We start from the raw sequence: 72,089 nt of genomic DNA, 5'->3' as shown, positions 1-72,089 counted from the left end.
TCTCTCTCTCGGAAAGGCTGTGAGTGTTGTATTTCTGAAACTACAGAGACCTAAATGAATCTACGGTAAAAACCTTAAACTGAAACAAAGACTCTTTTTCCTTTTACTTATGATTTTCACTCCTCTCCTCCCCTCGCTGTTTGTCTGTCTTGTGTATGTGAGTGTAGAGGATAGAGGAAAGTTACATTGGAGAATTAGGAATTCGGTTATAGTTAACCAGTTGAAATTGCTGCATATTTCATTATAGTTCTTGTTATAAAAACAGTAATTGTGTTTACATTTACAAACCTGGTGACTGTAATTATTGGGCCGCCAAGGGTCAAAGACATTGTGTACTTTTCGAAGAATTATTGGTTAATTCACTTGTGTAGTGACTCCAAGTCAATTAGGGATGGAATTTGACTGCGCACTAGCCCAGCGTGTCATAATAGATGAGAAGGCTCATGTTCGACCTTCCTGCCTTTCCACTAGCTGAACCCTTAAGTGAACAATTAATGTCCACTTGAGGGCCTCATTCCGACTACCAGCATGCAACCAGATGGAGTGGTTGCCATGCAGAAACCCCCCAAAATCAGGAGATGGCCCTTGTTCAAAGGGATCTGACATCAGAAGGGGGTAGGGTCTGCTAGGGGGCCATCCCTTTTCCTTGTTGCTGACTTTCTCCCTCTCCTGTGATTCCCATCCCTGGACCCCCCACATCCTGCCGTCACTGAACTGCGGTATAGGACCCTTTTGTATCCTGGGCCTCTCCCTGAGTCGAATGCTGGCAGCCGCCTCCACTCCTGCAGGTGCTGCTGGCAATGATCAGCTGCAGGATTCTGATTGCCTGACAGTTGTCTGGGGGTGGAGGTAGGGTGGGCGGGATTTCCACCCTCAGGGTCCTAGATATTCAGAGAAGGCCCGCTGCTGGCTACTTAATCACCTGTAAGAGACACTTAATAATGGCAGGCCTTCTATGAAGAAGGTAACAGGTTCTCAATGGGTTTTCAGCCAGCGGGCAAGACACATGTATCTGCTATTCATATGAGCACAGCTTGGTACAATGGGGTAGCTGTCTAGCCTATAGAAGCCTCACTCCAGAGACCTGAGTTCAGCACATAAATTGTACTAACACTCCAGTGCGGTACTGAGAGATTGTCAGAAGTGGACGAAACATTAGATTAAAACCTCACCTGCCTCTTCAAGAAATAGTTGAACATCCCATGAAACTAAGCAAGGAAGGCAAGAGACTGCGCTGGTTTTTCGGGCCAATATTATTTCCTCTACCAACACCATCAGAGACAGATTAAGCATTGTCATGTGGAAAATAATAATGGCAACTGTGGCTGCACTTCAACGAAGAGCATTGTACGTGAAGTTACTATGATATTCTGGGATGTAATTTAAATGCAACATGGTTCATGCACAATACTGAATTGGCAAGCGAGAGACCAACCTTACGTTCAGGTCTATTGAACCATTTTTGGATTTCTCATTCAACCTCTCTTACCCTGGAAAATAATTAAATGCTATTACAGTATACTAAAAGATGGCCACTTGGTTAAACTTGAATCTATCAAACTAACGTGGAAGTAGCATTCTGAATGTATGTCAATACCGTACCAGAATTCGTCACACATACTTCTGGGTTTTTTTTATACATCGAGTGCTTTTAGATTGAACATGATGCTGAATGTGACACAATGTAATGACATATTGTTCAGGCACTTTCTTTCAAGTGAATTCTGAGCAGAAAATCAGGGAGTACGAACAATTTTGCGAGCGTAACACGAATAATTCACAGCATCTCTTCGACATTTCTATGGTCAGTGTTCATTCTGGATTAGGAAAGTACCATTCGTCTTTGGACTGATTATTGTAATGGATTGGAAAAGCTTGCTACTTCCCACAGAGGTCACATTCACTGTGAATAAATGTCTGTAAAACACTCCCCCATTGCTGAGCCAAACAGTATTAAAGATTTTTTTTCCCCTACTCATACTTTATTCATGTTGCCTAATCAGATTTTTAATCTCCAATTCATTTTAATGTTCTAACTCACATTCCAGATATCCCATTGCTGTAATACCCGACCCTAACTGCAGATAGAATGACAATACAATTTTCTGATAGTTTTTTCAAGTCTCGTTATTATGCAATAATTGAATACTTTGAACAAGATTAAGTCTCTTTCAGACCATTGTTTTAATTTCATGTCCCTTCTGTGACATAAAGTACAATGATGCATCAAGCACAGACATCGGCAGAATATAACTACAACTCCATTTTTTGTAATTAAAAAATATGATGCATTTATTTGTAATCCCGAATGTAATGTAAGCACAGTCCATGATAACCTTTGCAACACAGTTGGACCCTCACTTAGAACACAGAAACAACTTATTTTAACTATCTCATCTAATTGACTTGAATAATTTAACAATTGTATTCAATCTGTGACCTTCTCTCAAAGGCAACATTGCATCACTTTTCCAATGAAGGTAAAATTAATAAGATATAGTAAGTCACTGTAGTCAAAGAGAACAAGGACTGCTTTCCCCTTTTTTTAAAACAAATTTAGAGCACCCAATTAATTTTTTTTTCCAATTAAGGGCCGTTTAGCGTGGCCAATCCACCTACCCTGCACATCTTTGGATTGTGGGGGCGAACCCAGGGAGAATGTGCAAACTCCACACGGACAGTGACCCAGGGCCGGCATCGAACCTGGGACCTCAGCGCCGTGAGACAGCAGGGCAAACCACTGCGCCACTGTGCTGCCCTGCTTTTCCCTTTGAGGGGGAGAGCTGACTAGTGGTGATTTGACCTGAGGGTCACCACACCTCAGGCAACAAGCAAGGGTGAGAAGGCAAGCAAGGGTGAGGGGCCTTCATGAAAAACCTCAGCGGGTGCAGGAATTGAACCCGCGCTGTTGGCCTTGCTCAGCATCACAAACCAGCTGTCCAGCCAACTGAGCTAAACCAAGCAGTGTCCATATGGATTCAACTGTGCAAGAGGAATATTTTTCATTGCAACCATGACCTGTCTTCAGAATGTTGGTCAATAACTGTAGCAACTTTGCCTAATGGTGACTTTCTCTACTGCTGAAGTTTGCCTTCACTTCCAAGAGTGATGTAGTCTACAGCGTCTTGTTGAGAATGGGGTTAAATTATGGCGTTGGCCAATCTTGTAACCAGTGGATCTTGGACCAGTCATGGCCAAAGGGCATGGTCTTACCAGGCTATGAAGAGGCCCTGAAGAATTGAAAGATTTCAGCCTACCATTGCAGGTAAGGAAGAGAGGGGGTATCTCAGACGTCAGGCGTCCTCTCAGCACTTATTACAAAACTAAAGAAAGAAAATGGCTGCAGCTGCCGACCCACCATTGTGTTGGAAGATCCCCTCCACATGGAGCCTGTAGCCACATTGGTGGCCCGCTCGGCGGGGGGGGCGGGGGGGAGAGAGAGAGAGGAACAGGGGTTACTGGCCTCAAAGTGACTCTGGAGGACTGGCCTTTTGGCTTGCCATTAGGAACTAAGAATCAATGCCCAGGCATCTGCCAGTGTTGTGGAGAGATGAGGGGATGGGGAATGGATCAGCAGACTGGATCCTCGACTTTCTGATCCACAGACCACAATCAGTAAGAAAAAACAACAATACCACCTCCACAATAGTCCTCAATACCGGGGCCCCGCAAGGCTGCGTACTTAGCCACCTACTACTGTCCCTGTACACACACGACTGTGTGGCAAAATGTGGTTCCAACTCCATCTACACGTTTGCTGACGATATGACCATAGTGGGCCGGATCACGAATAACGACGAGCCAGAATACAGGAGGGAGATAGAGAACCTGGTGGAGTGGTGCAGTGCCAACAATCTATCCCTCAATGCCAGCAAAACTAAAGAGCAAGTCATTGACTTCAGGAAGCAAAGTACTGTACACACCCCTGTCATCAATGGGGCCGAGGTGGAGATGGTGAACAGTTTCAAATTCCTAGGGGTACACATCTCCAAAGATCTGGTCCACCAACGTCAACGCTACCATCAAGAAAGCACAACAGCGCCTGTACTTCCTCAGGAAACTAAGGAAATTCGGCATGTCCACATTAACTCTGACCAACTTTTACAGATGCACCACAGAAAGCATCCTATCTGTCTGCATCACAGCCTGGTATGGCAACCGCTCAGCCCAAGACCGCAAGAAACTTCAGAGAGTCATGAACACAGCCCAGTCCATCACACAAACCTGCCTCCCATCCATTGACTCCATCTACACCTGCGGAAAGCGGGCAGCATAATCAAAGACCCCACCCACCAGGCTTACTCACTTTTCCAACTTCTTCCATCAGGCTGGAGCTACAGAAGTCTGAGAACACGCACGAACAGTCTCAAAACCAGTTTCTTCCCCACCGTTACCAGAGTCCTAAACAACCCTATTATGGACTGATCTGATTAACACTACACCCCTGTATGCTTCACCTGATGCCAGTGTTATGTAGCTACATTGTGTACCTTGTGTTGTCCTATTATGTATTTTCTGTTCTTTTCTTTTATTGTATTTAATGATCTGTTGAGCTGCTCGCAGAAAAATACTTTTCATTGTACCTTGGTACACGTGACAATAAACAACATCCAAATCCAGACAGACTGGAAAACTCAGTCAGGTTCTGACCAATGGCCTTAATTAGCTTCTTAACTGAGTTAAAAAAAAAAACTACCTGCCACTTGTGGTTGAGTAGCTAATCCTTTCCCGATCTTGCCTCCAGGAAAATGTCCGCGACTCATGACTGCGGCGGGGAACGGACATGTCAGCCTGTGTCAGGAAGTCCTGCAGAGGCGGGTTTAGCACAGTGGGCCTGTGCCAAACCCTGTCCATGGTTTTGGAATTTGACAGAGGGGAAGCTGGACCAGGGGCTTGCACTATAATGAATGTTATTGCGATATGCCAAAGAAGATAACCTGGAAATTGTAGGCAATGTCAGCAGAACAGTTATTGTGGGTCAAATGCTTCAGAGCATTATCAGAGATGCTGGCAATGATGGCCCGAAGGACCCACAAGCTGCAAGGCATGGTCAGCTCAATTTTAGGAGCAATAGCTCATGAATCATGAATGTAAAGATGTTCTCCGAGCAGGTAGCTAAATTATTGTGTGAACGCTATCCAATTAATATAATTTACATGTGTATTTTTGGAACAAGCCCTGATAAAGTATTACCTACAATGCTTTTAATGAAGATTAAAGCTCAGCAAAGAAATGTAATGAATTAATTAGATGGAATACTGTCCTGACTGGGAAACAGTGATGAGTAATGCTCCCAAGGGATGTGCTTCTCATCTCCTATTATTTACAGTCCTGCTCATGGACGAACATACATGTAGAATATACCTAATAAATTAGCTCATGATACCATAATCATGTTGCCACAAGGTTCATGTAAATGCAGCTGTCAGTATTCCACCTGATCTCATCAAATCAGTTGCATAAGACTAAAGATTGGCAGACAAATTACAACAGGGCTAAATTAAAGGTAAAGTGTATTAATGTAGGAAACACTAAACATCATATACAATCATATACAAGCCCATTATCAAAGCTACAAGATGCTTAGTCAATGTAAAACTGTCTTCATCTAAGGCAATTCAATTCTCAGATGTATATCAAGGGCAGGCTAAACCCGATTTTATTAACTTTGTCGAGTATATTGGTCACATTTAAAGACTTTGTGAAATTTTGATATTGATTCATTGGAGTGAGCTCAGAAGTGAATGATAAGAACTCTGAGACTTGGGTCCCTCAAGCAAACTCTCAAACAAACAGCGACTTGTAGAACTGAGAAGAAAACGAGAGGCTTTCGACAAGTACAAGGGGAGCAAATCAATGGAGGTATTAGTGGAGTACAGGAAGTGCAGGATGGAGCTTAGGACAGCAATTTGGAGAGCAAAGAGGGGATATGAGAAAGCTCTGGCTGGTAAAAGTAAGAGAAATTCCAAGATATTCTATCCGGCATGGTAGCATAGGTGGGCAACATGGTAGCATAGTGGTTAGCAATGTTGCTTCACACTGCCAGGTCCCAGGTTCGATTCCCGGCTTGGGTCACTGTCTGTGTGGAGTCTGCACGTTCTCCCTGTGTCTGCGTGGGTTTTCTCCGCGTGCTCTGGTTTCCTCCCACAAGTCCCAAAAGACGTGCTTGTTAGGTCAATTGGACATTATGAATTTTCCCTCAGTGTACCCGAGCAGGCGCCAGAGTGTGGCGACTAGGGGCTTTTCACAGTAACCTCATTGCAGTGTTAATGTAAGCCTACTTGAGACAATGAAGATTATTATATTGTAAGTATATCCATGGGAAGAGGATAACCAGGGAAAGAGTAGGGCCCATTAGGGACCAACAGGGAAATCTGTGGGTTGAGCCAGAGGACATTGGTAGGGAGTTGATTGAATATTTCACATCTGTTTTCATCCAGAGGATGAGGAGGTCGATATGGAACTCAGGGGGAGAGACTGTGAGGTCCTTAAGCGAATTGTCAGAGGGAGTGACAAGGTATTGGAGGTGTTGGCAAGCTTAAAAGTGGACAAACCTCCAGCTCCAGATGAATTGTGTCCCAGGCCGTTGTGGGGGGAATTTCAGGGGCTCTGACCCAAATTTTTAATTCCTCTCTGGCTACGGGAAACCATGATGTCATCAAGTAGGATAAGCAGCAGTAAAATGCACCCAATTTTACACTTTTAGTTAACATTTATCAGAGAATGCAATAAACGTTTGGCACATACACATAATATTGAGACTCAAATATCATAATCAAAACTTGAAGGAAAGGATTATTTTAAGCACTTGTTCAGCATAGTAGCGAAATTGGGGTCCCACTCTTATAAATTTGGTTTTTCAGGTACAGTGAGGCTTTTCAGCAATAATTATGAACCTCGTATGCTGTTCAAAAATCTTTATACACCTCATTCAACAAGGTGCAACTTCTTCAGGGGTTTTTACAGCAGCACTACTAGTGTAAAAGGACAAGTTTTCAGTGATTTTTAATTGATTGAAGTCTGGGGGAACTTGGACACCCTATGGGGAAGCGTAGAATCAGTGACACTAACTTCTGGATTCCTCTGTTTGACTGTGGGTGTTCTGACACCTGGGCAGAATTTTACAATGACCCAGCAGATGGTTAGAAATAGAAACAGGAACGTTGTCCACTCCTGTCCATTTCCTGCAGAAATGTAATGTGCGACAGGCATTAAATGGTGAGACTTCCTTCCCCATCTGGGAAGCAAGTCCTGCCTCCAAGCGCTCCTGGCCAATCAAATTGCTGGCTGCTCTCTGGTCCCAGCAGCGCTACTGGCAGCAGTGGCCTCCACTGGGACTGCAGCAGTGCCCAACATGGGTCGTCGCTGGATAGCGTGGAAAAGGTAAGTAGGGTTTAACATTGCTGGCACTGGGTTAGTATGTCCTGTTGAGGGGTGAGGAGGAACGGGGTATAAGGGGGATAGATGAATTCCATAAGTGGTCAAAACATAGGCGGGGCCTCTCACAGAAGCAGTGGAGGTGGTAACACCCACCCCGCTCTCCCACCCCGCCTGCTTCCCACCACATGCCCAGGGGTGCTACCTGCCGAGTTTCCAACACGGCACTGACCTCAGCCCACCAACTGTGAAATACTGGGAATAAACTGGATTTCAATTGGCACAAAGGAGCGTGGGCTCCCTGATGCCTCCCCCTCATTCCTAAAATTGCAGCAGGGGCAGCGACGAGCGAGAAAACACCAGGAGAGGCACCTGCGGCATTTCACTTGTCCTCCACGTGCCTATGTAAATGTCTGTGCCTGAAATTTCCATCAACTGAAGGGAATTAATGAGGACGAATGCTGACAGTTTCATTGTCATGACCAATACAAAATGGGAGCCAATTGCGATAATTGATAGCTTAACTTGTCAATTAAATCTTTAAAAAGAACTGGATAAGTACTTGGCTCGGAACGGATGGAAGGTTTATAGAGCTAAGAATACAGAAAGATAATTAGTTATGGGATGTCACACCTGGGGAATGTAACACGGTGTTTTGAAAGATTGGACTGAGGGCCGGAACGAACTTACCTGTAATATGTCACTTCCTTTAAGAAAATTGGATTACGTAGTTACAATAGGGCAAATTGTACATGTTCATTTGAGGGAAAGATTTTCAGGCATTGGACGATCTTCTTCCTGCTCCTATCCTTTTTTCCTTTTAAAGATGCCATTTAATATCGAGCTCTCAATGCAATGATGCTGTTGCACAGTGACAAGTTTGGTGTTCACTGGTTTAACAACTTAGCAATGAGTTAACTGGATGATCCAATAGTTTTTTATTTGTTCATGGGATGCAGGCGTGGCTAGCTGGGCTAGCATTTATTGCCCAATGGGGCATACCAACCCAGTGCCAGCAATGTTAACCCCTACTTACCTTTGCTATGCTATCCAACGATGATCCATGTTGGGCACTGCTGCAGCCCCAGCGGAGGGCTCTGCTGGCAGTAGCCCTGCTGGGACTAGAGAGCCGCCAGTAGTTTGATTGGCCAAGAGCTCTTGGAGTCAGGACTTGCTTCGCAGATGGGGATGGAAGTCTCACCATTTATTGCCCTCCACTGAGGGCATTTTAAGAGTCAACTACATTACTGTGGATCTGGAATTACATGTAGGCCAGACCAGGTAAGGATGGCAGATTTTCTTAACGCATATGGTGAACCAGGTGGGTTTTTACGACAATGGTTTCATGGCCATGATTGGACATTTTAATTCCAGATTTTTATTGAATTCAAATTTCACCATCTGCTATGGTGGGATTTGAACCCAGAGTTCCCGGAGCATTACCCTGCGTTTCTGGATTACTAGTCCAGCGGCAATACCCCATGTCACTGCCTCCTTATGTGCGCCACTGCCTTCCCCTGCAATATTGCCAATGGAACATTAGATAGGAGTAGCATTGTTTAGCCAACATCATTGGAATATTCTCATCACCAGAATTACTTGGAACGCTTGAATCATTGAAATGAGTTGTTAAATTAACCAACAGATTTGGCTACAACCACAAATAGACACGAGAGCTCTTTACGCATATGCTCGGTCGTAAATTATTCAAACCCATACAACAGCAGCAACAGGACCTTAGAGATTGGCAGTCAGGCCTAACAGAATGACCAGATTTAAGGGCCAATCCTTGCAGAATGAGTAATTCCCGTCAAATTTAGTCTTGCACAAATTTTCTTCCGGAAAAAATAATGGCACAACTGGCCTCCCAGCTCAATTACGGCGAAAGGTGTGTAGGGAATTTCATTGAAACTGAAACTCTTTTACCTGTTTTACTGTTGAAGGTCATACATGCCGATGTGCTGACACTTGCCCGAATTTATGACCCGCGGTCACCTTTCTCAATTCAATGTGGCAATTGGAACATTCAACCTCAGGTATTAGGAAATCATGGGGTGAGTCAACATATTCGAAGAATTGCCAAGCAATGTTGGTAATTAAAAATATCCACATATTACAGGAGCCAGGGAAACAACCAGAATGGTAGCCTCAAATTAGTTGCTGGCTTCGGTTACAGGCAGCAGGAAGCAACATTGCTGTTCAATCAATGGTAATTGAGCACACCATCGCAAATGATCACCTGAGACCATAAGAAAGAGTACGGGGCACCACAAAGTATCAGTTGCAGCATTATGTTCATCCAACGACAAGCTTGTTTCATTTCAGATCGGCCAAAGTTTACAATTCAAATAAATCACCCTGAAATTATTAGAATGGTACCAGGGATCGCGGACTTCAATTGAGCCGAAAGATCATAGAAACCGAGGTTGTCCTCCTTTGGGCAGTGAAGGCCAAGGGACTATTTAACAGAGGCATCCAACATAAGGAAAAAAAACTGTCAAGGTGCAGTAACAGAGTTAAGTTAATTGCAAAAGAATCTGGGCAGTTAGGTGGGGAGAATCTTTTGAGTGCAGCGCCCAGTTATGATCAGGAATGTGTTGCCTAGAAGGGTGGCAGACAGATTCAACAGTTACTTATAAAAGGGAACTGGGTAAATATCTGAAGGAGAAAAATCTGCAGGGCTAAGGGGAAATAACAAGGGGGACAGGACGAATCCATGCTTCTGAGATGTGGCATGAGCACAAATGGCCTCCCCCTGTGTTCCATCATTCTATGAAATGTGCAGTGGATGGATCCTAACTGTGTTCTACATAGAACAGTTAATTTCATAATTAATTCTCTGGGAGAAGAGCTAATACCATACAAGTTGCTAACTGGGCCCACAGGATTTCAAACGCACGGCTTTAATGGTTTCACTCTTTCAGCGTCAGCAGGAAACAATGGTTCATTTTTCCCCGAAGAATTTCTTACACATTTTGTGCCAGTGTCCATTGATTTGGTTCATCCAATGTCTTTCCTGTAATCCCTGCAGCGCTTTTGCCCGATGCAAAAAGCTCCCTCCGGGAACAAGGAGCTCACAAAAGCACAAGGGGGTGGGGGTTCCAGTCATTGACAGAGGCAACCCCACTGCACACTGCTAATTGAACCTTTCCTTCGCTGGGAAGACTGACTGAGGAATGTCTCCTTGACATGAGCAGTCATAGAACATAGAAAATACAGCACAGAACAGGCCCTTCGGCCCACGATCTTGTGCCGAACCTTTGTCCTAGATTAATCATAGATTATCATTGAATTTACTATCATGCTGAAGGGTTGCCAAACTGCTCCCCCCCCCACCCCCGACATCGACAAACAGTGTTTGATTACAGTGCAGAACAAGGGGCCAAACAAAGCAAATACATGAGCAAGAGCAGCATAAGGTGTCATGAATAGTGGGCGTCATTCTCCGACCCCCTGCCGGGTCGGAGAATGGCCGTTGGCCGCCATGAATCCCGCCCCCGGCCCCGCCGAAGTCTCCGATACCGGAGATTGAGCGGGGGCGGGAATCGGGCCGCGCCGGTTGGCGGGACCCCCCGCTCAATTCTCCGGCCCGGATGGGCCGAAGTCCCACCGGCGTAAATCAAAGCTGGTATTTACCGGCGGGACCAGGCGGCGTGGGCAGGCTCCGGGGTCCTGGGGGGGGCGCGGGGCGATCTGACCCCGGGGGGTGCCCCCACGGTTGCCTGGCCCGCGATCGGGGCCCACCGATCCGCGGGCGGGCCTGTGCCGTGGGGGCACTCTTTCCCTTCCGCCTCCGCCACGGCCTCCACCATGGCGGAGGCGGAAGAGACTCTCCCCACTGCGCATGCGCGGGAAACTGTCGGCGGCCGCTGGCGGGGCACCAAACGCCATTTCCGCCAGCTGGCGGGGCAACAAACGCCATTTCCGCCAGCTGGCGGGGCGGAAATCCCTCCGCCGCCGGCCTAGCCCCTCAATGTTGGGGCTCAGCCCCCAAAGATGCGGAGCATTCCGCACCTTTGGGCCGGCGCGATGCCCGTCTGATTGGCGTCGTTTTTGGTGCCAGTCGGCGGTCATCGCGCCGTTGGGGGAGAATTTCGCCCAGTGTTCTTACAGGGAACAGATCAGTCCGAAGGGGAGTCGTTGAGGAGTCTTGTAGCTGTGGGGAAGAAGCTGTTTCTATGTCGGGATGTGCGGGTCTTCAGACTTCTGCACCTTCTGCCTGATGGAAGGGTCTGGAAGAAGGCAATGCCTGGGTGGAAGGGGTCTCTGATAATGCTGTCTGCCTTCCTGAGGCAACGGGAGATGTAGACAGAATCAATGTGAGGGTGGCAAGCTTGTGTGATGCGTTGGATCGAGCAGTTGCCATACCAAGCTGTGATGCAGCCGGATAGGATACTCTCTTTGGCACATCTGTAGACGTTTGTGAGAGTCGATGCAGACATGCTGAATTTCTTTAGCTTCCGTGGGAAGTAGAGACGTTGTTGGGCTTTCTTGACTGTTGCATCAACGTGAGTGGACCAGGACAGACTGCTGGTGATGGTAACCCCCAGGAACTTAACGCTATCAACCATCTCCACTTCGGAGTCATTGATGCAGACATAGGAGGGGTGGAGGGGGAATGTCGTGCTACACTTCCTGAAGTCGATGATCAATTCCTTGGTCTTTCCGACATTGAGAGGGGTTATTTTCGGTACACCATGGGCGGGATTCTCCAAGCCTCCATGCCAAGACCGCGCTTGGCGCGGGGTCGGAGAATCGCCGGGGGCTGGCATGAATCCCGCCCCTGCCGGCCGGCGAATTCTCCGGCACCGGATATTCGGCGGGGACGGGAATCGCGCCGTGCTGGGGACCGGAGAATTGCAGGAGCGGCATCGGACCCGATCTCGGGTTTGACTCCTAGCATGGAGAATCACTGGTCATCACGGCGCCAGTCGGGGGCCATTGAAAGAGGCCCCCGCGGCGATTCACAAAGTGCAGCTGGCCGAGTTCCCGACGGCCTGGTTCTCTCATGGTTCCACCCGGCGGGAACTCAGCATGGCAGCTGCAGACTCAGTCCGGGGCCGCCCAGGTGGGGGGGCGTGGGGATCATTGGCCACGGGGGGGGGGGGGCCCTCTGGGATGGCCAGGCTCCCGATAGGGGGCCTCCGATTCGCGAGCGGGCGCGATCTGGGGAGTCCTATGTTTTTGGTGCCGGTCCGCGGTGTGGGTCGGCCATGTCGCGCGGGGCGGTCGCCACAGGACACTGCCGTGCGCGTGCATGGACCCCGACCAGAAGTGCAGGGCCCCCTATCGGTAGTCGGAGCTGCGAGGAGTACTCCGGGGCCCTGCAAGCCCCCTGCAAATCGGAGAATCACCCTGGACTTTCTCCAGGTAAGTCCAGAGTGATTCGCACACATTTTTTCACAGGCGTGGGGACATAGCCCCATTATTGGAGAATCCCGCCCCATGTAACCAAGTGAACAACTGGGGCGAAATTCTCCGTTATCGGCAGAAACTCCGCCGATCGGCGCAAAAAACGGCGCAAATCCCACTTGCGTCACGTCATAAAAATGGGCCGATAGTCTGCGGCCCGAAATGGGCTAGCAGCGACGTAACGGGATCCGCGCTTGCGCAGTGGTTCACGCCGTGCAGCGTCATACGCGCTGCACGGCGTGACGGCTCATAAGGCCGCGCAGCTCCCCCCCACCCGACCGGAACAGCCGACCGCAACACCCGACTTGATGGCTGGCCGTCGCTCAGCCCCGAGGTTCGAGTCACGCGATGTGGAGGCGCTCCTGGATGCGGTGGAGCAGAGGAGGGACGCCCTGTATCCCGGGCACGGCCGCAGAGTTGCCCCACGCCACAGCCGGCGTCTGTGGAGGGAGGTGGCAGAGGCCGTCACCGCTGTGGCCCTAACACCACGGACAGGCACCCAGTGCCACAAGAAGGTGAACGACCTCGTCAGAGCAGGCAGGGTGAGCCTCCCCATATCCCCTCTCCCCCAAATCCCCCCCTCCCCCATATCCCCCCTCCCCCATATCCCCCCTCCCCCATATCCCCCCTCCCCCATATCCCCCATATCCCCCCTCCCCCATATCCCCCCCTCCCCCATATCCTCCATATCCCCCCTCCCCCATATCCCCCATATCCCCCCCATATCCCCCCTCCCCCATATCCCCCCTCCCCCATATTCCCCATATCCCCCCTCCCCCATATCCTCCCTCCCCCATATCCCCCTCCCCATATCCCCCATATTCCCCATATCCCCCCTCCCCCATATCCCCCATATCCCCCTCCCCCATATCCCCCCCCATATCCCCCCTCCCCCATATCCCCCCTCCCCCATATTCCCCAAATACCCCCTCCCCATATCCCCCCTCCCCCATATCCCCCCTCCCCCATATCCCCCCTATCCCCACTCCCCCATATCCCCCCTCCCCCATATCCCCCATATCCCCCCTCCCCATATCCCCCATATTCCCCCCTCCCCCATATCCTCCCTCCCCCATATTCCCCCCTCCCCCATATTCCCCCCTCCCCCATATCCCCCCTCCCCCATATGCCCCATATCCCCCCCATATCCCCCCTCCCCCATATCCCCCCTCCCCATATCCCCCATATTCCTCCCTCCCCCATATCCCCCCTCCCCCATATCCCCCCTCCCCCATATCCCCCCTCCCCCATATCCCCCATATTCCCCCCTCCCCCATATCCCCCATATTCCCCCCTCCCCCATATCCCCCTCCCCATATCCCCCATATTCCCCCCTCCCCCATATCCCCCATATCCCCCCCATATCCCCCCTCCCCCATATCCCCCCTCCCCCATATTCCCCATATCCCCCCTCCCCCATATACCCCTCCCCATATCCCCCCTCCCCCATATCCCCCATATCCCCCCTCCCCCATATCCCCCCTCCCCCATATCCCCCTCCCCATATCCCCCCTCACCCATATCCCCCTCCCCCATATCCCCCCCATATCCCCCCCTCCCCCATATCCCCCCTCCCCCATATCCCCCATATTCCCCCCTCCCCCATATCCCCCATATCCCCCCTCCCCCAAATCCCCCCTCCCCATATCCCCCATATCCCCCCTCCCCCAAATCCCCCCTCCCCCATATCCCCCATATCCCCCCTCCCCCATATCCCCCCTCTCCCATATCCCCCCTCCCCCATATCCCTCCCTCCCCATATCCCCCATATCCCCCCTCCCCCATATCCCCCCTCCCCCATATCCCCCATATCCCCCCTCCCCCATATCCCCCATATTCCCCCTCCCCCATATCCCCCATATTCCCCCCTCCCCCATATCCCCCATATTCCCCCTCCCCCATATCCCCCATATTCCCCCCTCCCCCATATCCCCCATAATCCCCCCTCCCCCATATCCCCCATATCCCCCCTCCCCCATATCCCCATATTCCCCCCTCCCCCATATCCCCCATATCCCCCCCTCCCCCATATCCCCATATTCCCCCCTCCCCCATATCCCCCATATACCCCCTCCCCCATATCCCCCATATCCCCCCTCCCCCATATCCCCCATATCCCCCCTCCCCCATATCCCCCCTCCCCCATATCCCCCCTCCCCCATATCCCCAAGTGAATCCAGTCCTAACCTTAACCTCTGCAATGCACGCGCAACCGATGGCGTGCCTTCATATACCTGCCTAACACTGTTGCTGTTTACCCCTGCCACCACCCCCCCCCCCCACCCCCAGGAGAAGCGCGCACACAACAATAGGGAGCATGTGAGGACTGGAGGAGGGCCCGCTGATGAGAGGCCACTGACCGTACACGAGGAAAGGGCCCTGGAACTGGCTGGCGGACCTGAGGACCGGGAGGTTGCTGATGCAGAGGTCGGGGCCCCACGAGCAAGTGAGCCACCAACAGCCGGTCCCCATATCCCCCCTCCCCTATATCCCCCTCCCCCGTATCACCTGATCACTGCCTGATGTCTAACCATGCATGCTTCATTGTGTATCGCAGGACCAAACGTCCAGGCACCCATCCCCGCAGATGCAGACCGCCCGCAGGATGCCCCTCGGAGACCACAGGAGACGGAGAGACCCGCACCCTCCAGCATGCGACGCCCGCAGGATGCCCCTCCGAGACCACGGGAGACGGAGAGACCTGGAGCAACAGGGAGACGACACCCCCGTCACGTGCGGGAGCGACCACCCAGCGATGAGGGGGGCAGCCACAGGCCCCCGTCACATCCGAGCCAGGACACCACTACCCAGGACACCACTATCCAGGACACCCCTACCCGGGACACCACTACCCAGGACACCCCTACCCGGGACACCACTACCCGGGACAGCACTACCCGGGACAGCACTACCCGGGACAGCACTACCCGGGACAGCACTACCCGGGACAGCACTACCCAGGACACCCCTACCCGGGAAGACGAAATACCGGACAGTGACTCAGAGTGGATGGGTAGAGACGAACCCCCACCCCAAAGTGCCGTGGACTCAGAATGGGACGAAGAGCACGACACAACGCCACTGCTGTCACCAACACCCTCCACCATCGCAGAAACACTCACCACGGTTGGGCACTTTAGTGATGAGGCGTCTGGTACACTCACTGGTGCGCACAACACAGCCGTCCCGGTACAGCAGGTGGAGGTAGGAGCAGCAGAGGGACCGGGCGGTCGGAGGGCAGCCCAGGCCAAGCGAACATCTGCCGCCCAGATGGATCCCGGGTTCCTGCAGTTACCACACCCACACATAGATCCGATGCAACCACTGACACGGAGACGAGCGAATAGGGTGACGGGTGGCTTGCGGCGGCTGCGGTCGCAGGTGGAGGAGTCCACCCGCGTCCAGGAGCTGGGAGTGGTCCCGGTCATGCGTGACACCCAGGCTGACACCGCACGGGTGGCGTCCGCGGTGGAGGCAATGGTTGCGACGGTGTCAGACATGGGGAACGGTTTGCGAGGCCTGGGGCCTTCCGTGCAGGCGGCGTCTGTGGCCCAGGAAATGGCTGCCCTCTCACAGGAGGCCATGAGCCAGTGCCAGCGCCAGATGGCAGAGGCGCTCAACGCCATAGCCCAGTCTCAGCACGCCATAGCCCAGTCTCAGCAGGCCATGGCCCAGTCTCTGCAGGCCATGGCCCAGTCTCAGCAGGCCATCGCTGAGGGCATCGGCGCCAGTGGCCATGTGCGAGCTGGCGTCGCACTGTCGCAGACAGGGTTCGACAACCCCCTGGGCTCCATGGCTGCAAACCTGCAGACCCCTGTCGATACCAGCACGGGCCTCCAGGACTGGCAGCGCCAGATGTCGGGGGCACGTCGGATGGCCAGTCCGTTCGCATCCCCCACCCATGTAGAGGCCTGGGGGCCATCGGGCACCCCGAGGGAGGAGGAGGTGGTGTGGTCCGTCCCGGCTCCCTCTGTAGGGGAGGTCCCGGTACACCGCGACACCTCGGACTCCCCCCCTTCCGTCCCAGGTGCATCGGGTGGGCAACGGGCAGGACAGGCTGGCAGCTCGCCATCCCAGTCGCCCGGGCCGCAGCCTGGCCCATCTAGGCCAGGACGCCCCAGGAAACGGCCGCCAAAGGGATCCAGTGTCAGAGGGCAGGAATCACAGGAGTCCACCTCCAGTTCTGCTGTACCGTCTGGGGAACCACGTAGACGTAGTCAAAGGGCCCGTAAGGCCAAACAATTAGACACTGAGTAAGTTGGCACGGGTGCAGGGCACAGATGAGTTTTCGGCGCTAGGGCACGTGCATGAACTCCTTTGGTTATTAAAGTCAATGTTACACCTACCGAAGCTGCCTTTGTGCTCTGTCCAAAGTGTGCGGGGGTGTCATGTACGTTGAGCGCAAGTGTGTGTGTGAGGGGTGGTCTTACCTCAGCCCCAGGTGAGTCTGCCCCCTTCCCCCTGGGCTGCCATCAACATCCCCCGGGCAGAGGACGGGACCGTGCGCTGCAGTGTCACAGCCGCATGCAGGGATGGTCCGGGTGGATGGTGGTACTGTGGCCATGGGTCAGACATAGTCCAACGATGTAGAGCCAGGAGCTCATCGGAGGCGGGTTGTCATCATTCTCCATGGCCTGCGATAGACACGCGTCCACCCGCAACTGGGTGAGCCCGGCCCGTTGTGCCGCCGGTGGATCGGCAATTGGGGGTGGGGGGGTGGTGTGCATGCGGGTGGGGTGTGTGGGGTTGGGGAGGGGGGTGAGGGTGCTGGGTGGGTGGATGGGTGGGGGGGTGTGGGTGGTCGGCTGTTGTCATGGTGTGCGGTCTGTGGCCATACTACCCGATTCCCACGCCCATCTAGTCAGTGAAGCGGGCGTCTATCAGTCTGTCCCGTGCCCGCTGGGCCAGCCGGTAACGGTGGACAGCCACCCGTCTGTGTCTACCCCGTCTGCCCTGACCATTGCCCCCATCCCCCTCATCTGGGGAGGACTGGGCCTCTTCCTGCTGCTCCTCCACTCCGCCCTCCTCTGCCTGCGGCACATCGCCCCTCTGCTGGGCTATGTTGTGCAGGACGCAGCACACCACAATGATGCGGCCGACCCTATCTGACCGATACTGGAGGGCGCCCCCAGAGAGGTCCAGGCACCTGAAACGCATCTTCAGCACGCCAAAGCACCTCTCGATCACTCCCCTTGTCGCTACATGGGCATCATTGTAGCGGTTCTCCGCCTCATTGCGTGGCCTCCGTATAGGCGTCATCAGCCACGATCGCAATGGGTAGCCCCTGTCGCCCAGCAACCAGCCCCTCAGCCGGGGATGGCGTCCCTCGTACATGCCGGGGATGGATGAACGCGACAACACGAATGAGTCGTGTACACTGCCTGGGTGACGGGCGCGGACGTGCAGGATCATCATGCGGTGGTCGCAGACCACCTGTACGTTCATCGAATAGGTCCCCTTCCTATTAGTGAACATGGCCCTGTTATCTGCAGGTGGCCGCACGGCGACGTGCATCCCATCGATCACGCCCTGGACCATGGGGAACCCGGCAATGGCAGAGAAGCCCACGGCCCGGGCATCTTGGCTGGCCCGGTCCACGGGGAAGCGGATGTAGCGGTGCGCCATGGCATAAAGGGCATCTGTCACTGCCCGGATGCACCGATGCACCGATGTCTGCGATATGCCGGACAGGTCCCCACTCGGTGCCTGGAATGACCCCGTTGCATAAAGGTTCAGGGCCACCGTCACCTTGACGGACACGGGGAGAGGGTGTCCCCCGCCAGTGCCACGCGGTGACAGGTGTGCCAGCAGGTGGCAGATGTGTGCCACAGTTTCCCGGCTCATCCGGAGTCTCCTCCTGCATTCCCGGTCCGTGAGGTCCTGGTATGACTGCCGGGGCCGGTACACACGGGGCGCCCTCGGGTGCCTCCGTTGCCGTGGGGCCGCGACGTCCTCCTCCCCCTCCTCGTCCTGTCGGTCAGGTGTCCCTCCAGCCTGGGCGGCTGCCGCCTGCCCCTCTGCGGCAGCCTGCGCCGCCTCTCTGGCACGCTCCTCCTCCTCCTCCTCCTCCTCCTCCTCATCCAGGGCAACATAGACATGAGCGGCTGCCACCACGGCGGCCAACATCGCTGGATGGTCTGAAAACATGACGGCCTGGTGGGGGGGAGGGGAACGACGACATGTCATCATTGCCCATATCCCCTCCTCCCCCCAGCCAGGTGGCATGGACCGCATGGGTCCAACTGTTGGAGGCTGGCACCTGGCCAGGTGGACCAACTCATTTGCCCTCCCATCACCCACCCCAGCACGGACCCCCCCCCCAACCTCCACCCCGGCACGGACCCCCTCCCCAACCTCCACCCCGGCACGGACCCCCTCCCCAACCTCCACCCCGGCACGGACCCCCTCCCCAACCTCCACCCCAGCACGGACCCCCCCCCAACCCCCAACCTCCACCCCGGCACGGACCCCCTCCCCAACCTCCACCCCGGCACGGACCCCCTCCCCAACACCCAACCTCCACCCCGGCACGGACCCCCCCAACCTCCACCCCGGCACGGACCCCCTCCCCAACCTCCACCCCGGCACGGACCCCCTCCCCAACCCCCAACCTCCACCCCGGCACGGACCCCCCCCCCAACCTCCACCCCGGCACGGACCCCCTCCCCAACCTCCACCCCAGCACGGACCCCCCCCCAAACCCCAACCTCCATCCCGGCACGGACCCCCTCCCCAACCTCCACCCCAGCACGGACCCCCCCCCAACCCCCAACCTCCACCCCGGCACCGACCCCCTCCCCAACCTCCACCCCGGCACGGACCCCCTCCCCAACCCCCAACCTCCACCCCGGCACGGACCCCCCCCCAACCTCCACCCCGGCACGGACACCCCCCCAACCCCCAACCTCCACCCCGGCACGGACCCCCTCCCCAACCTCCACCCCGGCACGGACCCCCTCCCCAACCTCCACCCCGGCACGGACCCCCTCCCCAACCCCCAACCTCCACCCCGGCACGGACCCCCCCCCCCCAACCTCCACCCCGGCACGGACCCCCCCCCCCAACCTCCACCCCGGCACGGACCCCCTCCCCAACCTCCACCCCGGCACGGACCCCCCCCCAACCTCCACCCCGGCACGGACCCCCTCCCCAACCTCCACCCCGGCACGGACCCCCTCCCCAACCTCCACCCCAGCACGGACCCCACCCCAACCCCCAACCTCCACCCCGGCACGGACCCCCTCCCCAACCTCCACCCCGGCACGGACCCCCTCCCCAACCCCCAACCTCCACCCCGGCACGGACCCCCCCCCCCCCAACCTCCACCCCGGCACGGACCCCCTCCCCAACCTCCACCCTGGCACGGACCCCCTCCCCAACCCCCAACCTCCACCCCGGCACGGACCCCCCTCACCCTCCACCCCGGCACGGACCCCCTCCCCAACCTCCACCCCGGCACGGACCCCCTCCCCAACCTCCACCCCAGCACGGACCCCCCCCAACCCCCAACCTCCATCCCGGCACGGACCCCCTCCCCAACCTCCACCCCAGCATGGACCCCCCCCCCAACCCCCAACCTCCACCCCGACACGGACCCCCTCCCCAACCTCCACCCCGGCACGGACCCCCTCCCCAACCCCCAACCTCCACCCCGGCACGGACCCCCCCCCCCCCCAACCTCCACCCCGGCACGGACCCCCTCCCGGCACTCCCCCGGAGCCCAACCTACTCTAACCACCCCCCCCCCCTCCCCCCCCACGGCCGCACACACACACACACAAGCCGAGACACACCTCTCCTCAGGCAATCAGTCTGCGGCCACGCCATTTCCTGCCCAGAGCCAACCCCCCAGGCCGTCACTCACCTCCTCGCTGGTCGGCGTGAGCCTGGAGCACCGGGTCACGCGATGAAAAGGAGGTTTGATTCACGTCGACGTGAACGGTCATCACGTCGACGGGACTTCGGCCCATCCGGAAGGGAGAATATCGGCAGGCCGAAAATCGGCTGCCTTGCGCAGACCCGTGACATTCTCCGCGGCAGCGGCGCCATTAACGCCCCGCCGACTTTTCTCCCTTCGGAGACTTCGGCGGGGGCGGGGGCGGGGGCGGGATTCACGGCGGCCAACGGCCATTCTCCGACCCGGCGGGGGGGTCGGAGAATGACGCCCCTGGTCTCTAGGACACAGCTATGATCAACCTAAGAGAAGAAGCATAGGGATATTAAAGAATTGAGAGTTTAAAAAAAAAAAATCTTTGAAAACTTCAGTTTATTAGTTCTAAAAAATATTGGACGGGGAAAGTAGCTTCTTGACGAATGGCGAAAATCAACCCCAATCATCTACTTACTTTCTGATTGGTGTAAGAAGGTGGGCTTGTCATGACGATGGAAGTTTCAGGTGGCCAGAGGTGGGCCAGTTGGAGGCAGAGGGATAAACAATGGCAACTCCAGCAATATGCACCACCAGTGTTGGACTCATCAGGGGCGTCATTCTCCGCCGGCGGGAGTCTCCGTTTTGCCGGCGCCCGGGGGTTTCCCGACGGCATGGGGCTGCCCCACAATGGGAAACCCCATTGACCGGCCGGTGTAACGGAGCATCCCGCCGGTGGGTCGGGGCAGAAATGTGGCGGGGCGGGATGGAGAATTTCGCTCTGGTTCTGCCCTTTCTCTTTTGCAGGGGTGACAGTCAATTGATGTGTTCACCCCTTCTTTGACATGATCTTCCTAAAAACTTATCTAGCATAAATGAGCTTATTTGAATCTGACAGCAGTTAGTTACTCTGTAAGTAATCATTCTACGGTTTTGATAACAGGAGATGTTCATTCATGGGGTTGCAAGATTGCACACTTACCGCATTCTCTCACTGCATTCTGCCCTCAAACTATGTACAATCACCATTATACCTTTCTTAATTAAAATGAAATCAGTTTATAATGCAATTATATTTGCGATGTCAAAATGTTATACTGAAAGAGGTTCGCTGTATAGGGAGCAACCTGAATTAATTTAACTCCGCTGGAACATTTTAAAGCACTCGTAATAAAGGGAATTTAATTAAAAGAGTCCATTATAACCATGTTTCAACGTGCTTAGATACTTCCATTTAGTTCAGTATGCCAGCTAAATATTACAACCAAGACCTTCATCTGGTTCAAGGTGCTGTGGCGATTGTCCCTTGATGTGGTGAGTGTCTCTTCAAGGGAAACACAGCAGAGTAAGAATGACGGGCCGGCATGGTGGCACAGTGGTTAGCACTGCTGCCTCACAGCTCCAGGGACCCGGGTCCAATTCTGAACTCAGGTGACTGTCTGTGTGGAGTTTGCGCTTTCTCCCCGTGTCTGCGTGGGTTTCCTCCAGGTGCTCCGGTTTCCTCCCACAGTCCTAAAATGTGCAGGTGGATTGGCCATGCTAAATTGCCCTTAGTGTCCAAAAAGGATAGGTGGGGTTACTGGGTTACGGGGATGGCGTGGTGGTGTGGGCTTGAGTGGGGTGCTCTTTCCAAGGGCTGGTGCAGAATGGCCTCCTTCTGCACTGTAAATTCTATGATTCTATGACCTGTGGCCTGTGTTGCTCTTGAAGCGACAATCAACAGAAGGGCTCTCCAACAAAATTAAAGAAAATTACATTGCAAAAATGAATTTTAATTTGCTGGAGACTTTCTCACATGGCGTTGTGTCAATCCCGGGCGCTGTTGAAAACCTCCCAGAGGCCGGTTGAGCTGATAGAGTCTGAAGAGATTGATACGAAATTTCAATGCCTTATTTATTATCTTCACAGGTCCATAATCAAAAGTACCTGTCTAACCAAACGCCAATATAATGAAATCTGCTAAAGCCTGACACCTTGATTGGCTCTCAACTGATATATTCCTATGGATTTGCATTTTAACACTTTGAGCAGGATTGAAGCATCTCGATTTCAAATGATGGATAGAGAGGGATGCGAGTGGAGATCTTTTTTTTTTACTGCTGTTGTAATACAGGGAATCAAGGTTCAAATCCCACCATGACAGATTGAGAAACTGAGTTGAATTTATTTTAAAATCTAGAAATAAAAGGCTGACATGAGGAGAAAAAGTCTTTGAAGCTGTCCAAAATGTAATTAGTGACCATAGGGAAAGGAAACCTGACAGTCCTTATCGAAGAGGATCTGCGCAAGACTTCTGTCCTGCTCTTAGCTGCTCTCTGCAATGACCGCAAAAGGTTGGGAAATAACTGCTGGCATCGCCAATCCCCAGAATTATTTATAAAGAGGCTGTGGGCAGAACTCTCCCATTTTGAGGCTAACCATGGTGGTGGCGAGGGTGTCCCATATACCAGAATGGTGGAATCCTGTGCCAGATCCTGCACTTGGAATCCTCATTAATTATGCTCAGGCGAGCTCCCCTCTGAATGACCTTGTGGATTGTCAGCTATTTCTCCACCCTGCCCCGCCCCCCCGCCGCCCCCCCCCCCCCCCCACCCCCACCGCCCCCCCCCCCCCCCCCCCTCCCCCCACCCCCCAGCGGTTCGAAGGTTCTGGTTCCGGCACCATATTTAAACACCTACACGCTCATACATAGGGGCTGTTTAGCACAGGGCTAAATCGCGGGCTTTGAAAGCAGACCAAGGCAGGCCAGCAGCACGGTTCAATTCCCGTAACAGCCTCCCCGAAGAGGCGCCGGAAATGTGGCGACTAGGGGCTTTTCACAGTAACTTCATTTGAAGCCTACTTGTGACAATAAGCGATTTTCATTTCATTTCATTTCATTTCATCACTCTCTCCAGCCCAGCTGTCTTCACCAGACCGTGCTGGATGTCAGCAACTCAGAGAGAAAAGTCGAGTAGCCTCAAGGGGAAGTCTGTTCCTCGATTCGAACACACTCCCCCCCCCGAGATCATCACCTGTGAGGCGCCCATGCCCCACTTAGACCTCTACCCACTGCACATGGAGTCTTCATGCGGCCCCTTCCGCTAAAGAATCTGGGGCGAGATTCTCCGACCCCCCCGCCGGGTCGGAGAATCGCCGTGGGGTGGCGTGAATCCCGCCCCCGACGGTTGCCGAATTCTCCACCACCGGATATTCGGCGGGGGCGGGAATCGGCCGCGCCAGTTGGCGGCCCCCCCCCGCGATTCTCCGGCCCGGATGGGCCGAAGTCCCGCCGCTAAAATGCCTGTCCCGCCGACATGGATTAAACCACCTACCTTACCGGCGGGACAAGGCGGCGCGGGCGGGGTCCTGGGAGGGGCGGGGGGGCGATCTGGCCCCGGGGGGATGCCCCCACGGTGGCCTGGCCCGCGATCGGGGCCCACCGATCCGCAGGCGGGTCTGTGCCGTGGGGGCACTCTTTCCCTTCCGCCTTCGCCACGGTCTTCACCAGGCCGGAGGCGGAAGAGACTCCCTCCACTGGGCATGCGCGGGAATGCCGTCAGCGGCCGCTGACGCTCCCGCGCATTGCGCGGCCCAGAGATGTCATTTCCGCGCAAGCTGGCAGGGCACCAAAGGCCTTTTCCGCCAGCTGGCGGGCGGAAATCCGTCCGGCGCGGGCCTAGCCACTTAAGGTTGGGGATCGGCCCCCAAAGATGTGGAGCATTCCGCACCTTTGGGGCGGCACGATGTTTGACTCATTTGTGCCATTTTGGGCACCAGTCGGCGGACATTGCGCCGATACCGGAGAATTTTGCCCGTGATATCCCTTTGTACCCTCTTGTTTCTGAGCTTTTGAAGCAGCCTTGCTTCCCTCTCCCGGGTCTTCCCTCTGCCTCTCATTGTGCATCTTCTTCATTCATCTCCTTGCCCTTCTGTCTGCCAATGTGAGCACTCCGCCCATCCCCCTTCCTTGCACAGCCTTTCTTCCACACTGCTCACCTTGGGCGCGATTCTCCACTCCCACATCCGTTGGGAGAATCGCCTGGGCTGCCAAAATTTCCGGGGACGCCGGTCCGACGCCCTCACGCGATTCTCCCAAGCGGCGGGAACGGCCCGGTCGAGTTTCGCGGGCCGCAGGCCGGAGAATCGCCGGAGATACCGAAAATGGTGATTCTCCGGCACCCCCGCTATTCTGAGGCCCGGATGGGCCGAGCGGCCAGGCCAAAACGACGGGTTCCCCCCGGCACCGTCCACACCTGGTCGCTGCAGTCGTGGGCGGTGCATGAACGCTGGGGGGGCGGCCTGTGGGGGGGCGAGGGGGGATCCTGCACCGGGCTTTACCTGGAATGTGGGGTGGCCCGCGATCGGTGCCCACCGATCGTCAGGCCGTCCTCTCTGAAGGAGGACCTCCTTCCTTCTGTGGCCCCTCAAGATCCGTCCCCCATCTTCTTGTGGGGCGGACATAGAGAGGACGGCAACCATGCATGCGCGGATGACGCCCATTATGCGGCGCCGGCCGCGTCATCTATGCGGCGCCGCTTTTACGCGGGCGACAAGGCCTGGCGCGTGTAGATGACGTGGCCCCGATCCTGGCCCATTGTCAGGGCTTGAATCGGTCGGGACCAGGACCGTTCCGCGCCGTCGTGAACCTCGACGGCGTTCACGACGGCGCGGCCACTTCGGCGTGGGAGTGGAGAATCCCGCCCCTTGTCTTAGTCAGGTCATTCCCCCCTCCCTCTTCTCCACTCCCCTCACCTCACCTCACGCTCCACCCCCAGTCGAAGTCTTTGTCACCGCGGCTGCATGCGTCCTGCAGAACAGTGCTGTTCAGATAGACACACATGTGTGACAACAGTGTGCTGTGCTCCCCAATGCCAGGCTCAGTACTGAAGCAAGGCAGTGACACAGGAAGGTCCAAAGATCCAGCAGCATGATGCTGTCCATGAAGACCAGACCAGCACGGAGATCAGAGAATCCCTACAGTCAGAATGAAGCCATTCAGCCTCTGCCCTCCCCCGCCCTACCCCGGTAACCCCACCTAACCTTTGGACACGAAGGGGCAATTTAGCCAATTCACCTAACCTGCACATCTTTGGATTGTGGGAAGAAACCGGAGTACCCGGAGGAAACCCACACAGACAGGATAAGAACACGCAAACTCCGCTCAGTCACTCAAGGTCGGAACGGACACTCTGAGGCAGCAGTGCTAACCACTGTGCTACCAAGCTGCCCATAAATGGTATTCTGAACCAATGGTTTCAAGGTCATCATTCGACTTTTAACTCCAATTTTAATTTAATTTAAATCTGCTGTGGTGGGATTTGAACCCAGCGTCGCAGAGTCTCTGGACTGCTGGCCCAGTGACAATACTACTCTGCCACCACCTGCCTGGAGGGTGGAGTGGTGAACAGCGCATCGGGGCAGTGCTTTGTTGCACTCACCTCAAAGTCTCTATTGGTCCGAGGCCCACCTTGCACACGGCAATCTTTAGCGATCAGGTTTGACGCCGACATGATTTCCCGCTGGTGCGATGCAAGATTGGAAGGACTGACAGGAAACCGGCTGGCGATTGTTTTATTGAGCATTCATGAAAGGCAAATGAATGCAACTGACATTCGCGCCACCTGCCAGCGGCTTGACCAACCCACATTAACCTCCTATTGGGAGACCTGCAACATCATTTTACACTGGGGGGCTTCTGTCTTTTTGGCTTTTGCCTGATTCTCCACACCGCACACAAACAAACCTGCCATGCGCGGGTTGGGAGAATTCGGCCCTGTGTTTCTATTCTCTACTTGCTGATGTTAAGGCAAAAATAAATTGAGCTCATATTGAACCTGAAAAAAAAATGTCAGGGAAAACTGATTATCCAGAGATGTTCAGATCAACCTTTTCATTTGGTAAGAAGTCTTACAACACCAGGTTAAAGTCCAACAGGTTTGTTTCGATGTCACTAGCTTTCGGAGCGCCGCTCCTTCCTCAGGTGAATGAAGAGGTATGTTCCAGAAACATATATATAGACCGATTCAAAGATGCCAGACAATGCTTGGAATGCGAGCATTAGCAGGTGATTAAATCTTTACAGATCCAGAGATGGGGTAACCCCAGGTTAAAGAGGTGTGAATTGTGTCAAGCCAGGACAGTTGGTAGGATTTCGCAGGCCAGATGGTGGGGGATGAATGTAATGCGACATGAATCCCAGGTCCCGGTTGAGGCCACACTCATGTGTGCGGAACTTGGCTATATGCTTCTGCTCGGCGATTCTGCATTGTCGCGCATCCTGAAGGCCGCCTTGGAGACCGCTTACCCGGAGATCAGAGGCTGAATGCCCTTGACTGCTGAAGTGTTCCCCGACTGGAAGGGAACATTCCTGCCTGGTGATTGTCGCGCATGTCCGTTCATTCGTTGTCGCAACGTCTGCATGGTCTCGCCAATGTACCACGCTTCGGGACATCCTTTCCTGCAGCGTATGAGGTAGACAACGTTGGCCGAGTCGCACGAGTATGTACCGCGTACCTGGTGGGTGGTGTTCTCACGTGTAATGGTGGTATCCATGTCGATGATCTGGCACGTCTTGCAGAGATTGCCATGGCAGGGTTGTGTGGTGTCGTGGTCACTGTTCTGAAGGCTGGGTAGTTTGCTGCAAACACCCACCTCTTTAACCTGGGGTTACCCCATCTCTGGATCTGTAAAGATTTAATCACCTGCAAATGCTCGCATTCCAAGCATTGTCTGGCATCTTTGAATCTGTCTATATATATGTTTCTGGAACATACCTCTTCATTCACCTGAGGAAGGAGCAGCGCTCCGAAAGCTAGTGACATCGAAACAAGCCTGTTGGCCTTTAACCTGGTGTTGTAAGACTTCTTACTGTGCTCACCCCAGTCCAACGCCGGTGTCTCCACATCATGGTTTCCATTTGGTGACAATACATGCATATAAAAAGATAACACTTCAGAAGCAGGGGTTTGAAAGCAGTTAGGGTCTGTCACAATTCAAATAATTTTACATAGAATTTGCACAGAATATGTAGAACAGATTCAGGTCATTCGACCCAATTGGCTCCTATGAACTCCCTGTCTTATATACAATTTATGTCCATTAAGAAACCCTTCTTTTTCCTCCAGAAGGAGCAGCTCCAGGAACACGCAAGAAGCTTGTCACCATCTGGGACAAATCAGCGACTTGATTGGCATCCCATCACAAACATTCACTCCCTCCACCACTGATGCACAGTGGCAGCTGTCATGATATTCAGATAAACATCATGGTGCAAACACACATACACACTGATGGACAGATCAACGGACCAATCAACACACATGCAACATCACAGCCAATCACAAGCAAGAGCACACGCACGATAAAAGGGGGAACACCACAGTTCCCGCTCATTCCAGCAGGAGACAGCTCAGGGCACAGAGCTCACAGCAAGCCACTCAGACATTCACCATGTGCTGAGTGCCTCTCTAAGATAGTGTTAGGGCTGGGTCCACAGGTTAACGGGTAAAGAACGAACCCCAGTTATAAGTTTACAGATGTTGTTATTGATAGTAATAAAACAGAGTTGTACCATCTGCAAACGTGTTAGTTCGTCTGTATAGCGGAACACCCAACACGACAGCAGCCATGAGTACCATCCACAAGATGCACTGCCGTATTCACCAAGGCTCCTTAGGCAGCACATTTCAAACCCATGACACCTAGCATCTAGAAGCACCACGACAGAAGATACCTGGGAGCACCACCACTGGAAATGCCCTTCCAAGTCACTCACCATCCTGACTTTATAGAATCCCAACAGTGCAGAAGGAGGCCATTTGGCCAATCGAGTCTGCACCAACCCTTTGAAAGAGCAACCTGTCTAGGACTACGACCATTCCCTATCCCCGTAACCCCATAACCCCAACTAACCTTTTAGACACTAAGGGCAATTTAACATGTCTAATCCACCTAACCTGCACATCTTTGTACTGTGGGCGGAAACCGATGCACCCGGAGGAAACCCACGCACACACGGGGAGAATGTGTAAACTCCACACAGACAGTCACCCGAGGTTGGAATTGAAGCCAGGTCCCTGGCACTGTGAGCAGCAGTGCTAATCAGTTGGAACTATATCGCCGTTACTTCCCTGACACTGGGTCAAAACCCTGGAACTGCCCCCCCCCCCGCCCCCCTCTAACAGCATTGGGTTTACCTATACCACAGAGGTGTACCTATACCACAGAGACTGCAGCGGTTCAAGAAGGCAGCTCACCACCACTCCTCAAGGGCAATTAGGAATGGACAATAAATGCTGGCCTAATCAGAGATGCACACATCTCTTGAATTAATAAATATAATAACTTGTTCATTTAACTTTGCCTTAAAATGTATCTATGCTTTTCCCCTCAACTTGTACTAGCGAGCCCACTCTCACCACTCTCAGTGAAGAGCTTCCTCCTGAACTTCCTGTTGTATTACTTGGTCAGTGTCTTCCGTTTAACACCCACTATGGGTGAATTGGTGATGCTCCACATGCCTCTGCTGTGGCTTGAGTTCCTCTTCTTGTGGACGATTTGTTTTCTCACCTTGTTCATATCCCCAAGCCTCTGAACCCATTAACATCTGCCTTCTGGATCAATTTGCATAGGACTGAATTGATTTTTCTAGCCTCGGAGTCTCCTCACTGCTTCATTTGTCAGTAACGATCTCGTTAGTTGAGCCACGATTTCAAAAGCCTTCAAGGGGAATGTTGAACTTCTACTTTTATATCTTTATGAGTGGGATATTGCAGTCAAACCATGTCTACTGCACTCGAAAGCACTCATCGTAAGACACTGGGCTGGACTTTCCAGCCCTTCATGCTGGCGGATCTTCCAGCCCCATCCAAGTTGACCCCCCACCCGGGTTCCCCGTGAGCCATACAAGAGGGCGGGGCCAGAAGGTCCTATTTGTGGCCAAAGGCTTTGAGGGGGGAGCAGGCCAGAAAGCCCCAGCCGCTGACTGCTGCACAGCAGACATCACTGCACAAATATAAAACAACACCGACAGACTCCTGTCATAATAATCTTGGTTAGGGACTGAATTACATTTAAATAACCATTCGTCTGAATCATTCATCTCAGGGTTTGTCTGTGGAACCTTACCTCCAACCATCTTCCAGTCAAGTAATCGCTTATTCGTGTCCCACTGAGCCACATACGGAATATTTACCCCCCTTTCACCGTCTTTTTGTGACAGGACTTGCTCCAGGGATACAGGTTTACAGAGTGAAGCCTGCTTTGGCGAGTCATCCACTGACACTCTAACGCCTGCTATCTACCTTCTCAGCAGCTCCCCAACACTTGAGATGTTGCAAGGTAATTGCTTTCAGCCAACCATTTGACTCAAGGGCTTGAGCTCCTGCTTCCGAAGCCACATCCATTAATATCCTGGAATTTCTTCCAGAAAGAACTTTCTGAACCATAATAGATGTTTTTCTTTCTAGGAATGCTATCTTTTTATGCGCTAAGTATGAAGTCAATAGAGCACTCATTTCTAGCACAATGCTCTGGAGCGAAGTGGAATATCCCACACAGGACCTACGGGGGGTGGGTGTGGGTGTGTATGTGTGTGTGGTGGTGGTGGGGGGGGGGGGGGGGGGGGGGAATGATTATCCTAGAATCCTTACAGTGCATGAAGAGGCCATTCGGCCCATTGAGTCTGCATCAACGCTCTGAAAGAGCACCTTACCTAGGCCCACTCCCCCGCTCTAACCCCACCTAACCGGCACATCCCTGGACACTGAGGGGCAATTTTATCATGGCCAATTCACCGAAGCTGCACATCTTTAGACTGTGGGAAGAAACTGGAGCCCCCGGAGGAAACCCACACAGATGAGGGGAGAACGTGCAAATTCCACACAGGCAACCAAGGCTGGAACTGCGCCCGGGTCTCTGGCGCTGTGAGGCAGCGGTGCTAACCACCGTGTCCCATTATCTGCCCCGTGGTTCTCGCGGAGTACGAGCTCCCCTGCTGAGGGGCGGGGGGGACTCCATTCAACTATGTACAAAAGGCCGGCCAGTAAGACACCAACTAAAGAGAGACCCGGTAGTGATCTACCGGGAATTGTATATGACGTAACTTTAAATCAAGTTTGTTATTCTTACTCAATGTGGACTGCCCGTGCCATTATTAAACTAAGGTCTTGAGCTTTTTGTAACTTTACCACCTTTTATGACCTTAGGACTTATCTCTTTTTTAAAAAAATGTTTTATTTAAAACAGATTTGTAACATTTACAGAGAAAAAAGGCCATATACAAAAGCCTTAACATATTGAAAACGAACAGTGGGAAAGAATAAACATATTAATAAAACACTTCCCCAATCAGCTCTATTTGCTCATGCCCCACGTGTTCAACTAAACTAATGTGGCTCTAACCCACCCCCCCCTCCCCGGGTGCTGCTGCTGTCGGTTTCCTATGCTGTTCCCTGCAAGCGACTATCTCCCCCGGGGATCCCTGATCACCCCCCCCCCCCCCCCCCCCATACCCTCTTAGGTCTTCTCTGCTCTCCTTCCTGGCTGCCCCCCCCCCCCCCACCCCACGAGGCCTGACCTGCCAGGTCCGCCCCGTGCTTGGCCCTAGCCCGCCCCTTCTCCTACTCTCCCTGGTGCCCGCTGACCTACGCTAGCTACGCTGACCCCTGCCCTTGGTGCCTGACTGTCTCCCGCCCAAATGCTCGGGCCCTCCCCCCGCACACCAAGGACCCATTAACCTGATTGTATCTCCCCGTACCCTTTCAAGTCCCTTAACCAGCCCCTAGTCCATCCCCCTATCAGAGGCCCCGATCTCCCGCCAAAAGGTACCAAGCACGGGACCCCCTTTGCAGGGCCCCTCCCCCCTCGTTGCAAGCTCCCAAAATCACCCTAAGCAGTGCGCCCTCCAGCCCCATTCTCTGTCCAGGCTGAAAACAATCTTAGATAAAGCATTACAGTACAGGATAATTTAACAGACCACCGCCACACAACAGCTCTGCGAGCCCAGAGTCCTTTAGTTCAAGTCCAGCTTCTTCTTTTAATAAAAGTTCATTCCGAGTCAAAACAAGTTAGGTTAACGGACCGCCGCCACTGTAGAGCACTGAAGAAAAAAAAAAAAAAATGCCCGTTAGTTCAAGTCCAGCTTCCTCTCTTTAATAAAGGCCCAAACCTGTTCTGGTGTCTCGAAGTAGTGTTGAAGTTCCTCAAACGTGACCCAAAGCTTCGCAGGATACAGCATTCCAAACCTCACCTCCTTTTTGTAGAGGGCTGCCTTTACCTTGATGAATCCTGCACGCCTCTTGGCCAGCTCCGTTCCCAAATCCTGGTAGATACGCACCTCGCAGTTCTCCCATCTGCTGCTCCTCTCCGCCTTGGCCCATCGCAGCACACGATCCCTGTCAGCAAGCCGGTGAAAGCGGACCACCAAGGGCCTTGGTCGGTCACCCGTCCTGGGCTTCCTTGCGGGGGCTCTATGCGCCCCATCCAACTCCAGGGATCGAGGGAAGGCCTCCGGTCCCATCAGCGCCTCGAGCATACCCATCACGTATGTGCCCGCATCCAATCCCTCACAGCCCTCGGGGAGGCCCACGATCCTCAGGTTCTGCCTCCTGGCTCTGTTCCCCAGCTCTTCAAGCTGCTCCTGCATCCTCCTCTGGCGGGAGTTCAGCTCCTCTACCTCGTGCTCCAGCTCCGTTACCGTGCCCGCCTGGGTGGAGAGCTTCACCTCGACCTCCCTGAGCGCCTTCTCTTGGACTGCCTGCGCCTCAACCATTCGATCCATCACTGCCCTCATCGGGTCCAACGTGGCCCTCTTCAATTCGGCGAGGCAGCTCCGGAAAAACTCCATCTGCTGCTCTCTTGGCCAGTGAGCCTCCGCTCCCTGGTCCCTGCCGTCCACCATGTTTCGCCGCCCGGTCAGAGGTCCTCGCTGCTCCTGCTTCGAACTTCGCCGCTCCACTCGACCACTTCTGGTCCAACTGTCCATACCCCGGGGGGTAAAACCACTTCTTTTCATCTCCTCCACCGGTTCAGGTCGCCAGGTCCCGAAACAATCCTGCAAAACAGGTCCGTTTGCCCATCGCGGGCGGGAGCGATCCGACCTGCGACCTGCTTCCTCGAGGGCGCCACCGGAAGCCTCCTTAGGACTTATCTCAAAGTTCTCTACAGAAAATGAACATTTTTAGAAGTGGAATTCATCAAGTCTCCTTTGACAGCACCTCCCAAACCCTTGACCACTATCACCTAGAAGGACAAGGGCAGCAAGTACCTGGGAACACCATTTCTGCAAGTTCCCCCCCATCCTGTGGTATAGGTACACCATCCTGACTTGGGAATATGTGACCATGCCTTCACTGTCGGTGAAGGTTCTGGAACTCCCTTCCTAACTGCACTGTGGATGTACCTACGCTACTTGGACTGCAGCAGTTCAAGAAACCACCTTCACAAAGGCAATTAGAAATGGGTAATAAATGTTGGCCTCGGCCAGCGACGTCCGAGAACTGGAAAACCTAAACTACTCCGACATCAGTCCTTCAGCTTTAGTCTGTAGTTTTGTGGCATGTGTTCACTTAGAAACACTCAGAAGGGGTAATAATCTTTATTAGTGTTACATGTAGGCTTACGTTATCTCTGCAATAAAGTTACTGCCAAAATCCCCGAGTCTCCTGTTTGAGCAACTGAGGGAGAATTCAGAATGCCTAATTCATCTCACAAGCATGGGCGAAATTCTCCCGAAACGGCGCGATGTCCGCCGACTGGCGCCCAAAACGGCGCCAATCAGACGGGCATCGCGCCGCCCCAAAGGTGCGGAATGCTCTGCATCTTTGGGGGCCGAGCCCCAACATTGAGGGGCTAGGCCGACGCCGGAGGAATTTCCGCCCCGCCAGCTGGCGGAAACAACCTTTGTTGTCCCGCCAGCTGGCGCGGAAATGACATGTCGGGGCAGCGTATGCGCGGGAGCGTCAGCGGCCGCTGACAGCATTCCCGCGCATGCGCAGTGGAGGGAGTCTCTTCCGCCTCCACCATGGTGGAGACCGTGGCGGAGGCGGAAGGGAAAGAGTGCCCCCACGGCACAGGCCCGCCCGCAGATCGGTGGGCCCCGATCGTGGGCCAGGCCACCATAGGGGCACACCCCGGGGCCAGATCGCCCCCCGCCCTCCCCAGGACCCCGGAGCCCGCCCACGCCGCCTTGTTCCGCCGGTAAGGTAGGTGCTTTAATTTACGCCGGCGGGACAGGCAATTTATCTGCGGGACTTCGGCCCATCCAGGCCGGAGAATCGAGCGGGGGGGCCCGCCAACCGGCGCGGCGCGATTCCCGCCCCCGCCGAATCTCCGGTGCCGGAGACTTCGGCAACCGGCGGGGGCGGGATTCACGGCAGCCCTTGGCGATTCTCCGACCCGGCGGGGGGTCGGAGAATGACGCCCCATGTCTTTCGGGTCTTGTGGAAGGAATCCGGAGCGCCCGGAGGAAACCCACGCCGACAGGGGGAGAACACGCAGACTCCACACAGACAGTGACCCAAGCTGGGAATCGAACCTGGGTCCCTGTTGCTGTGAAGCAAGAGTGCTAACCACTGTGCACCCGTGAGGAGGAGCGGTATGGAGAGGGGAATTTCAGAGCTTGGAACTTAATGTGGAGGCTAAGGTGTGAGAAACTATCCAGGAGAAGAGGTAATTTGTCCCTCGTTAGAATTCTCTTTCTGATTTGATATTGAAATCACCCACTAACACTTCTCAGTCCTCATGCTGTTAATTTCATAGCATTTTAATAAGACTGGTTAAGGGTATGCACAATAGGGGCAGCACGGTAGCATTGTGGATAGCACAATTGCTTCACAGCTCCAGGGTCCCAGGTTCGATTCCGGCTTGGGTCACTGTCTGTGCGGAGTCTGCACATCCTCCTCGTGTGTGCGTGGGTTTCCTCCGGGTGCTCCGGTTTCCTCCCACAGTCCAAAGATGTGCAGGTTAGGTGGATTGGCCATGATAAATTGCCCTTAGTGTCCAAAATTGTCCTTAGTGTTGGGTGGGGTTACTGGGTTATGGGGATAGGGTGGAGGTGTTGACCTTGGGTAGGGTGCTCCTTCCAAGAGCCGGTGCAGACTCGATGGGCCGAATGGCCTCCTTCTGCACTGTAAATTCCAGGAAATCTATGAAATTGCCTAGCCTGCCTCCATTACCCAATGCTTTCATCTCACATTTCAACAGTTTGTCATAACAAACTTCTAAAAATCTAAACATGCATAAGCAGATCCAACTAATAGAAGTTGAGGTTAGATTCACTCATAGAGCACATAATGAGCACATGATGTGGCAGGGGAGACAATGGTAATGTCACAGGACTACTGATCCAGCAATCCACCTGGGGATATATCTGCTCTGGAAGCACCGGTTCCACATGGCGGAATTTAAATTCAGTTAATAAACCTGGAATCTAAAGCTAATCTCATTAACTCTCACCCAAATATCATGAAAGACTAAAAAGGAAAAAAAAAAATGTTTCATGTGTCTTGATTAACTAGGGTGTGGAGATGTCGGCGTTGGACTGGGGTGAGCACAGTAAGAAGTCTTACATCGCCAGGTGAAAGACCAACAGGTTTGTTTCCAATCATTAGCTTTTGGAGCACTGCTCCTTCCTCAGGTCAAGCACTGCTCCTGAGGGAGGAGCTGTGCTCCGAAAGCTTGTGATTTAAAACAAACCAGTTGGACTTTAACCTGGTGTTGTAAGACTTCTTACCTTGATTAACTAGCACACCACAATTTGGATTGTCCACTTTGTAGAATGGTGTGGATTTCTCCGTTTGGTAGACATTAAATCATAGAATTCCTACAGTGCAGAAGGAGGCCATTCGGCCCATTGAATCTGCACCAACCCTCTGAAAGAGCACCCTAACCAGGCGCCCACCCTATCCCTGCAACCCAGTAACCCCACTTAACCCACACATCTCGGGACACCAAGGGGCAATGTAGCACAGTCAATCCACCTAACCTACATATTTTTGGCCTGTGGAGGGAACTGGAGCTCCCGGAGGAAACCCATGCAGACAGGGGGAGAAAGTGCAAACTCCACGCAGACAGTCACCCAAGGCCCGAATTGAACCTGGGTCCCCGGTGCTGTGAGGCAGCAGTGCTAACCATTGTGCCGGCATGCCACCCTAGGCAGCAATGAGTTAAATAACCAAACAATCTGTTCCCGTGGGATTGGCTGGGGCATACATGTTAACTAGCTTAACCCAATCCTAATGTGACTGAAAATGGACCATAATGATGGCCGCTCTGAGTGACTATGGTCTGATGGTCCAGAGTAGACTTTTTGCATCTCTAGACTGGAAGTAAAGGTTAGTAATATTGACCTTCTGATATAGAAACATGGCTGCAGCCTTCATAAAAATGCTATTTGTTAGAATTAGACCTTCGGATAATTACTGGCACCTTCCAATGGATTGGTTTGCCAAACATAAAGCAAAAGACAGTTAATGTTCCAAAGAATAAGAGGAACCTGACTGACACACGAGCCTAAAACAGCAACAAACCCTGTAATTCCTCAGTCCGAGAACAATGCTGTCTCACGCTGGAAACATTTCAATTGCAAAGATCCTGGAGGTAATTTCATGCACAGATAACAGCGAATACCTGCCATTCAGAACATACGCAGGTCTCCGATTCTACACCCAGAGAGGTGCACTCTGACGTGTAGATTTGTTAGCTGTACCACTTCAGCTGAGAATTTTATTCCATGTAGAAACATTCTTATTTCAGTTGCTTAAATGAAAAGAAAGGATTTGGATTTATATTGCATCAATATCGGCCTTAGGACCTCCCTAAGTTCTTTACAACCAATTAAATACTTTAGGGCTTCTTCACTGAAGGATTAACACAAATGAATTGAATGGTAATAAATGGTTGACTACCAGGAAAGATATGATTAAAGTATATACATTTCCCATGCCCCATAATATTATCGATTGGTAACTTCCATTGGGACTCTATTAACAAAATCACAGAATTGCTAGCGTGTGTAAGGAGGCCATTCAATCCATTGTGTCTGCTATCCAAATGAGCAATTCAGTGCCATCCCCCTGCCTTCTCTCCGTAACCCGGCACATTCTTGCTTTCCAGGTAGTAATCCTCTTGAAAGCCTTGATTGAACCTGCCTCCATCACAGTCCCAGGCAGCGCGTTCCAGATCCTAAACGCTCACCACGTGAAAATGTTTCTCCTCAAGTCACCATTGCTTCTCCTGCCAAATCTGTGCTCTCTGATTGTCAATCTTCCACCAATGGTCCTGACCCCTCATGAATTTGAATACCTCTGTTAAATCTCCTCTCAACCTTCTCCTGTCCAAAGAAAATAGTCCCAATGTCTATAATCCATTTACGTAACTGATGACCAAACACTGATCAGAGGTGTAGCCACCTGGGATGGCCATATCCCGATTACAAAATGGACACATTGCAAAGAATGCAGGGAAAATTGGACAATACTGAAAAGCAAGCAAGTGCAAGGTCTGTCTGTTGATTAGAGCAGCGGCTCTCAGACAGGACCGGTACTGCTAAGCCATCTACATACTAATGAACCATCTCCGGGGACAAAAGGGAAACATTTAATTAAACAATGTTAAGGCAGACACCCCGCGCCAGAGGAGACTAAAACAAAGCAGACCAACGGTCACCTAGGACACGCCCAGCAATTAGGGAACCCACTGTCATGATATCCACATTAGCATATCATGGTGCAATCACACACACACTGATGGACAGGTAGTTGGACCAACCAACACACACACAACATCGCAGCCAATCACAAGTGAGAGCACTCGCACTATAAAACAGGGAACACCACAGTTCCCGCTCATTCTACCAGGAGATAGCTCACAACACAGAGCTCACAGCGTGCCACTCAGACATACACCATGTGCTGAGTGCCTCACCAAGATAGTGAAAGGGCTGGGTCCACAGATTAGCTGGTGAAGCACGAACCTTCGTTATTATTGTTTAAGACAATAAAACAGAGTTGCACCATCTACAACCATGTTGGATCATTTGTGTATCGGAATACCCAACACGACATGGTACCAGTAGTGGAAGCTAGCCAGCGACTGTGAGACCTACCTGCACCCTTTCAGACATCCGCCAACATCAGCCCGCCGCAGCCGCTCCGAATTGCTGGAAATCTTGGCGTCAACTGGAAGCTGTTTAAAGAGCGCTTCCAGCTCTTCCTAGAAGCCACAGACAGGGAGAATGCATCGGACACCAGGAAGATCGCCCTCCTCCTCTCCACGGCGGGGCAACACGCCATCCACATCTACAACTCCCTGGCATTCGCGGAAGGCGAGGACAAGACAAAATACAAGACGGTGCTTCGAAAGTTCGAGGAACACTTCAGCGTGGAAGTTAATGAGAGCTTCGAGAGGTACCTCTTCCAGCAGCGCCTGCAGGGTTAGGATGAGCCTTTTCAATCTTTATTTGACACATCTCCGTATCCTCGCGCAGTCCTGCGGCTATGAGGCCACCTCCGACTCCATGATTCGGGATCAGATAGTTTTTGGGGTCACCTCGGACACCCTACGCCAGCAGCTCCTCAAAATAAAGCGCCTCACTCTAGCGACTGCCATCGAGACCTGCATCCGCCACGAGAACGCGACCAGCCGGTACTCCCAAATCCAGGCGGCCGAATCGGCACGGCAGGGGTCCTACGAGGCGGAGCGGGTCCAGTCGATCGAGTTCCTCCCGGCCCGCGGCCCGGACGAGGGCGGCCATTTTGCGCGCTTTCCGAGGCGCCAAAAGAGGGGACGTCGATGCAGAGGGACGGGATGCACAGGCGCGCTCTACGCAGGACCGTACGGCGCATGCGCGGTGGCGCAACAAAGGCCATGACGTCACGACGTGCGGCAACTGTGGCTCCGCACACTTAAAGCGGTAATGTCCGGCCAAAGCGCGACAATGCCTCAGCTGTGGCAGGATGGGCCACTACGCTGCCTGCTGCCGAGCAGCTCAACCTGCCAACTTTCAACAATTCCGCCAGCCCTGCAGGGCCGTGCGGGCCATTCAGCCCCCATACACTGAGTCATAGCCTGACAACATGCAGACCAGTGATACCGAAGACAGGGAGCCCTTCCGCGTTGCGGTAATAAACAAGAATCGGATGTCCCCAAGTTGGAACCACCAGCCGCTGCCAGTGCACAGCATTGATCCGGGCGATGAGTGTTGTGCCACCCTAATGGTCAATCGATCACCGATCACATTTCGCTTGGACACTGGTGCCTCCGCCAATCTCCTTGCATGGTCAGACTTCCTGACCTTGAAGGTTAAACCACCGATTCTGCCATCCCACTGTCAGCTGGTTGACTACAACGGAAACGTCATCCCGGTCACGGGGTCCTGCCAGTTCGATGTTACACACAACTCACATAAAGCCACATTGTCTTTTGAAATAGTTGGATCCTCGAAGGACTCTCTGCTAGGCGCACAGACGTGCAAGATCCTCCACCTCGTTCAGCGGGTAGACTCTCTGTCTCCAGAAGGCACGTTCGATTTCCCAGATGCAGACTTTGGGGCGCAGCTCCACTCGCTCCTCGCCCACAACCAGGAGGTTTTCGAGGGCATGGGCACACTTCCCTACACTTACAGAATACGGCTCAAACCGGACACCACCCCGGTCATTCACGCACCTCGTAGAGTCCCAGCACCACTCAAGGACCACCTCAAGCAGCAGCTGAGGACCTGCAGAACCAAGGAGAGCTTTCCCGAGTCACGGAGCCAACGCCATGGGTCAGCTCCATGATGTGCGTCAAGAAGCCTCCGGCAAGCTCCGGATCTGCATTGACCCAAAAGATCTGAACAACAACATTATGAGGGAACACTACCCCATACCCGAACGAGAAGAAATCACGAACGAAATGGCTCGGGCAAAAATATTCACCAAGCTTGATGCCTCAAAGGGCTTTTGGCAGATTCAACTGGATGAGTCCAGCAGAAAGCTGTGCACTTTCAACACTCCATTTGGCAGATGCTGCTACAATATGATGCCGTTTGGCATCATCTCGGCCTCCGAGGTGTTCCATCGCATCATGGAACAGGTGATGGAGGGCATCGAAGGGGTACGCGTCTATGTAGATGACATTATCATCTGGTCCACTACACCACAGGAGCACATCCGCCGTCTCCAGCGTGTCTTTGCACGGATACGAGATCAGGGCCTGCGCCTCAACCGAGCCAGGTGCTCTTTTGGCCAGACTGAGCTAAGGTTTTTGGGGGACCACATCTCCCGGTCAGGGGTGCGGCCGGATGCTGACAAAGTGGCAGCCATCGCAGCCATGCAGCAGCCGGCAGACAAGAAGGCAGTGCTGCGCTTTCTCGGGATGGTCAACTTCCTGGAGAAGTTTATTCCTAACCTTGCCTCCCACACAACGGCTCTTCGCCACCTGGTGAAGAAGACAACGGAATTCCAGTGGCTGTCGCACACCAGAGTGAATGGGAGGAGCTCAAGGTCAAGCTCACTACCGCCCTGGTACTGGCGTTTTTCGATACCACTCGGGATACAAAGATCTCAACTGACGCCAGCCAGTCTGGCATTGGGGCGGTACACCTGCAACGGGACGACACCACATCATGGGCCCCGGTCGCCTATGCCTCGCGGGCCATGACCCCCACAGAACAGCGCTATGCGCAGACTGAAAAGGAGTGCCTAGGTTTGTTGTTGACCGGCATCGACAAATTCCACGATTATGTGTATGGTCTTCCGCAGTTCACTGTGGAGACCGACCATCGCCCCCTGGTCGGCATCATTCCGAAGGACCTCAACGGTATGACCCCTCGTCTCCAGCGCATTCTGATCAAGCTCCGGAGGTACGACTTCCAACTTGTCTACACCCCCCCCCGAGGACCTCATTATAGCAGATGCTCTGTCCAGGGTGGTTAACACACTGCCTGAATCGGAGGGGTTCGTTTGTCAGGTCGCGCACAAGTAGCCTTCACATCGGCCAATCTGCCGGTCACTGACACACGTCTGGCCCACATTCGCCGCGAGACTGCGGCTGACCCCGTTCTACAGCGTGTGATGCGCCACATGACGGAAGGGTGGCTCAAGGGGCAGTGCCCGCAATTCTACAATGTCGGGGACGACTTGGCCGTCATTGATGGTGTCCTCTTGAAGTTGGACCGGATTGTGATCCCACACAGCATGCACTGGCTTGTCCTCAAACAACTGCACGAAGGCCATCTTGGAGTTGAAAAGTGCAGGCGGAGGGCCCGAGAAGCGGTGTACTGGCCGGGCATCAGTGACAACATTGCCAACGTGGTGCTCAACTGCCCCACTTGCCAAAGGTTTCAGCAGGCGCAACCCCCTGAGACACTTCAGCCCCATGAGTTGGTAACGTCCCCCTGGGCGAAGGTGGGCGTTGACCTTTTTCATGCGCTCGGCAGGGACTACATCATTCTGATTGACTATTTTTCAAATTATCCGGAGGTCATACGCCTGCACGACATGACATCATCAGCTGTCATCCGGGCGTGAAAAGAAACCTTCGCTCGCCATTGAATTCCGCTCACCGTCATTTCTGACAACGGGCCTTGCTTTGCGAGCCAAGAATGGTCTTCCTTTGCCACTTCATACAACTTCACGCACGTGACGTCCAGTCCCTTGCATCCCTAGTCGAATGGCAAGGCAGAAAAGGGCGTCCACATTGTGAAGCGGCTCCTCTGCAAGGCTGCTGATGCCGGATCTGACTTCTGTTTAGCCCTGCTGGCCTATCGCTCGGCCCCACTGTCCACAGGCCTATCACCAGCCCAGCTGTTGATGGGTTGCACCCTCAGGACCACTGTGCCGTCCATTCATGTTCCTGACGTCGACCATGCTCCAGTACTGCGAAGGATGCAACAACAGCGTGCTCAGCAGAAGGTGGCACATGATGCTCAGGCAACTGATCTTCCTGCCCTGGCGCCTGGTGACAACGTACGCATTCACCTACCGGAACGTGGCTGGTCGGCAACCGCCGAGGTTCTCCGCTGCGTGGCTCCCCACTCGTTCCTGGTTCGCATGCCTGATGGCTCCATTTGCCGACGTAATCGGCGGGCCCTTCGTCTGGTTCCGCGCTCGCTACGAGATCATGCGTTGGTGCCACGCCCTCCTGTTGTCCCTGATGTCGACTTCATTGAGCTTCCTGCCACTCTGTCTATTCCTCGCTCGCCCGTGGCCAGGCCCATTTCTCAGCCGGTGGATCCTGACCCACCCTTGAGGCGGTCAACCTGAATTCGTCGCCCACCTGAGAGACTTGACTTATGAGCCTGTTAGCACATTGGACTCACTGAATTGTTTTACAGTACTGTTAACGCGTTTCTTTCTTGTCGTTCCAGAAGTTTTCTCTCGTTGTTTGCTGATTGCATTTGTTTTGTTATTGGTACAACCTCGTTGCTCTGTTGCACCTGACACCTTCCTCTGTATATAGTTTAGCTTTATGTACATGTTGTAAATATTGCACACACATACTCAGATGCACTCAGTACACACTAATATTTATTAGCATGTAGGCACATATCCTTGTGAAAAGGGGGGATGTCATGATATCCACATTAACATATCATGGTGCAATCACACACACACTGATGGACAGGTAGTTGGACCAACCAACACACACACAACATCGCAGCCAATCACAAGTGAGAGCACACGCACTATAAAACAGGGAACACCACAGTTCCCGCTCATTCTACCAGGAGATAGCTCAGAGCACAGAGCTCACAGCGTGCCACTCAGACATACACCATGTGCTGAGTGCCTCACCAAGATAGTGAAAGGGCTGGGTCCACAGGTTAGCTGGTGAAGCACGAACCTCAGCCAGCAGTTATTAGTTGTTATTGTTTAAGACAATACAACCGTGTTGGATCATTTGTGTATCGGAATACCCAACACGACACCCACCCCTCTATTGGAGGAAGATCGATAAGAATGATTGGGAAAGGCCCAATTAATTGAAGCCAAGTTCAAGGCCCGTCCAAAAGTGCACGAAGCCCTTTTGGGTATAAAAAGTATTCCCCAAGAGAGAATCTTTCTTCTTTGGCCTTGGCTCTCAGCGAAGAGAGACCAGCCGAGCAGCTACGCCAGACCAAGTAAGTTCCAAGTCAACGCACACTACGGGATAGACGCTCTTAGTTACTATCCTGTAAACAGCTCAACCCAGCAGCCTCAAAACCGAGCAACGGCCATTGTTCCTCTGACTTAGTGGGCATCCGAAGCTAAGTATAGACTTTTAGTAATAGTGATAATTTAGGTTGTAGTGTTTTATGCATGAGTAGATTTGACTGTGTGTAAATAAAAGAGCATTGCTTTTGAACTTACTAACTGGTGTATCGAGTCTTTGATCAGTATTCGGTTCTGAACCTTGTGGCGGTGTCGAAAGATACTTGGCGACTCTTGAGCAAATGTAATTAAACAGAGCCAAATTAAGAGAGAAGCACAATTAGCTACAGAGGCAATTAGCTACAAACTAATGACATGACCATTCAATACATTGAAAGAAATTTGTCAACCCATATTTTAGTTCCCCAAATTCACTTTCATTAATCCTTCACTCTGCATATTTTATCCTGATTGATCCAACTATATTCCCTCCCCACTCGTAACATTCAGGGGCTGATTTAGCATAATGGGCTAAATAGCTGGCTTGTAATGCAGAACAAGCAGCAGCGCGGGGTCAATTCCCATGAAATGAAATGAAATGAAAATTGCTTATTGTCACAAGTAGGCTTCAAATGAAGTTACTGTGAAAAGCCCCTAGTCACCACATTCCAGCGCCTGTTCGGGGAGGCTGGTACGGGAATTGAACCGTGCTGCTGGCCTGCCTTGGTCTGCTTTAAAAGCCAGCTATTTAGCCCAACCGGCCTCCCCGAACAGGTGCTGGAATGTGGCGACTAGGGGCTTTTCACAGTAACTTCATTGCAGCCTACTGACAATAAACAATTATTATTATCATTAGCTATAGTTTTCTGTCTCTCCTCGGGAAAGATGCACTGAATGCCACACCTCTACCGCCATACACCTCCTCCTGCTGAGGTCCAGCCATAATGTCCCAGAGCTGATCCAAGTCCTTCTGCAACATATTGCACCCTGCCCCTCCTCTCCCCACCCATTGATAGCGACACACCCAGGGTTTCCCGGCTCAGATCTGCACTCTCATACTTGCACACCTTGCAATCATTTTAGGAGGTGCTTTGATCCGCACAGCTGAGAGAACTCACTCGTGTGGGTTGAAAGTCTCACTCAACTTTAGGCTCAACATCTTAGCTAAAATAACAAATCATGAGAGAAGCTACCTGGCAGGTCAACATTGACTGACCCCAAGATTTGGTAGCGAAGTGGTTAGCACTGTTGCTTCACAGCACTAGGGTCCCAGGTTTGATTCCCGGTTGGGTCACTTGATCGAGGCATCAGGAAGGACAAGGGGAGCAAGGGCTCTGAGAGCCACCACCTGCCCTTGCTCCCTGCCCCTCTCCCCCTTCCTTCATGATCCCCACCCCATAACCGCTTTTCCAGCATCACTCTGGGATCCAGCAACGATCATGGGCCTTGGGTGGGTTTTGTACTGGCAGTAGCCACCGCCTACCCTGTAGCTCTGCCATCTATCCCTGGGGTCCTTGATCCCAGGAAGGTTCTTGATCCTGGGAAAAGTCCTTGATCCCGAGGAAGGCCCTTGATCCCGGGGAAGGTCCGTTGTTGTCAGTTTAAGTGTCCGAGTGGCTCTTAATTGGGTGCTCCAGGTTCGATTTCCCCCTTGGGTCACTGTCTGTGCGGAGTCTGCACGTTCTCCCCGTGAATGCGTGGGTTTCCTCCGGGTGCTCCAGTTTCCTCCCACGAAGTCCCGAAAGACATGCTTGTTTGGTGGATTAGCCATGCTAAATTGCCCTTAGTATCCAAAAAGTTTGGGTGGGGTTACGGGGAGAGGATGGGGGTGTGGGCTTGGGTCGGGTGCGCTTTCCAAGGGCTGGTGCAGATTGATGGGCCGAGTGGCTTCTTCTGCATTGTAAATTCTGTGATGATTCTGTGATGATCCTATGACCTTTGCCAAAGGGGGTGATGTGGGGATCCTGAAAGCTCTCCAATCAGCAGGTGACGCCCCCATTGCCCAAACTTTAGCAATGCCAACAATTCAAAATTGTTCCTCCTGTTCTTTCCAATCTGGGCCCTTTGGTCTAATTCCCTCCTGACCTACTCCAACCTTGGGCTTTGAACCTCACTATGCTCCTCTAAACAAGCTTTTTTCCCTATCCCAGATGTAATCAGAGGCGCAATTCAGTCACACACTCGCCTCTGACTCAAAGGGTCATAGATTTGAACCCCACTTCAGAGAAAAGCACAGTGCAGTCCACACACCCCAGTGCAGTGCTGAGGAACATAGAACATACAGTGCAGAAGGAGGCCATTTGGCCCATCAAGTCTGCACCGACCCACTCTATCCCCATAACCCAATAACCCCTCCTAACCTTTTTGGACACTAAGGGCAATTTAGCTTGGCCAATCCACCTAACCTGCACGTCTTTGGACTGTGGGAGGAAACCGGAGCTCCCGGAGGAAACCCACGCAGACACGGGGAGAACATGCACACTCCGCACAGACAGTGGCCCAAGCCGGGAATCGAACCTGGGACCCTGGCGCTGTGAAGCCACAGTGCTAGCCACTTGTGCTGCCGTGCTGCCCATAGGAGGTGCTGCACAGTTGGAGGTGCAGCCTTTCAGAGTAGATGTTAAACCAAAGCCTTGTCTGAAAACACGCCTGTGAAGAAGTATCTTGGGATGTTTTGCTATGTTTCAAGCACCGAATAAACACAGATTGTTGTCATTATGATCTGGAATACGCTGACTGAAAGGATGGCCAAATTCAACTGGAAACTTTCAGAATTAGGTACATACTTAAAAAGAAATTAATTACAGCATTATAAAAAATAGGCAGGAGAGTGATCCAATTAGCATGCTCTGGCACACCAATATAGACACAGTGGCCTGTTTTTGTGTTACACCGGAGATTCTGGTGCTACTCACTCATTGAGCCTGCAGATCTTGATGGCTGAGATGCTTGTCCCGCCCATGAAAATTACACTAAGGCAGCATAAGTATGGATTCTCCGATCCTGAGGCTAAGTGCCGACGGCAATGGAGGATGCGTGGTGTTTCACGGCAGAAAAATCGGTGCGAACCCTTCACCGATTCCACGACTGATGAGGGGCTAGCACCGGCGCCGCGTGAAACACCCGCAGAATGTGTGGAAAATGGTTGGAGAATCGCCGTGTCCATGCTGCACATGTGTATGGCTGACAAGCTGCAGCCACGCGTATGCCTACACCCCCCACACACGCACCGAACACACTGGAAAAGATGCCGCCGGCTGTGCTGCCCGCTTACCCGCCCACCCCGACTCCATAGCCTACTTCCTGGCCACTCCCCCCAGCCCTGGCAGAAGCCCCCCCCCCGGCCAGGGGCACAGATCTCAGCCACGTGTGGCGGTGCTGGTCACTGTCCCCACGCCGTCTCTCTCTCCCTCCGCCGGTGCCACACCAGGCTCACGATCGCTGAGACCACACGTGGCCTGCGCCGCTGGAAACTTAGCCCATTGGAGACGGGGTTGCGACTGTGAAGGGCGAGCCTCTCGATGACGCCGATTTGGAGGGTGCGGAGCATTGCGACCCGGCATCGAACCGGCGGCTGACACAATTTCGCCGTCAGGAGCCCTTCTCAGCCCGATCGCCATTCTCAATTTCAGCGTCAGGCTACGGAGAATCCCGTCGATCCTTTCTCACATCAAACAATTGATTTCAATCTGGTGATATACTAACAAAGTACTCACTTGTCATAAGGGCATACTCAAAGGTTGAAATCCTGAATGAATCAACTTCAAATCTGCTTTTGCACCTGGAGGCTCATGGTAGCAGATGTGGACAGCTGCAGAAGCCAAGATGGGAAAGACAAAATCAAAAGACAAAATCAATTGAGCTTTATTTTCCCTTTTCTCGTCTGGCTTTATGCTGCTGTGTGTGTGGCACCTAGGCCGTGAAGCCTTTTTGACAACAGCTCCCCTTGGCCTGAGATGTTAACAATAGCTTAATGGTGTCGTTTGTCAGGCATGTGGAGCAGTCAGCTTACTTTCCTGGCTGGATGTGTGTTAACAGAGGGAATCTCTCCCTACAAATTACATTGATGTAAAAAAAAAGCTGTTCTGCAAAGGAGACTGGATTCATCGGCGTGGCTGCTTGAAGGACAGTCAACATGCTCACTCCTCTCTCCATTAAAATAAGTCCTTCGATATTTAATTAGGTTAACATCTCTGTTAAAATCACCGGCTAAGGAATACCATATGCCGGTGTTTAATGCTTGTTGACTAATAACACCAACTGTAACCAACTGTGTTGCATGTAAAATTGATTGCTCCTGTTACGCCATCCAGGGCAAGTGGTCAGTCAATTACTGCCCCCACGTGCCACAGAGTCAGAACACAAGTGAATTAACCAATGATTCTTATAGAAATTCCCAAAGTCTGTGGCCCTTGGCTGCCCAACAATTACAGTCACCAGGTTTGTAAGTTGAAACACAATCACTGTTTATTTATGACAGGAACTATCATGAAAAATGCAGTAAATAAAATTGGATAATGAAGCTAATACTTACTACCACCTTCTACCTATATACACAAGACAAACAAACACAGAGGGGTGGAAAAGGGTAACAATAATAAGATGAAGGCCCAAAGATAAGAGTATTTGCTTATAATGGAGGTTCTATAGCATGCTTTCCTCACAGCACGCTGGTTGATCAACGTCGCTGGTTTACAGATGGTAATGGACTTTCTTGCAGAGTCATTTATTCAGGGTCCCCGCAGGCTAGAAAGTAAGAGGCAGCAGGCTTTCTGGAGAAACACTTTATTTCTAATCAAACTGGGCCTCCAGTTTGAGGTTCACATTCATGCCTTTTTCTTTCTGTATAGGCACTTTATTTCACATCAAACCTTCCTTTCAGCTCATAGTTTGACATCAGGCCTTTGCAGCCTCAAGAGAATGGCACCCAGACTTGCTGGAGAGTCAGCCCTCACAGTGGCCTTCTGTAGAGAATGAGTTAGATTTTCCTGGAGAGAGTTAGTTAGATCTATCCATCCAGGCTGCAGAATCAAAATGGAACTTTGTGACTCTGAAAACATTCCAATGGGATAATATCCAATCACCACCTGTTACCGGGCAGAGTACAGCCTTTTGAGCTCATTCATTGACCACCCCAGCCAAATTGATCCACCTGAGTCATCAATGACACTGGCCAGTCTGCAATCACCAGTAAAACAGCACAGCCCTTTGGAATCTGCTGTTTGCATTGAAGGCATAGGCCACTGCTCCCTTCCGCTTGAATTAAAGATACAGGCTGCCTTAAAGACACAGTTCCATAAATCATCCATGGATCAAAAATGTAATGCCAAACATGAAAGAAAAGGTAAATAAGGGAATAAATAGGGAACAGACAGGAAGGACCCTTACACTTCCTCAAGAGCACCCCTGTGTGAGTAGAAAACAAGCTGGAATTTTGAAGATTTGGGGCATATATTTACAGAAGAAAACATAAAAGTGTATGGTTTAGATATTCACTGGCATTGCGCACCTGGAGAGAGTCCATCCTCCATATTGGTGAAGGCTCCAGTACAGACATCTTCAACCCTCTTCCTGAAATTGGGTTCCCCTAAACACAGCCAATGTTGGGTGTGCAGAATAATGATGCTTGCACACGGCTTGACTGGAGACCTTTAACGGTACGGCCTGAGGCTGCCTTTCGAAAGATTTTTTTTGGGGGGAGCCAGGAGGAACACTGGCGTTCAACAGATCCCAAATCCATTTCTGGCTCTTGCAATTGGTCCCCCTTTTGATAGTGGTTAACACTGCTGCCTCACAGCACAAGGCACCCGGTTCGATTCCGGCCTTGGGTGACGGCTTGTGTGGAGTTTGCTTGTTCTCCCCGTGTCTGCGGGTGGGTTTCCTTGGGATGCCCCAGTTTCCTCGCACATGTGGATTGTCCATGCTAAATTTCCCCTTAATGTCCAAAGATGGTCAGGTTAGCTGGATTGGATTGTACATGATTAATACTCGAGGTTACGGGGATAGGGCGGGGGAGCAAACCTAGGTAGAGAGCTCTTTCGGATGGTCCGTGCAGACTCGATGGGCCAAATGGCCTCCTTCTGCAGTGTAGGGATTCTATATATCCTCTCTAATCCTCTCTAATTTAGATCAGCCTTAGGCCTCTGGTTTCAGGTATGTGCTCACAATATGTTAACTGGACTGGAATGAAGTTCCACTCCTACATGTCGTGCTCTGGGCCCTAAAAGTTAATTCCTCCAAATGCGGATGGTGATTGTGGCACTACTTTCCTTTCTATTCTTTACTAACTTCTACGGATATCCAGCACTCCAGAATCACTTTCGCTCTGTTTAGCACAGGGCTAAATAGCTGGCTTTGAAAGCAGACCAAGGCAGGCCAGCAGCACGGTTCAATTCCCGTAACAGCCTTCCCGAACAGGCGCCGGAAAAGTGGCGACTAGGGGCTTTTCACAGTAACTTCATTTGAAGCCTACTTGTGACAGTAAGCGATTTTCATTTCATTTTTCATTTTTCAACAGTCGGAACTGCCTATTAACTCAGAGTTAACACGTCAAATGTAAAGATTTTGAATCAGTTCCACCCGTCCATTTACTTGTTAATGACCCCAGAAACTTGACTCAAGTTCGACTAAACACTAAAAGATTGTTTCTTACTGAAATGTGTGTTGTTAAAGCCTGGGTATTTTACGATTGTGGTAGTCTGTGTAAAGGGATTACGGTACCTGGTAATGCTGGAACACCATTGGTAGATATTGTATGCTTCCTATTGGTCAAGCTGTATGGTAGCTCCGCCCTGCTAGGCGGGGTATAAGAGCCTGTGCCGCCCCAGCAGCCTTCATTCTGTACCTGAGCTGCTGGGGGAAACATCTAGCTTACGAAAGTATTCAGTTGGACTACAACCTCGCTTTAGTGGTCATTGATCATGCATCAATTTAATAAGCTAGATTTAAAAGGTTGGAGCTCCGAATAAAGCCGGAGTGTCTGCAACTCAGCCCCCACGCGGCGAACTCAGCGGCAATCTTCAAGCACTGGCTGGCATGTTTTAAAGGATATCTCAGGACGGCCGAAAACATACCCACGGGAAAACAGAAAATGCAAGTCCTGCACTCGAGGGTGAGCCCGAAGATTTACACCCTCATCGAGGAAGTGGAAGACTTCGATGCAGCAATAGAGCTGCTAATAGGACATTATATTCGCCCGGTAAACCAGGTCTATGCACGACATCTGCTAGCAATGAGGCGACAAATCCCTGGGGAATAGCTGGAAGAATTCTACCGTGCCCTCCTGGAATTGGGGAGAAACTGAAGCTGCCCGCAAGTTTCGGCACGCGAACACACAGAACTCTTGGTCCGGGACGCTTTCGTGGCAGGTATGCTGTCCGCCCAAATCCGCCAGCGATTGCTGGAAAAAGATACTCTAGGTCTCAAGGAGGCACGGGCCCTTGCAGGCTCCCTGGATGTGGCCTCCAGAAACGCCCGCGTTTACGTTCCCGACCGCACGGCCGCCCCCAGGGCAGCGTAGAACCCCTCCGCAGCCGACCCTGAGACATCCCCCACCCCCCCACAAGCTTGTGCTGCAAGGCGGCCTGACAACCCCGGGTGGCCCCGCTGCTACTTTTGCGGGCAGGCCAAGCACTCCCACCAGCGCTGCCCGGCCCGCACATCCACCTGCAAGGGATGCGGTAAAAAGGGCCATTTCGTGGTGGTATGCCAGGCCCGTGCGGTTGCCGCGGTCTCCGGCGGCGAATGCGGACCGCCACCGCAAACCTCTCCACAGTCCCCGTGCGGCCAGCGGGCGCCGCAATCCTCCTACTCCAGGGCCACGTGCGGACCCCGGGCGCCGCCATCTTATCCCCCGGATGCCACATTAGATGGAGGGGCGCTGCCATTTTGTGCACCCCCAGCCATGTGCGACCAATGGGAGCTGCCATCTTGGATGGACCCCCAGGACCCCAACTCGGCTGACCACACACTGCCCGAAGAGAACATTCAACTGCTGCGATTAGACTCGGTGACTCTGGATCAGTCCCGGCCTCGAACACTCTCCACTGCTACAACGACTGTATTTATCAACGGGCACGAGACGTCCTGCCTAATCGACTCTGGGAGCACGGAGAGCTTCATACACCCTGACACGGGAAGGCGCTGTTCTCTCCTCGTCCACCCCGTTAATCAAAAAATCTTCCTGGCCTCCGGTTCCCACTCAGTAGAGATAAAGGGGTTTTGTGTAACAAATCTCACAGTCCAGGGAAGGGAGTTTACAAATTAACGGCTCTACGTCCTTCCCCACCTCTGCGCGGCCACACTCCTAGGTTTAGACTTCCAGTGTAATCTCCAAAGTCTAACTTTCAAATTCGGCAGCCCTATAACCCCCCTCACTGTCTGCAGCCTCGCGACACTGCGGGTCGACCCGCCTTCCCTGTTTGCGAACCTCACCCCCGGTTGCAAACTCGTCGCCACCAGGAGCAGATGGTACAGTGCCCAGGATCGGATCTTTATTCGGTCAGAGGTCCAAAGGCTACTGAGGAAAGGAATCATTGAAGCTAGCAACAGTCCCTGGAGAGCTCAAGTAGTGGTGGTAAAGACCGGGGAGAAGCATAGGGTGGTCATCGACTACAGTTAGACCATCAACAAGTTTGCGCAGCTGGACGCGTACCCTCTCCCCCGCATATCATAGAATTTACAGAGCAGAAGGAGGCCATTCAGCCTATCGAGTCTGCACCGGCTCTTGGAAAGAGCACCCTACCCAAGGTCAACACCGCCACCCTATCCCCATAACCCAGTAACCCCACCCAACACTAAGGGCAATTTTGGACATTAAGGGCAATTTATCATGGCCAATCCACCTAACCCGCACATCTTTGGACTGTGGGAGGAAACCGGAGCACCCGGAGGAAACCCACGCACACACGGGGAGGATGTGCAGACTCCGCACAGACAGTGACCCAAGCCAGAATTGAACCTGGGACCCTGGAGCTGTGAAGCAATTGTGCTATCCACAAGGCTACCGTGCTGCCCTGGTATCCGACCTGGTAAACAGGATTGCGCATTACAAAGTCTTCTCCACGGTGGATCTTAAGTCCGCCTACCACCAGCTCCCCATCCGCACTAGTGACCGTAAATACACTGCTTTCGAGGCAGATGGGCGGCTCTATCACTTCTTAAGGGTTCCCTTTGGTGTCACCAATGGGGTCTCGGTCTTCCAGCGTGAGATGGACCAAATGGGGTTGTAATCTCTAGGGTTGTAATCTCTGGATTACTCCCTGTGCCACGTGCCAGTGAGGCTAGAAATAGGAAGATAGAGCAGCTAAACACGTGGCTAAACAGCTGGTGTAGGAGGGAGGGTTTCCGTTATCTGGACCACTGGGAGCTCTTCCAGGGCAGGTGTGACCTATATAAGAAGGATGGGTTACATCTAAACTGGAGAGGCATAAATATCCTGGTCGCGAGGTTTGCTAGTGTCACACGGGAGGGTTTAAACTAGTATGTCAGAGGGGTGGGCATGGGAGCAATAGGTCAGAAGGTGAGAGCATTGAGGGAGAACTAGGGAATAGGGCCAGTATGGCTCTGAGGCAGAGCAGACAGGGTGAAGTTGCTGAACACAGCGGGTCTGATGGCTTGAAGTGCATATGTTTTAATGCAAGAAGTATTACTGGTAAGGCAGATGAACTTAGAGCTTGGATTAGTACTTGGAACTATGATGTTGTTGCCATTACAGAGACCTGGTTGAGGGAAGGGCAGGATTGGCAGCTAAACGTTCCAGGATTTAGATGTTTCAGGTGGGATAGAGGGGGATGTAAAAGGGGTGGCGGAGTTGCGCTACTGGTTAGGGAGAATATCACAGCTGTACTACGGGAGGACACCTCAGGGGGCAGTGAGGCTATATGCGTAGAGTTCAGGAATAAGAAGGGTGCAGTCACAATGTTGGGGGCTTTACTACAGTTCTCCCAACAGCTAGCGGGAGATAGAGGAGCAGATAGGTAGACAGATTTTGGAAAAGAGTAAAAACAACAGGGTTGGTGTGATGGGAGACTTCAACTTCCCCAATATTGACTGGGACTCACTTAGTGCCAGGGGCTTAGACGGGACAGAGTTTGTAAGGAGCATCCAGGAGGGTTTCTTAAAACAATATGTAGACAGTCCAACTAGGGAAGGGGCTGTACTGGACCTGGTATTGGGGAATGAGCCCGGCCAGGTGGTAGAAGTTTCAGTAGGGGAGCATTTCGGGAACAGTGACCACAATTCAGTAAGTTTTAAAGTGCTGGTGGGCAAAGATAAGAGTGGTCCTAGCGTGAATGTGCTAAATTGGGGGAAGGCTAATTATAATAATATTAGGCGGGAACTGAAGAACCTAGATTGGGGGCGGATGTTTGAGGATAAATCAACATCAGACATGTGGGAGGCTTTCAAGTGTCAGTTGAAAGGAATTCAGGACTGGACACTGCATGTTCCTGTGAGGAAGAAGGATAAATACGGCAATTTTCGGGAACCTTGGATAACGAGAGATATTGTAGGCCTCGTCAAAAAGAAAAAGGAGGCATTTGTCAGGGCTAAAAGGCTGGGAACATACAAAGCCTGTGTGGAATATAAGGAAAGTAGGAAGGAACTTAAGCAAGGAGTCAGGAGGGCTAGAAGGTGTCGTGAAAAGTCATTGGCAAATATGGTTAAGGAAAATCCCAAGGCTTTTTACATGTACATAAAAAGCAAGAGGGTAGCCTGGGAAAGGGTTGGCCCACTGAAGGAAAGGCAAGGGAATCTATGTGTGGCGCCAGAGGAAATGGGCGAGGTACTAAATGAATACTTTGCATCAGTATTCACCAAAGAGAAGGAATTGGTAGATGTTGAGTCTGGAGAAGGGTGTGTAGATAGCCTGGGTCACATTGAGACCCAAAAAGACGAGGTGTTGGGCATCTTGAAAAATATTAAGGTAGATAAGTCCCCAGGGCCTGATGGGATCTACCCCAGAGTACTGAAGGAGGCTGGAGAGGAAATTGCTGAGGCCTTGACAGAAATCTTTGGATCCTCACTGTCTTCAGGTGATGTCCCGGAGGACTGGAGAATAGCCAATGTTGTTCCTCTGTTTAACAAGGGTAGCAAGGATAATCCAGGGAACTACAGGCCGGTGAGCCTTACGTCAGTGGTAGGGAAATTACTGGAGAGAATTCTTCGAGACAGGATCTACTCCCATTTGGAAGCAAATGGACGTATTAGTGAGAGGCAGCATGGTTTTGTGAAGGGGAGGTCGTGTCTCACTAACTGGATAGAGTTTTTCAAAGAGGTCACAAAGATGATTGATGCAGGTAGGGCAGTGGGTGTTGTCTATATGGACTTCAGTAAGGCCTTTGACAAGGTCCCTCATGGTAGACTAGTACAAAAGGTGAAGTCACACGGGATCAGGGGTGAGCTGGCAAGGTGGATACAGAACTGGCTAGGTCATAGAAGGCAGAGAGTAGCAATGCTTTTCTAATTGGAGGGCTGTGACTAGTGGTGTTCCGCAGGGATCAGTGCTGGGACCTTTGCTGTTTGTAGTATATATAAATGACTTGGAGGAAAATGTAACTGGTCTGATTAGTAAGTTTGCAGACGAAACAAAGGTTGGTGGAATTGCGGATAGCGATGAGGACTGCCAGAGGATACAGCAGGATTTAGATTGTTTGGAGACTTGGGCGGAGAAATGGCAGATGGAGTTTAATCCGGACAAATGTGAGGTAATGCATTTTGGAAGGTCTAATGCAGGTAGGGAATATACAGTGAATGGTAGAACCCTCAAGAGTATTGAAAGTCAGAGGGATCTAGGTGTACAGGTCCACAGGTCACTGAAAGGGGCAACACAGGTGGAGAAGGTAGTCAAGAAGGCATAAGGCATGCTTGCCTTCATTGGCCGGGGCATTGAGTATAAGAATTGGCAAGTCATGTTGCAGCTGTATAGAACCTTAGTTAGGCCACGCTTGGAGTATAGTGTTCAATTCTAGTCGCCACACTACCAGAAGGATGTGGAGGCTTTAGAGAGGGTGCAGAAGAGATTTACCAGAATGTTGCCTGGTACGGAGAGCATTAGCTATGAGGAGCGGTTGAATAAACTCGGTTTGTTCTCACTGGAACGACGGAGGTTGAGGGGTGACCTGATAGAGGTCTACAAAATTATGAGGGGCATAGACAGAGTGGATAGTCAGAGGTTTTTCCCCAGGGTAGAGGGGTCGATTACTAGGGGGCATAGGTTTAAGGTGAGAGGGGCAATGTTTAGAGTAGATGTACGAGGCAAGTTTTTTGTTTTACAGAGGGTAGTGGGTGCCTGGAACTCGCTACCGGAGGAGGTGGTGGAAGCAGGGACAATAGTGACATTTAAGGGGCATCTTTACAAATACATGAATAGGATGGGAATAGAGGGATACGGACCCAGGAAGTGTAGAAGATTGTAGTTTAGTTGGGCAGCATGGTCGGCACAGGCTTGGAGGGCCGAAGGGCCTGTTCCTGTGCTGTACTTTTCTTTGTTCTTTGAATGGTTGACCGATACGGTTTACGGGCAACATTCCCGTATCTCGATAATGTCACCATCTGCGGCCACAACCAGCAGGACCATGACACCAACCTCCGAAAATTTCTCCAGACCGCAAAGATCCTTAACCTTCCATACAACAAGGATAAATGCGTGTTTAGCACCGACCGCCTAGCCATCCTCAGCTACGTAGTGCGAAATGGAGTTATAGGCCCCGACCCTGAGCGCATGCGCCCCCTTCTGGAGTTCCCCCTCCCTCACTTCTCCAAGGCCCTGAAGCGCTGCCTAGGGTTTTTCAGTTTCTACACCCAGTGGGTCCCCAACTATGCGGACAAGGCCCATCCCCTGATCCAATCCACAGCTTTTCCGCTGTCGATAGAGGCCCGCCTGGCCTTCAGCCGCATCAAAACTTTGGGCACAGAATCTATGTAAAACGGACGTTGCAAAAGCCACGATGCACGCCATCGACGAGTCCCTCCCCTTCCAGGTCGAGAGCGACACGTCTGACGTAGCTCTGGTGGCCACCCTCAACCAAGCGGGCAGGCCCGTGGCCTTCTTCTCACGTACCCTCCATGCCTCCGAAATCTGCCACTCCTCAGTCGAAAAGGAGGCCAAAGTCATAGTAGAAGCTGTGCGACATTGGAGGCATTACATGGCTGGCAGGAGATTCACTCTCCTCGCTGATCAATGGTCGGTGGCTTTCATGTTTGATAATGCACAGCGGAGCAAGATAGAAAACGACAAGATCTTGCCGTGGAGGATCGAACTCTCCACCTACAACTATGAGATCTTGTATCATCCCGGGAAGCTAAACGATCCTCCTGGTGCTCTGTCCCGCGGCACATGAGCCACTGCACAAGTGGACCGCCTCTGAGCCCTCCACGAGGACCTCTGCCACCCGGGGGTCACTCACTTTTTCCACTTTATCAAGACCCGCAACCTGCCCTACTCCATCGAGGAGGTCAGGACAGCCACCAGGGACTGCCAAATCTGCGCGGAGTGCAAACTGCACTTCTACCGGCCAGAGAAAGCATACCTGATAAAGGCTTCCCATCCCTTTGAACGCCTCAGCATGGACTTCAAAGGCCCCCTCCCCTCCACCGACCGCAACACGTACTTCCTGAACATGATTGACGAGTACTCCCGGTTCCCATTCGCCATCCCTGCCCCGACATGACCGCAGCCACAGTCATACAAGCCCTCCACAGTATCTTTGCACTGTTCGGGTTCCCCGCTTACATTCACAGTGATAGGGGGTCCTCCTTTATGACCGACGAACTGCGTCAATTCCTGCTCAGCAAGGGCATCGCCTCGAGCAGGACAACCAGTTACAACCCCCGGGTAACGGACAGGTAGAGAAGGAGAACGGAACGGTCTGGAAGACCGTCCTACTGGCCCAGGAATCTCCCAGTCTCCCGCTGGCAGGAAGTCCTCCCAGATGCCTTCCACTCCATCCGGTCACTGCTTTGTACCACAACCGACCAGACACCTCATGAACATCTCCTTGTTTTCCCCAGGAAGTCCTCCTCTGGGACCTCGCTCCCGACCTGGCTGGCAGCTCCCGGACCATCCTGCTCCGAAAACACGTGCGGGCGCTCAAGTCGGACCCGTTGGTCAAGGGGGTCCATCTTCTCCACGCTAACCCCCAGTACGCCTACGTGGCGTACTCCGACGGCCGACAAGATACGGTCTCCCTACGAGACCTGGCGCCCGCCGGAGCCCCACGCACATCCCAGCCACAAGTCCCCCCCTCCCCCCCATCACGGCACCTTACAGGAGGATCAGTCCTTCCGCCGGCCCCATCTAGGCCCCCCCACCCACCGATGCACCCCACAGGCGCTCCCTTCCCAGGTCAACCGCTTTCCCCACCAGCGCCGTCGAGGGGTGTCGAAGCTGCCACAGAGACTGAGGCCACGCTCCCGGAGTCACTGACGCCCGAGCCTCCACTGGAGTCACCACCGAAGCTCCGACGATCACAGAGGACGACCAGGGCCCCCGATCGACTGATTGCTTCGTTTTAAATTGTAAATTTAAATCATCAATTGTAAATAGTTAATAGAATTGTAAATAGTTACAAAACGCTGTACCGAGGTATTACGGTACCTCCATAACTAATTCTACCACGTTGCCATGTTTGTAGTATCAGGCCACTACCCCCGCAGGACTCTTTTTTAACAGGGGGTGAATAACAGGTAGTCTGTGAAGAGGTATTACGGTACCTGGTAATGCTGGAACACCATTGGTAGATATTGTATGCTTCCTATTGGTCAAGCTGTATGGTAGCTCCGCCCTGCTAGGCGGGGTATAAGAGCCCGTGCCGCCCCAGCAGCCTTCATTCTGTACCTGAGCTGCTGGGGGAAACATCTAGCTTATTAAAGCCTTCACGTGGACTACAACCTCGCTTTAGTGATCATTGATCATGAATCAACTATTAAACCAATTTCAGTCGCAATAATATCAACTATACTGGGGGCATTGACTGATCCTGAATTTCCATAACCGTCTTCACCTCAAGGGCAGGGATGGACAATTCTTTCTGCAGATACTGAAACCAATGTAAGTTTTTGAAACCGCACAGTTCATCAATTGTGTTATCAATGATGGTGGGTGGTCATAAAAGTATGAAAACAGGCTGTCTTTTTCAGTCCAGTGAAAGTCATTTCAGTGACACATTCAGATCAAAATTCCCCTTGGACATTTTCACGTACAAATGCTTAATGTACTTCTGCTGCGTTCGTATGTGTGCTGTGTTAACGCAGCTTTGACCAATTCATTAAAACCTTTTCATTAGTATATCATCCAAGAATGCCATATGATGCACTTGCAGTTCTAATCAAAATTTGACTTGAGCTTTGCCTGGGTATTGAATGCTATTAGGAAACAGGTTCACAGCAATGATTCCTGACACAACACAGTCCCCGACTGAACTGTGCCATTCATAACTGGCATCCCAGGTACAAACTAATGGGTCCTCACGAGGGAAGCTTCTACTTTTGCATGTCTCTTTGTGGCCAGTAATAGGTCTTTGGTACAAACCTAGAAGGTTTGGCCTTCCTCCAGTGACTATAGCACACTCCAGGGGGCCAATAATAATTGTCTTGTCGGCGCACCGTGCAAAGGTTCGTTTTGGAGGCCACTACATTTTACAAGAGAAACATACACACTGGACCCACTCAGGGCTTCCTGCCTGCCTCGGAGCCCCATGCCAGAACACCTTCCCTTAAGTATTCACTAAAAGTCTGAACTCGATATTTGTCATGTGTGAGTGGGTTCCTTCAATCTCTTCCAAGGTAGATTGAACCAAAGGGGACAAGACCAGATATGAATACTTAAGCTGTTTATTTTATAGCCAGTGAACATACCAAGCAATAGTTGTGCCTGCATCCATATAGTTGTACCAATGCAACTTGTCTTTTCATAATATTATCAAATAATTGCCCCATTTAAGAACATTTCTAAACACTCCCATGTATTCTAACCTTGCCTTTTTTTTTGTCGGGGAGTGCGTGGCGAAGATTTTTAGCTGTAAAAAGCTGGGTTAGGGTCAGTTAAGCGGTTAAAGTGTTAAAAATCAGAATACTGGGGCGTCATTCTCCGACCCCCCGCCCGGTCGGAGAATGGCCGTTGGCCGCCGTGAATCCCGCCCCCGCCCCCGCCGAAGTCTCCGGTACCGGAGATTGGGCGGGGGCGGGAATCGGGCCGCGCCGGTTGGCAGGACACCCGGCTCAATTCTCCGGCCTGGATGGGCCGAAGTCCCGCCCAGAAATTTCCTGTCCCGCCGGCGTAAATCAAAGCTGGTATTTACCGGCGGGACCAGGCGGCGTGGGCGGGCTCCGGGGTCCTGGGGCGCGGGGCGATCTGACCCCGGGGGGTACCCCCACGGTGCCCTGGCCCGCGATCGGGGCCCACCGATCCGCGGGCGGGCCTGTGCCGTGGGGGCACTCTTTCCCTTCCGCCTCCGCCACGGCCTCCACCATGGCGGAGGCGGAAGAGACTCTCCCCACTGCGCATACGCGGGAAACTGTCGGCGGGCTGATGCTCCCGCGATGGCGCTGCATTTCCGCGCCAGCTGGCGGGGCACCAAACGCCATTTCCGCCAGCTGGCGGGGCGGAAATCCCTCCGGCATCGGCCTAGCCCCTCAATGTTGGGGCTCGGCCCCCAAAGATGCGGAGCATTCCGCACCTTTGGGCCGGCGCGATGCCCGTCCGATTGGCGCCGTTTTTGGCGCCAGTCGGCGGACATCACGCCGTTGGGGGAGAAATTCGCCCCTGGTCTCAACTCACCTCCAAAATTTTGGATTTAATTATGGATGGCGGGATTTTTCTCAAACTCAGGCACGGCTCTCACAGTCAATGTCGTGAGCAACCAGCATGCACCTCACTTCACTCGCCCTTACGTTACGTGCGAATCACTTCAGCCATACTGGTAGGAAAAAAAGCTGCGTGGCTGGAAGTCAGCTGGAGTGTGGCAACACTGCACGTGGGCAGCGGTCAACAAAATGATTTGTTGGTCGCACTTGGAACCCTGATGGGGCTGTGTGCGGTCCCTGGGCCGTAAGCTGCCCCGCCTTGGAACTGGGGCATGGATGATCTGCTAGTGGTCTCAACTCCAGATTCCGCCTATCCCCAATAAATACAAACATACGAGTTTGGAGCAGAAGTAGCCCAAGAAAGTAAGCTGTCGTTGACTGAAGCCTCCAGGGCATTTATTTTGACGCCGCTGGAATATCAATCTGACCTTCACCCAGACCTATTCACAACACTCAGGCACAAAGGAAAACAGCCTGATTGTCAGCCTGTCACTCGGCTGAGTGATGCTGGTTCAAAAGCAGGACTGAACTGACTGAAAGAGTGTCAGGGCTGCATTTCACATCCTCTTCAGAATACTGACAGCAACAAAAAGAAAACCTACTGTATAGAATGTCAGCTGACAAAGTATCTCATCACTTTGAAAGCTGGGTTTTGCAATTGAGAACGTGCTTAAGTAACTATTCAATGTAAGCATGAGATTTCCCCTTGAACATCCAGCCGAGCGTTTTCTTTAATAAGCATCAATGATTTTGCACTCACAACATTGAAATGTGTCACAGAACAAATCACTGTCTCCATATATCACTGCCAATTCTCCTATCGTCCTTACCTTGTTATGTGTTACATCAGATGACAGCGCGATGCTCATTCTGTAATCAGCTAAGGATTGGTTTCCAGTATGGGCTCACTGTAAAAGGGCTGCAAAAAGATTTGAGAGTGGAGTGACTGTCTGACAGCAAGCTGTCCTTTAATGAGCTGAGAAAGTGCTGAACTGTTACCAATTGTCTCGATAGTTCACATCAGTCAGCTGACCTTCATATCAGTGAAACAGGAGGGTAAATCAGGAGTGAGACCTCAGTCCTGTTTACAAGATAATAAATGTGGAACAAAAGACGGAAACATTCTCTTTAATTTATCGATGAGATTGTGGGGGCAATTTTAATCTAGCACTCTACTGGGGCAGTGGGACCGGGTGCAATGCTGGTTTGCCAACCCACCTATTGAGAGTAATATTGGTGTAACATCAAACCCACGTTCCACCCAATTCTATGGGCTTCCAGCTGAGCAAGGCAGATACAATGTCCCTCAAGTTTCACTTCCAATCTGGGAATCTGATTTGGGGGCAGCACGGTAGCATTGTGGATAGCACAATTGCTTCAGAGCTCCAGGGTCCCAGGTTCGATTCCGGATTGGGTCACTGTCTGTGCGGAGTCTGCACATCCTCCCCGTGTGTGCGTGGGTTTCCTCCGGGTGCTCCGGTTTCCTCCCACAGTCCAAAGATGTGCAGGTTAGGTGGATTGGCCATGATAAATTGCCCTTAGTGTCCAAAATTGTCCTTAGTGTTGGGTGGGGTTACTGGGTTATGGGGATAGGGTGGAGGTGTTGACCTTGGGTAGGGTGCTTCTTCCAAGAGCCGGTGCAGACTCGATGGGCCGAATGGCCTCCTTCTGCACTGTAAATTCCAGGAAATCTATGAAATTGCCTAGCCTGCCTCCATTACCCAATGCTTTCATCTCACATTTCAACAGTTTGTCATAACAAACTTCTAAAAATCTAAACATGCATAAGCAGATCCAACTAATAGAAGTTGAGGTTAGATTCACTCATAGAGCACATAATGAGCACATGATGTGGCAGGGGAGACAATGGTAATGTCACAGGACTACTGATCCAGCAATCCACCTGGGGATATATCTGCTCTGGAAGCACCGGTTCCACATGGCGGAATTTAAATTCAGTTAATAAACCTGGAATCTAAAGCTAATCTCATTAACTCTCACCCAAATATCATGAAAGACTAAAAAGGAAAAAAAAAATGTTTCATGTGTCTTGATTAACTAGGGTGTGGAGATGTCGATGGGCCGAATGGCCTCCTTCTGCACTGTAAATTCTATGTATGTTAAGTCCAGCCTTGAATGATTGGTTAGAATTCCTGCTATCATATTCCGGTTGACTAGAAGATGAAAATAAATAAAATACAGATGGAGGGTGAGAAGGTAAAATCAAACACTAGTGTTTTGTGCTTAAACAAAGGAGATTACAATGGGATGAGAGAAGAACTAGCTAAGGTAGACTGGGAGCAAAGACTTTATGGTGAAACAGTTGAGAAACAGTGGAGAACCTTCCAAGTGATTTTTCACAGTGCTCAGCAAAGGTTTATACCAACAAAAAGGAAGGACGGTAGAAAGAGGGAAAATCGACCGTGGATATCTAAGGAAATAAGGGAGAGTATCAAATTGAAGGAAAAAGCATACAAAGTAGCAAAGACTAGTGGGAGACTAGAGGACTGGGAAATCTTTAGGGGGCAACAGAAAGCTACTAAAAAAGCTATAAAGAAGAATAAGATAGATTATGAGAGTAAACTTGCTCAGAATATAAAAACAGATAGTAAAAATTTCTACAAATATATAAAACAAAAAAGAGTGGCTAAGGTAAATATAGGTCCTTTAGAGGATGAGAAGGGAGATTTAATAATGGGAGATGAAGAAATGGCTGAGGAACTGAACAGGTTTTTGGGGTTGGTCTTCACAGTGGAAGACACAAATAACATGCCAGTGACTGATGGAAATGAGGCTATGACAGGTGAGGACCTTGAGAGGATTGTTATCACCAAGGAGGTAGTGATGGGCAAGCTAATGGGGCTAAAGGTAGACAAGTCTCCTGGCCCTGATGGAATGCATCCCAGAGTGCTAAAAGAGATGGCTAGGGAAATTGCAAATGCACTAGTGATAATTTACCAAAATTCACTAGACTCTGGGGTGGCCCCGGTGGATTGGAAATTAGCAAACGTGACACCACTGTTTGAAAAAGGAGGTCGGCAGAAAGCAGGTAATTATAGGCCAATGAGCTTAACTTCGGTAGTAGGGAGATGCTGGAATCTATCATCAAGGAAGAAATAGTGAGGCATCTGGATGGAAATTGTCTCATTGAGCAGACGCAGCATGGGTTCATAAAGGGCAGGTCATGCCTAACTAATTTAGTGGAATTTTGTGAGGACATTACCAGTGCGGTAGATAACGGGGAGCCAATGGATGTGGTATATCTGGATTTCCAGAAAGCCTTTGACAAGGTGCCACACAAAAGGTTGCTGCATAAGATAAAGATGCATGGCATTAAGAACATAAGAACATAAGAACTAGGAACAGGAGTAGGCCATCTGGCCCCTCGAGCCTGCTCCGCCATTCAATGAGATCATGGCTGACCTTTGTGGACTCAGCTCCACTCTCCGGCCCGTACACCATATCCCCGAATCCCTTTATTCTTTAGAAAGGCATCTATCTTTTTCTTAAAAACGTTTAAAGAAGGAGCCACAACTGTTTCACTGGGCAAGGAATTCCAGAGATTCACAACCCTTTGGGTGAAGAAGTTCCTCCTACACTCCGTCCTAAATCTACCTCCCCTAATTTTGAGGCTCTGCCCCCTAGTTCTGCTTTCCCCGACCAGTGGAAACAACCTGCCCGCATCTATCCTATCTATTCCCTTCATAATTTTATATGTCTCAATAAGATCCCCCAGCATCCTTCTAAACTCCAATGAGTACAGTCCCAGTCTACTCAACCTCTCGTCATAATCTAATCCCCTCAACTCTGGGATCAACCTAGTGAATCTCCTCTGCACTCCCTCCAGTACCAATATGTCCTTTCTCAGGTAAGGAGACCAAAACTGAACACAATACTCCAGATGCGGCCTCACCAACACCCTATACAATTGCAGCAAAACCTCACTAGTCTTGAACTCCATCCCTCTAGCAATGAAAGACAAAACTTGATTAGCCTTCTTAATCACCTGTTGCACCTGCACACCAACTTTTTGCGACTCGTGCACCAGCACACCCAGGTCCCTCTGCACAGCAGCATGTTTTAACATCTTACCGTTTAAATAATAATCCATTCTGCTGTTATTCCTCCCAAAATGGATAGCCTCACACTTGGCAACATTGAATTCCATCTGCCAGACCCTTGCCCATTCACCTAACCTATCCAAATCCTTCTGCAGACTTACGGTATCCTCTGCCCTTTTTGCTTTACCACTCATCTTAGTGTCGTCTGCAAACTTTGACACATTGCACTTGGTCCCCAACTCCAAATCGTCTATGTAAATTGTGAACAACTGCGGACCCAACACTGATCCTTGAGGGACCCCACTAGTTACAGGTTGCCAACCAGAGAAACATCCATTTATCCCCACTCTCTGCTTTCTGTTAGTTAACTAATCCTCTACCCATGCTACCACTTTACCCTCAATGCCATGCATCTTTAGTTTATGCAGCAACCTTTTGTGTGGCACCTTGTCAAAAGCTTTCTGGAAATCCAGATATACCACATCCAGTGGCTCCCCGTTATCCACTGCACTGGTAACGTCCTCAAAAAATTCTACCAAATTAGTCAGACACGACCCTTTGTGAACCCATGCTGCATCTGCCCAATGGGACAATTTCCCTCCAGGTGCCCCGCTATTTCCTCCTTAATGATAGATTCCAGCATTTTCCCTACAACCGAAGTTAAGCTTACCGGCCTATAATTACCCGCTTTCTGCCAACCTCCTTTTTTAAACAGTGGTGTCATGTTTGCTACTTTCCAATCCTCTGGGACCACCCCAGAGTCTAGTGAATTTTGATAAATTATCACTAGTGCGTTTACAATTTCCCTAGCCATCTCTTTTAACACTCTGGGATGCATCCCATCAAGGCCAGGAGACATGTCTACCTTTAGCCCCATTAGCTTGCCCAATACTGCCTCCTTAGTGATTACAATCATCTCAAGGTCCTCACCTATCATATCCTTATTTCCATCAGTCACTGGCATGTTATTTGTGTCCTCCACTGTGAAGGCTGACCCAAAAAACCTGTTCAGCTCCTCAGCCATTTCCCCGTCTCCTATTATTAAATCTCCCTTCTCATCTTCCAAAGGACCAATATTTACCTTAGCCACTCTTTTTTGTCTTATATATTTGTAGACGCTTTTACTATCTGCTTTTATGTTCTGAGCCAGTTTACTTTCATAGTCTATCTTACTCTTCTTTACGGCTTTTTTAGTAGCTTTCTGTTGTCCTCTAAGGGCTTCCCAGTCACCTAGTCTCCCACTAATTTTTGCCACTTTGTATGTTTTTTCCTTCAATTTGATACTCTCCCTCACCTCCTTAGATATCTGCGGTCGATTTTTCCCCTTTCTACCGTCTTTCTTTTTTGTCGGAATGAACCTTTTCTGAACACTGTGAAAGATCGCTCGGAAGGTTCTCCACTGTTCCTCAACTGCTTCACCATGACGTCTTTGCTCCCAGTCTACCTTAGCTAGTTCTTCTCTCATCCCATTGTAATCGCCTTTGTTTAAGAACAAAACACTAGTGTTTGATTTTACCTTGTCATCCTCCAACTGTATTTTAAATTCCACCATATTGTGGTCGCTCCTTCCAAGAGGATCTCGAACTATGAGATCATTAATCAATCCTGCCTCATTCCACAGGACCAGATCTAGGACTGCTTGTTCCCTTGTAGGTTCCATTACATACTGTTCCAGGAAATTATCCCGGGCACATTCTATAAACGCCTCCTCAAGGCTGCCTTTACCAACCTGGTTAAACCAATCGATATGCAGATTAAAATCTCCCATGATAATCGCTGTACCATTTCTACATGCATCCGTTATTTCTTTGCTTATTGCTTATTAAGGGTAAAGTAGTAGCATGGATAGAGGATTGGTTAATTAATAGAAAGCAAAGAGTGGGGATTAATGGGTGTTTCTCTGGTTGGCAATCAGTAGCTAGTGGTGTCCCTCAGGGATCAGTGTTGGGCCCACAACTGTTCACAATTTACATAGATGATTAGGAGTTGGGGACCAAGGGCAATGTGTCCAAGTTTGCAGACAACACTAAGAGAAGTGGTGAAGCAAAAAGTGCAGAGGATACTGGAAGTCTGCAGAGGGATTTGGATAGGCTAAGTGAGTGGGCTAGGGTCTGGCAGATGGAATACAATGTTGACAAATGTGAGGTTATCCATTTTGGTAGGAATAATAGCAAAAGGGATTATTATTTAAATGATAAAATATTAAAACATGCTGCTGTGCAGAGAGACCTAGGTGTGCTAGTGCATGAGTCGCAAAAAGTTGGTTTACAGGTGCAACAGGTGATTAAGAAGGCAAATGGAATTTTGTCCTTCATTGCTAGAGGGATGGAGTTTAAGACTAGAGGTTAAGACTGGAGGTTATGCTGCAATTGTATAAGGTGTTCGTGAGGCCACACCTGGAGTATTGTGTTCAGTTTTGGTCGTCTTACTTGAGAAAGGACGTACTGGCACTGGAGGGTGTGCAGAGGAGATTTACTAGGTTAATCCCAGAGTTGAAGGGATTGGATTACGAGGAGAGGTTGAGTAGACTGGGACTATACTCGTTGGAATTTAGAAGGATGAGGGGGGATCTTATAGAAACATATAAGATTATGAAGGGAATAGATAGGATAGATGGGGGCAGGTTGTTTCCACTGGCGGGTGAAAGCAGAACTAGGGGGCATAGCCTCAAAATAAGGGGAAGTAGATTTAGGACTGAGTTTAGGAGGAACTTCTTCACCCAAAGGGTTGCGAATCTATGGAATTCCTTGCCCAGTGAAGCAGTAGAGGCTCCTTCATGAAATGTTTTTAAGATAAAGATAGATAGTTTTTTGAAGAATAAAGAGATTAAGGGTTATGGTGTTCGGGCCGGAAAGTGGAGCTGAGTCCACAAAAGATCAGCCATGATCTCATTGAATGGTGGAGCAGGCACGAGGGGCCAGATGGCCTACTCCTGCTTCTAGTTCTTATGTTCTTGTGAATGTGGCCAGGTGCCAGCAGATTTCCCCAAAGTTTTATTTGATCAAGGCTGTGCCATTCAAATCAGCAAGGACTCCACATCCCCAGCGTGTCTCCATTTGCCTCCACCCACCAGGCTCACATGGCCCTCTTCCCGTCCCCAATATCTCCTATCCCCACTGCCCCCGCCCCCCCACCACCACTTTGCACGGTAAAAACAAAGGCCGGTGGTTCTACAATCCAGAATTACTTTTCAGTTTCAATCATGGGTTTCTGAGGTAACATCTCTCATTGATTCCACTTCAACTGCTTTCTGAACTCTTGAAGGCGGAGAGCCTCAATGCCCTGCTTGCCCCTGCACTTGGCTTCAGCTTCCCCTTGACTGACACCCATCCATCACCTTAAACATTTATTACCCCCACCACTGATGCACAAGCGGCTGCAGTTTGTACCAACTGCAGTAACTCACCAAGCCTCCTTCGACAACACCTTTCAATCCCATGGCCTCTACCGTCCAGCAGGACAAGGGCAGAAAACACCTGCAGACAACATCACCTCTAAGTTCCCCTCCATTCTCACTTGGAAACAGATTGCCATTTCATTGTTGCTTGATTAAAAACCCTCAAACTCCCTCGAGACTGCAAAAGGAGCACACCTGCACCACACAAGCTGTAATGGTTCAAGAAGGCAGTTTGCCAACTTCTCACGGACAATCAGAGATGAACGACAAATGCCAGCCGAGCCCGCAATGCCCACACCCCGTGGATGATAACATTTAAAACAATTCTGACAGTGCTATTTAACTGATATAGGCAGCTGGTCTGACAAGCCTTGACACAGGAAACATTTAACTGCTACATTTAACAAATCTTTTCCTGGTCAATCATACTGCAAAAAACAATTTCTTTATCAATTATATTGTTCAATGTTTTAAAAGTGTGTTGGAACAAAAATAGTCTATCCATGGAGTTTGTGCTATAGATATATTCTGGGCTTCAAGGACTTCATGATTTCTCGGTGTTGATCTTAGATTGTACTCTATGTAAATGTAAAGGTTTTGTCATGTGAGAGTACCTTTAAGAAATGGGTGTTTATAAATGTGTGTGTATATAAATATCTGTAGTGAGAGTACCTTTAAGAAATGGGTGTTTACTACTGCAGTGATGTCAGTGACTGGGTGGAACTGCGCTGTCTGTCAGCTTTTTACTTTCGATTTTGAGCAGGCTGCAGGGTGTGTTTTAGTTTCGTTTTCAGTGTTGGAGCTGAAGCCAGACCAAGCAGGTGTACTGCTGTTCTCTCTGCCATCAAAAGACTATCTCTTGATCATTTGGTGAATTCAGAATTATAAATGTTTTCAGTAGTGACTTTAACCTGATGTGCTTCTGATAAAGGTTTTGTTTTTAAGTCGTATGGATGTTAAAAAGGAAAGCTTAAAGGTTTACTTAGTGTTGTATTCTTTGGGGGTTGTATTTGAATTAATGGTTGCTAAGATGTTCACTGTTTGTTTTAAAAAGGTTAATTTGAGTTCATAGAATAAACATTGTGTTGCTTTAAAAAAATACTTTTCCATTTCTGCTGTACCACACCTGCAGAGTGGGCTGTGTGCTCCCCATACCACAATCTATTAAAAGTTGTGGGTCAGGTGGACTCCATGATACACTTTGGAGTTCTCTAAAGCCTGACCCAGGTAACAGTTAACTAGCAGTGTCAATAACCTCACCAAGTGCTGTGCATCAGCTCACAGTACCTATCAGTACCATGAGGTGCAAGAGAGGATGGAATCAACCTAAAAGCATTTGGGACAAAATATATCAATATACATATTATATATATATAAATATATATATGTGCATATGTAATATATATATGTGTGTATGCACAGAAATACCACTCCACTATTTGTGTTGTGGACAATAATGGGTGCTGCAGCAAGAATCTTGATCCCTATGCCAGGCCACGGCTGTCTGTGGGCACATCCTTCAGCAACGAGGCACGATACAGGCCACTGACTACTGCTGTCACGCTTGCCCTGAATTCTGATTACGTTTCTCTGCCACGCGCCATTTAACTAACAGGAGCAGATTCCGCAGATTGATGACAGTGGGAAGTCCTGCGCCGCCGGGTTAGTTTGAGCCACAAGGCGGACTCGGAAATATATCACCGTCCCTTCACCGTCGCTGGGTCGAATTGCCGGCACAGCCTGCCTCACAGCACCAGCCGGGCGGACCCACATAGCGCAGGCTGCGGCCGTTCAAGAAGGCAGCTCACCACACGACCTTCTCAAGGTCACTGAGGGATCAGCAACTAACACTGGTCTTCTGTCAGCAACACCCACATTCCGTTAAAACAATTTGAAAAAAAGATATATCATCTGGGCAGACAAATTCAATTGTCATTCCTGAACGATGGGCTGATATCATCAACATATTTGTTTTCAGTCTTGTGGCACATTGAGCAATTGGTGCTGTCAGCGGCCGGGGAGTTCCAGTGCTTCAGGAATTCCCAGAGTAATGGGTTCTCCCGTATGAAAGAAATTCATGCATAAAACATGTCTCGTGCGGCTCTGTGGACGATAAGGATTTTTCAAGGAGTGAAAAAGTACAAGAACTGCATCTCTGATAAACTATTCAAAATGATTATTTTCCCCAGAGACCTGACTTCTCACCGCTTAAAAAAAGGTCACCTTTGTAAAATAAACATTTGATTTACACTTGAAAAGAAATCTGTTCCATTCTTATGAGTTTTTCATTCGCGGTTTGATGACTGCTGCTCACCCCCCACACCCACCCCAACCCCTCCACCACCAGCCCACTGCTTCAGCTCTTGTTTAATTATCTGGAGGAAGCCCGCAAGTTCGAGCTCCTACATTCCCAGGTTCTGGCGCAGAGTGTTCTGAGGCACAGGTGAAACCACCCAATTCATACAAGGTGACAGCTTCCATTCAGGGGCACTTGGCAAGCAATTCGGCCAGGGAAGAACCATCTACAAGGCTGGTCCAGTCTCCACTCTCGGCTGAGGTATCCGGCCACCAGTCACATGTGCGAAACCCTGGGCCGTATTCTCTCCCCGCTCCTCCAGAAGTTGAAGGTCATGGGAGCCAATTGAAAAGCCAACCCAGCTGAGATCATCTGAATCAGCATGAATCACGGCAGCACAGCGGTTAGCACTGCTGTCTCACGGCGCCAGGGACTAGGGTTTGATTCTAACATTGGGTAACTGTCTCTGTGGAGTTTGCACATTCTCCCTGATCCTCCGTGGCTTTCTCCACGTGCTCCAGTTTCCTCCTGCAAGTGTGGCGGCTAGGTGGACTGGGCATGTCAGATTGCCCCTTCGTGTCCAAAGGTTAGGGTGGGTTACGGGGATAAGGTGGGAGAGTGGGCATAGGTGCGGTGCTCTTTTGGAGGGTCGGTGCAGACTTGATGGCCCAAATGGCCTCCTTCTGCACTGTAGGGATTCTACGTGGGGTCCAAAACTTGGGCTCCTAACCTGTGTGGCTCAAATCTGAGCCAAACTAAACTAATTGACAATCTAGTTATGCAAGACGTCTTGGGGACGATTCCTGAGATGGCAGGAAGGACTAGACAGAGTAGATGTAGGAAGGAAGTTCCCGATGGTGGGGGTGTCCAGAACCAGGGGTCATAGTCTAAGGATACGGGGTAAATCTTTTAGGACAGAGTTGAGCAGAACTTTCTTCATTCAGGAAGTGGTAGGCCTGTGGAATTCGCTACCTAAAGAAGCAGTGGAGGCCAAAACATTTGGGGTGAATTCTCTGCCTCCCCAACCGCATGTTCCTTGGCAGCGTGTTTTCTCTGTTCCCGCCACCGGCCAATGGGATTTACCATTGTAGCCATCCCACGCAGCTGGGAAACCCGCGGGTGGGGGTGCGTTGCCGGGGGAATGGAGAATCCCGTGGGCGGAGAACCCAACCTTTTTTTCAAAGGGTTCGATATAGCTCTTGCGGCTGAAGGGATCAATGGTTATGAGGGGGTGGAGGGGGGGGGGGGGGGAGCTGAAACTGGTTACTGAGTTGGGTGATCAGCCATGATCACATTGAATGGCGGAGGAGGCATGATTGGCCCAATGGCCTCCTCCTGCTCCTATTTTTTATGTTTCTCTGTTTCTATGCTACCTGAGCCTTCAACAGTGTTAGAGGCATAGGAATAAGAATAGGCTATTCATCACATCAGAACTGCTCTGCCATTCCTCCGTACCCTGGATAATCTGGACGTCAACTCCAGTTGCCAGCACTTGTACCCTGTCCCTTGATAACCTTGCTGCAAGAACAAAAGGGCATTCGTATAGCACTGATAACATCCCTGATAACATGTCCCAGGGCACTGAAACTCTCAATTTTAAAAATGGCAATTGCTTCTCAGCATCCACAGACTTCGCTCCATGGATCTGGGAGGTGTCAACACCTTCAAGTATTTGGGTCCAAGTGGCATGATGACCATCATGCAAATTAGATAGAAGTGGGTGGGAAAATAAAGGAAGGTTGGAAATGTGGTGGTAGTTTGCAAAGTAGTTTGGAGTGACAGAAGGCCAGAGCGGTCAATCAAGTGATTTTTGGGGGCTCAGGTGTTTCAACAAATTAATAGACGTCTGAGCTCTCAGCCATTCCTCATTATGTATTCTTGGTTGAGTGCCCAGACCGCCATGGGACTGTTGAAACACCTGAGCCCCAGGGAAAACATTGTTTGATTGACAGCTTGGGCACTTTATTTATACAGGATAAAGAGGTTTCAAGTGCTTGCAGTTTCGGCTATTACTACTTTAAATGGTCTGGTTGACTGATATTTATTGGGCTGTAATAAAATGAGTTTTTTTTTAAGAAAGTGGGAAGCTATCAATGATATTTTATTTTTAAAGTGTTTTTTTTTTGCAAATTCTGACGGTACTATATCATGAATTGCTTCTATAAATGTATAGTGGGTGAATGGGCATAGAAGTGCCACAGTTTGGCATGGCAGGCAAGAGGGTTCATGGATGAGCACATGAGGCATGAGATGGAATGGATGGGATGTGGGGGTGGTATCTGTGTTGAGGGGTGAGGGCTGAAGGGTCTTTCTGTCTCCATTGCAACTGGGGCAAGATCTCACAGGACTGAGGAGGGCCTTTCAAACAGCCCACTCCTGCACCCAGCAGCCTCAGTAGCTGGCTCCGAACTTTGACGCAGGTTGGACGGCCCAACTGGAGACCATCCCCTTCCCCTCCATGCACCCAACAACAATGATAATCCTGATCTTGCGGATACTTCCATCCCAAGATGGGGAGGGGGGGCTGAGCCGGGTATTTTCCCAACTCCCACTACCCACCTCAATGAAGAAAGTACATCCAGTTTATGCACATGGAAAGCATAAAAGACCATTACACTCTGACCCAAGGTTTGTTGAAACTATCTTGAGGCAAGAACATTTCTTGAGCACACATAATCAATATTAATTTTAAAAGCAAAGCGTCTCCTGGACATCACAATAAAGCAAGAGTTTTCAATCTCTGTCATGTAATAGCTGTGTTAGTTAAGAATCACACAACTATGAT

The sequence above is a fragment of the Scyliorhinus torazame genome, chromosome 3 (assembly GCF_047496885.1).
Source record: "Scyliorhinus torazame isolate Kashiwa2021f chromosome 3, sScyTor2.1, whole genome shotgun sequence".
NCBI classification, from domain to species: Eukaryota; Metazoa; Chordata; class Chondrichthyes; order Carcharhiniformes; family Scyliorhinidae; genus Scyliorhinus; species Scyliorhinus torazame.
The sequence above is the reverse complement of the archived record's forward strand: the minus strand, read 5'-3'. Positions refer to the sequence as shown.